Source organism: Vombatus ursinus, unplaced genomic scaffold (assembly GCF_900497805.2).
Source record: "Vombatus ursinus unplaced genomic scaffold, bare-nosed wombat genome assembly UNPS02014811.1, whole genome shotgun sequence".
In the NCBI taxonomy this organism is placed as follows: Eukaryota; Metazoa; Chordata; class Mammalia; order Diprotodontia; family Vombatidae; genus Vombatus; species Vombatus ursinus.
Genome location: NW_020954589.1, coordinates 8,164,065 through 8,236,153, shown reverse-complemented (window position 1 = coordinate 8,236,153; position 72,089 = coordinate 8,164,065). Strand labels below are relative to the sequence as shown.

The 72,089-nt window shown below is 38.3% G+C and overlaps 1 non-coding gene and 4 pseudogenes across 1 annotated transcript; all 5 read left to right on the top strand.

The window, feature by feature from the left end:
* Positions 1-6,686: 6,686 nt before the first annotated feature.
* Positions 6,687-11,685, top strand: LOC114053582 (annotated as a pseudogene).
* LOC114053282 lies at positions 10,698-10,926 on the top strand (annotated as a pseudogene).
* Positions 11,686-14,157: 2,472 nt separating the features above from the next.
* Positions 14,158-14,260, top strand: LOC114053668. The gene has a single exon (XR_003570403.1). It is a non-coding gene; the product is annotated as a U6 spliceosomal RNA (small nuclear RNA).
* Positions 14,261-15,040: 780 nt separating this feature from the next.
* LOC114053580 lies at positions 15,041-17,885 on the top strand (annotated as a pseudogene).
* Positions 17,886-38,015: 20,130 nt separating this feature from the next.
* LOC114053578 lies at positions 38,016-50,026 on the top strand (annotated as a pseudogene).
* Positions 50,027-72,089: the final 22,063 nt, after the last annotated feature.

Sequence of the window (72,089 nt, the reverse complement as noted above, 5' to 3'; positions counted from 1 at the left end):
TTTAAGGAAAGGGAATGAGCATTCATATAGTGCCAGGCACTGTGCTAAGGAATTTACAAATTTTTTTCTCATTTGATCTTTGAAGCAACCCTGTGAGGTACTTGGTGTTGTTTTCTGCATTTTACAGTGGAAGAAAATGAGACAAACAAAATTTTTTCCCCACAATTTATAAGATTTACTTATTATTTATCAAGCAACAAAATTTAAAGCCGTTCCTCAGTCAATAAATGGTCAAAGGATATGAACAAACTTTTCTTTCCCCCCACTTAATAGTACTTTAATTTTTTCCAATTACATGTAAAGATAGTTTTCAACATTCACTTTTATAAAATTTTGAGTTCCAAATTTTTCTCCCTCCTTCCCTTCCCTCCCCCCTCCCCAAGACGACAAGCAATCTGATATAGGCTATATATGTACAATTGTATTAAACATATTTAGTCATGTTGTGAAAGAAAAATCAGGAAAAAAGGAGGAAACCATGAGAAAGAAAAAAACAAACAAAAGAGGAAATAATATGCTTTGATCTGTATTCAGGCTCCATACTTCTTTCTCTGGATATGGATAGCATTTTCCATCTTAATTTTTTGAAATTTTCTTAGATCATTGTATTGCTGAGAAGAGCTATGTCTATCAAAGTTGTTCATTGCACAGTGTTGTTACTGTGTACAATGGTCTCCTGGTTCCTCTCACTACACTCAGCATCAGTTCATGTAAGTCTTTGCAGGCTTTTCTGAAATCTGCCTGCTTATCATTTCTTATAGCACAATAGTATTCCATTACATTTATGTACTGCAACTTGTTAAGCTGTTCCCCAATTGATGGGCAGTCCCTCAAATTCCAATTCTTTGCCACCACAAAAAAGCTGCTATAAATATTTTTTTTGTATGTGTAGTTCCTTTTTCATTTTTAATGATCTCTTTGGGATACAGACCTAGTAACGGTAGTGCTAGATCAAAGGGTTTTATAGCCCTTTGGGCATAGTTCCAAATTGCTCTCCAGAATGGTTGGATCAGTTCACAATTCTACCAACAATGCATTTGTGTTCCAATTTTCCTATATCTTCTCCAACATTTATCATTCTTTTTGACAAACAGATGTTAAGTTACTTGTGGGGGTCACCTACAGGTAAGTGTTTAAGGCTGGATTTCAACTTCACTTCTTTCTGACTCAAGATCCAGTACTCTCTCCACTTTACTACCTAGTTTCCTGCTATATTGGGCTACCATTGCTGTGTGGAATACAAATGAATACAACTTCTTTCTTATAAGCTACAGAATGACAATCGTGGAATTTCCTCTTATCAAACTACTCATTTATTAAGATACACACACAGTAACAGAGTCCTGTGTCTCTCTGACTGTATGGGTACAAAATGCCCAGTTGAAGATACTTTCTCCCAATGCTGCTTGGCACCTTCTCAGTACACAAAACCAGTATATTTCAGGGGTGGAATTTTAATCTATTTTTTTCCTAGCTAATGTTCTCCAATCTTCTATCTTCTGTGTCTTGCTGCCTTCTTCTTCTCTTAAAGGAGATGAATGGACATCTTACTTCTTGGTCTGTTATCAAATCTTTGGAAAACAGAGTTGACTCATCCTACAAGATAACAGTAAATTACCCACTCCCACTTATATGCATTTATAGTATCAAATACTTTGTGACACTAGTAAGAAAATCATCGAGGTTTCATATGTATAATGACTATTTTCAAAAATTCATTTATTTATGTAACATTCTTTTTCTTTTAATTTTGAGTTTAAAATTCTCTTCCTCCTTCCAGGCCATTCCCCACTCATTAAGAAGGCAATTAATATTATACCCTATAACGAGTGTTTTAATAATTTTTAAAAGTCTAATATGACCAAGCAACAACTTAAGCACATTCAACAAGCATTTATTGATAATTACTACCTATAAGTTCTCTGATCTAAACACTAAATATAAGGAGCAAACACACACTCAAAGGATAAAACAAAACAAAAAAAAAGCAACACCAAAAAAAAACCCCATCCCAACCAGACTTTTCCTCTAGGAGCTGGTATTCTCCTTTGGCCATACAATATGCAATCTGAGAAGCATATCCTGGTTAATCTGGAGGTGGGAGAGGAAGAATGGAGTGAGTTTGATTCCAGTTCATAATGAGTCTCAATGTATTATTACTTAATAAATTGTAAAGTGTTTGAGTAAACCTAGTAGGGCACTTAGTTCATTCATTCAATGACCTCCCCTCCTCCCCCACCAAAAACTAAGTACTAGAGCAGAAATTGGAAGGAATTCCAAATAGAAAACAAAGAACCCTCACAACCCCCTCCCCCTCAAAAAATAAGATAACCTACAAATCCTGCCCCAATATAAATTCTCTACAACTTTGGAAATTCAAGAGAGACAGTGGCCAAACAACCCTAGAGAAAAGTTATCTTTTTTCCAAAATGAGGACTTCTGATGTTCTCTTGGCCATATTCTCCTGGTTCATATTCATCTTTCAGCACCAAATGAATGGAACTTATTCCAAAGCTGCTTCAATTCCAGACACCTCCTTTTACTTTTTAGAGATATTCATTCATAGGGCATTTACAGCTTCCAAAGCCACATTCTCAGTTACCAACCAATAAAACCCCAGAGCTCAGTTCACTTTTACTTTCTAGAGTGTCTCCCTCTAGGAGACACAAGCCTAGGAAAATTACAACTTCCCTTTCATTGAAACTAATTTTCCTCATGAGTGACGCCCAGTGATGTAACAGGTTTTGATTTTTTTTTCCCTTTGATTTCTTTCAGATCATGAAAATAATGGATTTTACCTACACATCTCCTTGGCGTTCAGCCAACCAAGCCTACCTGCAGCTATGATAATGGGACATTAGCTCTTTCTGAGAAAACAATTAAATCTACTGCTCAATAATATGCCCAAAATATGCATAGATGGATTTGTGGTTTTTTTCTTTCTATTGGGAAGTTGGCGTGCTGAGTGACAATAAACAAATGGAGGGAATGAACAAATAAGAACATGTATACAGATGTAGTACATACACATATATACATACATACAAAAATTCCAGTGTCTAATTATTACTTGTGTTAATACTTAACAGTAAGGCAGGGTGGGGGGCTTTGTATCTAAGTCCTCAGGAAAACTCCAGGTTAACTTTGACTTATATCAACTTCAACGTACCAGTAGGTCAAAAACTTTATCATTTTTATGGGGAGCTGACACTTGTGTATATTGGCACTTTTCATGAGTTTTAAAAATTGTTTTGGGCTCCTTCTGACTGAACTGGAAGTCCAGTTGACTTTTGCCTCAACAATAAACTAAATGAGCCTGGAAACAGAGAGGTTATAAGAAGGAAAAACTGTAAATAATAGAGAACGTGTTCACTGACCATATTAGTAGAACTTTTTCATCTGGAGGTTTCCTAGATTAGTGAAATTATAGGTCCAGTCCTTATCCCTAGAATTCTGAAACAACCTTTTACAAGACTGGAAGCCGACTGATGAGAGCTGGTCCAGAAAAAAACAAGATGAAAAGTTTGAGTTGCAAATGACAAGGCTTCAATCAGAAGAAAATCCTTAGCTGAAACCCCTCAGATGGCAGAATACTCCTTCCTGATATTATTTTGTATCTCTCTACTGCTGATGCAATGTTGTGGCCAGTGAAAATACAACAAAAGGTAGAGTGAGGCAAATTTTACATGCAAGATAAATGTTACTAAGCTCCCTCAGACTGTTTCTGATCAGGTAGTCAGCAACCAAGATGGTACTGAAAAGACCATATTTATTGAAACTTGATGGGGGAGGATATTGGGTAGTAGAAAAGATTTATGATTAGCTACAGCTGGGAAAAATTGGGTTGGCTTTCAGGTGTGGCTGATCATCCTCCTCTCTGATAATTAAGAAATAGTAATTGTTTTATGAGACCCAGCCACTCCAAGTAATTACCCATCACAGGATTCCCCACTCTCCTAAGCCTTCTCCTTGGAGACCAAATCACCCGTATCTTCTATGAGAAAAGGCAAGGCTAGGAGAGCCATACTCTGGGGATGGACCCAGTCTAAGTTGCAGTCAACTCATTCTTGCCTAATTAACATAACCCCTTCCGTAATTATCCAAACCTCTCTCTTCATCCCACCCCCAACTCAACTCTGCTTTTTCTAAGCAGATAGCTTTTCTCAATTTATTGAGAAATTTGATACCATTCACTATTCTTTTTGTACAGCTTAACTTCAAACCCTTCTGTCTTCATCCTTTTCTCTTTTGCTTCTATATCTGAGGAAGATCCTTTCTTTCCAAAGTTGGTCAGTCTGCTTATGCAGTTTTGGGGGTGTGAGGGATCATAATCCATAGTTTTTAAAGAGTATTCCTACCTTCCAGCCTGCAGAGAACTTTGTGCCTAATAACAGACTTAGCAGTATGTATTATGAGTGTCCTGTGTCATAGTGGTTAGTCCTGGGGTTATAAGGAAAGTCAAAACAGAAATGATTGATAGTCATAGAATACATCCAGCTTAACTTGTTTTTATGAGCCATGAGGACAGCTAGCTGCTTTTCGATCAGGAGAAGTTACTTGTGCACTATGACCTACACCAGGAACTCAACTGATTCAGCTGCCCTTTATATTCTTTCTTCATTTACAGACTTTCTTTGTTTAACAAATCAACAATGGTGTGCTCTGGGCATATTGATGCACAATCCCAGGTCCAGGCTACTTTCTGGTGACTGGGGAAGATCCAGCAGTTTACATGGTTTCTAATTGCCTCTCCTACTGCAATGAACTGAGTCTTTTTTCTTTAAATATATTTATTTCATTAAATATTTCCTAATTACATGTAAAGCTGTTTTAACATTCATTTTTTTAAAACTTTGAGTTAAATTCTCTCCCCCCCTTCCTTGAGAAAGCAAATAATTTAATATAGATTATACAGATGAAGTCATGCAAAACACTTTCATATTAGCCATGTACTGCACTGAATCTTAACAATGGTCATGATACACAGGTCCTAAACATTCCCCATCATGCCAGGGAACTCTAAGTAGCTTGGTGAGTTGAGGTGGATGTGTGGTACCTGAAATGGATGATGGAGGAGGGAGTCTGACACTTTCAAACTGAAAAATAGAGTACTTAGGAGCTGACTGCAGTCTTTTGAAAATGGCATTTGTGTTGGCCAGCCTGGGGGCTGCCAACAGGCTCCACTAACCTAGCCCTCAAGAAGAAGGCCTGGTCTCTGACACGGATTATTTGTGTGACCCTAGCCAAGTCATCTCTCAGGACTCTGAACAATAATATAAAAAAGGAAATTTGGGATTGAGAGCAGAAGGGAAGTACCAATTTGCATTGATAGGGAGCCCTTCCTCACCTAGGAGTTCCTGATGACAATGAAGTTACAGGTTCTATCCCTAACACTAGGGTGAAAGTGAGCTCCTTCAGCAACAGGAGTCATTCTTTAAAGGCAAAAGCCATTCTTTGTATCCCCAGAAGGTAGCTCAGGGCCTGGCACACAGTAACTACTTTCCTAAATGCTTGTGGACTGACTGACTTCTATGTGCCTACACTATGTTTGGAGGAACCCAGGTACAAAACCAAAGTCTCTGTATTGTCATTGCTTATATACTTTGCATTACTTGTATGGAAGTTTTCTCTTGACTCTACCTAGTAGAATGGAACCACCTGGAAGGCATGGAGTTTAATTGGTGGGCACAAAGAAAAATCCCTTAACTTTGTCAATACTTATGAAACAGTCACTTCAGCATTGTGTATTCTATTAAATTGGGAACAAAAGCTAAGGTTGTTCACATTCTCTTAGGGATGAGTTGGGGGGAAATGCAAAGAGAAGGAAAGAGGAATTTCAGGAGGGAGAGTGCCTTGCCGTGTTAGGGCCATCAGTTCAGGGTCTGGTGGCATTGAAGCTAAAGGAAGTCTTGTCTTCTTCCCCACACCAGCCCTCTTCATTCAGCTGCCAGTCTTGTAAAACAAGGCTTCAGAATTCTAGGCATGAAACTGAACTTGTGAATTCACTGATCTAGGGAAGTCCCAGATGAAGAAGTTGCTTTTAACTTATAAGATGAGTTAACACCTTCTCTGCACTTTATAGTTTTGGCCTCTTATAGCCTTCCTGTTACCAGGCTTATTTAGGTTCTTTTGGCCAAGTTCGACTTTCTTTCTAGTAAATTGATCTTTTAGTTCTTGGGTGGGGGGATTCCAATTGAAGTCTGAGTTTACACTTATTTTTCCTGAGTACTTAGATGCTCTCACCCTAGATGCCAATCTTCCATGTACATTTATGGCAGAAGGGATCTGTCAGGGCTCCACATCAATATCACCCCTCTTTTTTCTCACTCTTCTCTTTTTCTATTAAGAGACACCCTGTTTTCCAGAGTTAAGACCCAGCAAGCAAGCTGTGCCCTGAGCTTGGGCACAACAGTCCTTTGCATTCACCCTTTGGATGAATTCTGCTTCCTCTAAATGACACCAGCAGCTTAAGCCAGCCCTAAGTGGTCCCTGAGCTTGGGCAAACACCTGCAGCAGTAAACAAGGCTCAGCCACAGTAGAAGTGTGTCTAGGTTGGGATTGAAGTTGGTGGCTCATTCCTCTAGGGTCTTTTGCTGGGCTGACAGGGGGTACCACAAGATAACCAGGACCAAGTTGACTGCTGTTTCAGAAGCAGTAAACACTGACACCCAGGGGGATCAAATGACATGGGTTTGGAAAAGCCAAGGAAAATGACAAAGGATGACTGGATAAAGAAGGAACTGGGTAATGCACCAGCTGAAGTGGATGAAAAAGGAAAGGATATCAATCCTTGTCTTCCTCAGTACATCTCCTCTATGTCATGATATATAGATCCTCCAAAAAGACCAACACCAAAGCATCAGAGACCCCAATCTGAGAAAGAAAAATACCACAGTCCATCTGGAGAATGGCATAAGAGGGGTATGAAAGAGAATATGGTGACTACAAAATACCACAAAGGAGCATGTAAAAATTGTGGGGCTATGACGCACACATAAAAAGACTGCTAGGCTTATTGCTGCCAAATTCACAGGAACCAACATAACCCCAAAAGAACATATACAACCTCAGCTTATGTTTGACTATGGATGGTAAAAGGGATCAGTGGAATGGCTACAACTCAGAGGAACATAGGAAGATTGTGGAAGAATATGCCAAAGTTGGCCTGGCTAAACGAACACTGAAAGCTCAGAAGCTACAGGAAGAATTAGCCACAGGAATATCCATGGAAAAAATGAATTCCCAAAACAGCAGTGGGGAGAAATTCTTAGATGGAAAGAGACCATAACAAGGAAGATAAGGATGAAGGTAAGTATGCAGATGACATCGATGTGCCTGGACAAAATGTTGACTCTAAAAGATGATTTACTGCCTGGAATCTCAGGATTTGAGAAGACATCACTAAATACTTACAAAATTTAGATCCCAATTCTGCCTACTATGATCCAAAAACCAGAACAATGCAAGAGAATTCCTATGCCAATGCAGGAAAGAGTCCTGATGAAGTCAGTTATGCAGGAGACAATTTTGTTCGATACACTGGAGATACAATTTATATTTTTTATTTTTTTCCTTTTTTATTTTTTAACATGTGTTTTTAAAACTTTGGGTTACAAATTTTCTCCCTTCCTCCCTCCCCACCCAACCTCATTGAAAAGGCAAGCATCTCAATACAGGTTATAGATGTGTAGTCATGCAAAACACTTCCATAGTAGAAGTGTTGTGAAAAAGGTATATTTCCCTTCATCCTATCCTACCCACCATTTATTCTGTTCTCTCTTTTGACCCTGTCCCTCCTCAGAAGTGTTTGCTTTTGATTATCCCCTCCCTCAATCTGCCCTCCCCTTTATCAACCCCCTGCTCTCTTGTCTCCTTCCCCCCTTATTTTCCTGTAGGGTAAGATAGATTTCCATACCCCATTGTGTATGTTATTCCCTCCTTAAGCCAAATCCTATGAGAATAAGATTCACTCATTCCCTCTCACCTTCCCCCATTTCCGCTTCACTGTAAAAGCCTTTTCTTGTCTGTTTAATGTGAGATATTTTACCTCATTCTACTTCTCCCTTTCTCCTTCTCCCAGTATAATCTTCTCCCACCTCTTAATTTTATTTTCCAGATATCAGCCCTTCATCTTCAACTCACCCTGTGCCCTCTATATATCTATCTATCTATACAAACATCTAATTTTTTCCCTCCCACTACCCTAATACTGACAAAGGACTCATGAGTTACAAATATCATCTTTCCATGAAGGAATGTAAACAGTTCAGCCTTAATAAGTCTTTTATGATTTCTCTTTCCTGTTTACCTCTTCCGTGTTTCACTTGAGTCTTGTATTTGAAGGTCGAATTTTCTATTCAGCTGTGGTCTTTTCCACAGGAACGCTTGAAAGTCCCCTATTTCATTGAAAGACCATTTTTTACCCTGAAGGATTATACTCAGTTTTGCAGGGTAGGTGATTCTAGGTTGTAGTCCTAACTCCTTTGCCCTCTGGAATATCATACTCCATGCCCTCTGGACCCTTAATGTAGAAGCTGCTAAATCTTGTGTTAACCTGATTGTGTTTCCACAGTACTTGAATTGTTTCCTTCTGACTGCTTGCAATATCTTCTCCTTGACCTGGGAATTCTGGAATTTGGTTACAACATTCCTAGAAGTTTTCCTTTGGGGATCTTTTTCAGGAGGTGATCGGTGGATTCTTTCCATTTCTATTTTGCCCTCTGGTTCTAAAATATCAGGGCAGTTTTCCTTGATAATTTCTTGAAAGATGATGTCTAGGTTCTTTTTTTGATCATGGCTTTCAGATAGTCCAATAATTTTTAAGTTCTCTCTCCTGGATCTATTTTCCAGGTCAGCTATTTTTCCAATGAGATATTTCACATTCTCTTCAATTTTTTTCATTCCTTTGGATTAGTGTTACAGTGCCTTGATTTCTCAAATTGTCCCTATCTTCCAATTTTTCCATTCTAATTTTTAAGGAAGTATTTTCTTCAGTAGGTTTTTGGACTTCCTTTTCCATTTGGCCAATTTTGCTTTTAAGGGCATTCTTCTCCTCATTGACTTTTTGGACCTCTTTTGTCATTTGGATTAGGCTATTTTTTAAGGTGTTATTTTCTGCAGTATCTTTTTGGTTCTCCTTTAGCATCACTCTCAGTTTTTCCTCTACTTCTCTTACTTGCTTCTCAAAATCCTTTTTGGGCTCTTCCATGGCCTGGGACCAATTCATATTTTTCTTGGAGGCTTTGGATGTAGGAGCTTTGGCTTCATTGTCTTCTTCTGTTTATATGTTTTGATCTTCTTTGTCACCAAAGTAAGATAATATAGTCTGACTCTTTTTGTGCTGCTTACTCATGATCCTGGCCAATTACTTGAGTTATAAACTCTTTGTTAAGGTTGGAGTCTGTTTCCAGTGTGGAGAATGTACTGTCTCAAGCTTCTGGGGTTTTGTGCAGCTGTTTTCAGAGATACTTCTAGGGACCTGTAAATTTTCAGTTCTTCCAAGGTGCTATGATGAAGGGTGAGGTGTTTACTCCTTTCTTGGCCTGTGCTCTGGTCTATGAGCACTCTTTTCTGTCTTGGAACTGTGAGGAGGGTATACTCTCCATAGCCACTACAAACTCCACCACGCCAGCGCTCCTCCTCGCACCAGGACCACCACCCAGAACTGTGACCCAGATACAAGCATGGGCAAAGCAAGAGAATACTGTACCAGCAGAGAGATCCCTGCAATCCCCCTCTGATCAGCCATTCGATTCCTCCTCAGTCTGTGGGCTGGAAACTCAGGAGGCAGCCACTGCCCTGGCCAAGCTCGGGGACTGGAGCTGAGACCACTGGCTTCTCTCTCTCACCACAGACACAGACTTTTCCCACTGACCTTCTAAGTTGTCTTTGGTGTTCATGGGTTGAGAAGTCTGGAAACTGCCACAGCTGCCTGCGATTCAGTCCTCTGAGGCCTGCTCCAGGCTCTCTGTGGCCTGCACTCCTCTCCCAGTGCTCCTCTCCCAGCCTGGCATGATATACCTTTCCAATCAACCATCCAGGCTGTCTTGGGCTGAAAATTTGTTTCACTCTGTCTTTTTGTGGGTTCTGCTGCTTTAGAATTTGTTTAGAGCCATTTTTTTATAGGTATTTGGAGGGATTTGGGGGAGAGCTCAAGCAAGTCACTGCTTTTACTCTGCCATCTTGGCCCCACCCATGGAGATACAATTTCAATGGCACAAACACAGTTGTTTGCCTGGGAGGCTTATGACAAAGGGTCTGAAGTGCATCTCCAAGCAGATCCAACAAAACTGGAGTTTCTGTATAAATCATTTAAAGTCAAGAAAGAAGATTTCAAAGACCAACAGAAAAAAAGCATCCTAGAGAAGCATGGAGGTCAAGAACACCTGGATGTTCCTCCTTCTGAGTTACTGTTAGCTCAAACAGAAGACTATGTGGAATATTCAAGACATGGAACAATCATAGAAGGACAAGAAGGAGCTCTTGCCTGCTTTAAGTATGAAGAGGATGTCAAGATCCATAATCAAGCACATAGGGAGGTCGACTCTCTGAGCAAACTGTGAGGCCCTTCCTTTCTCGGCACTCCCCGAGGAGGGCCCGGCTTTTGGGGTCACCGTTCTGAGCCTTTGGCCATGAACTGTTCTCTGCTGTTGGCCCAGGTTCTCTCGTGAGGCTCTTCTTTGCAGAAGCCAGCCATGATGTTACAGAACTGTATGAAAAATATTTGGACTCCACTGAAGCCCTACTATACCCAGGTTTACCAGGAGATCTGAAAAGGAATGGGTGTGATAGGGTACATTGTTTACAAAATCAGAAGTGCTGATAAAAAAAGCAAAGCTTTGAAAGGTTCAGATGCAACTGCTCCTGCTCATGGACGTCATTAACTGGATTTACCTTAGGATTATGCATAATGTGAAACATAAGGCTGGCTGTAAATTTGGGCATTTGACCATAGAAGAAAGAATGCAAGGATTTCCCATGTTAACTTTTAGGCTTTTGCTCATACAGTGAAATAAAGTCATATATACATGGAAATTATTGTGTTCCAATTCAAATATGTATACATTGCAAATTCAGCATTTGTTTTGTAATGTGTCTGGTGGATTAATTGTAATTACCTCTAAAATAAAATAATTAAAATTTTTGGAACTATCAAATTTTTGTAAGTTTAGAGGAGCTGAGGGATGTCAATAAATATCTTGACTTGCTTAAAAAATAATCATATGCATATCTAGGGATCCTATTTGCAAGAAGGTAGATGGGGGTACAAGTGCTGTCCTTTGTCACATTTTTCTACTGTACTGGAGAATCTGGGAAGGAAATGGAGATGAATCTATTCTTGATGATGCCATGGAAGGAGAGCAAACAAGCAGACTCAAAACTCTAATGGAGCTCCACCAAGAGAAACAGAAAGAGGAGAAGAAGAAGAAAAAGAAGAAACACAGGAAAAGTAATTCTGACAGTGAGGGTGAAGAAAAGAAGAAACATGAAAGACTGAAAAAGGCATTAAATGCTGAGGAGGCCCAACTCCTACACATCAAAGAGATAATGCAGCTAGACGAGAGGAAGAGGCCTTACCATAGCACGCATGAAGCCAGAGAGTCTACCGAAGAGGAAATGGAGGCATACAGGGTTAAATGCCAGAGACTAGATGATCCCGTGATGTCTTTCCTTGGAAAGCAATGACATGACTTGGAAGGAGATTCAGGACACCCAACTTGTATAGATACTTTTTAGTTTCTTGGTAAACAAAGATGGGAAAATCTTCATTCGTTTTTCTTACCATCTTTTAAGTAAATTTCTGGAACTCTTTCATCCAAAAATTAAAAAAAAAACAAACCAACAAACACCTGCAACAACCACATTCCTATCATGAAGCCCTTCTATGAGTAGATTTTTTGTTACTACGCAAACTTGCTTCATTGTTGCTGTTATATTTCACAGCCTTGTTATTTGTCTAGCCCTGGGGTGAGGAACCTTCTGCCTGGAGGTCACCTGCAGCCTTCTAGATCCTTGGGTGTGGCTTTTTGACTGAGACCAAGTTTTACAGAACAAATCCTTTTCTTTCTTTTTTAAAATTTATTTTGATCGATCAACACTCACGTCCATAGGCTTTTGAGTTTTAAATTTTTCTCCCTCTCCCTCCCTCCTTCCCTCCCCAAGACAGCTCAAAATCTGATATAGGCTACACATTTACATTCCTATTAAACATATTTTCACATTAGTGATGTCATAAGGAAGAATTAGAACCAATAGGCGGAACCATCAGAAAGAGGAAACAAAACAAAACAGAAGAAAAAAATAGCAAATAGTATGCTTCAATCTGCATTCAAACTCCATAGTTTTTTCTTTGGATGTGGATGACATTTTCCATCATGAGACCTTTGGAGATGTCTTAGGTCCTTGCATTGCTGAGAAGGGCTAAATCTATCAAAGTTAGTCATCACACAATATGGCTGTTACTGTGTACAACATTCTCCTGGTTCTGCTCACTTCATTCAGCATCAGTCCATACATGTCTTTCCAGGTTTTTCTGAAGTCCATTTGCACATCATTTCTTAAAGCACAATAATATTCCGTTACATTCATATACCACAACTTGTTCAACCATTCCCCAATTGATAGGTATACCCTCAATTTCTAATTCTTTGCCTCCACAAAAAGAGCTGCTATAAATATTTTTGTAAGTGTGGGTCCTTTTCCCATTTGTATGATCTTTTTGGTATACAGCCTTAGAAGTGTTATTGCTGGGTCAAAGGATATGCACATTTTTATAGCCCTTTGGGCATAGTTCCAAATTGCTCTCCAAAATGGTTGGATCATTTCACAACTCCACCAGCAATGCATTAGTGTTCCAATTTTCCCACATCTTCTCCAACATTTATCATTTTCCTGTTTTGTCATGTTGGCCAATCTGATAGGTGTGATGTGGTACCTCAGAGTTGTTTTGAACAAATCCTTTTCTTCAGGGGATTTGTTCTGTGAAGTTTGGATTCAGTCAAAGGGCAATACTTGAGGACCTAGAGAGCTACAGCCAGTGTGCATCTTCCTGGGCCCTGCAGGGAACAAAAGAACCAGAAAATCTTGGTACGTGAGCCACCTGTGAGCATGCATGCACACCTCCTTTTGTGGAGGAGTGAAGCCACACTCTGTTGTCAGGAGCAAGGCCTGGTAAGAGACAGTTGTACTCAAACCCTCACCCACTGCCTTTTCAGTGTACATGAGCCCCTACCTCAGCTGCAGCTGCCTCACCCCCAGCAACCACCAGCCCTGCTGCCCTCAGTCCAGCCGCCCACCAGCCCCCACCTCCCAGGTACAGAAGCTCACCTCTTGTCTGCATCAGTCACCCCAGTCACATCAAAGCTGGATAAAGTCATCGCTAAAGGGAGAAGAGCAACCATGTGAACTGGCAACTTTTTTTTAACCAGAAAGAACAAATGCAGCCCATCAATCTATCCAAGGTTCAGTAGTATCACACCTTCAACTTTATTATAAGGAGGAACATTATTGAAGTGTAAAAAGGATAATTTTGATTATTTCAAATTAAAATTTCTAGTGCAAATAAAACCTATGTAGTTAAGAATAAATGGAATGCAGAAAATTGGGGGAAAACTTTCATAGACAATCTCTCAGGATGTTGGAATATTGTGGTGGTGTAGGAAATGATGAGCTGTTTGATTTAAAAAACTTGGAAAGACTTGGACCTATGAAAGGAGTTATTATTCACCTTCAGAGAAACAGATGATAAGTGGAAATAAACATACCAAGGTCTTAGGTATATGTGTGTATGAGTGTCTAAGTGTAAATATGTGTATGTTTATAGATATCTGTGTACGTGTATATATTGATGCATTATTACAGCCTTCTTTTAGGGTAGGAGGGGGGAGGGGAAAATAAAATAAATAGTGCACAGCCAAGAACAAAAGAAAACCAACAAGGAAGCAAAGAAAAGCTAGGCAGCTTTGAAAACAATGTGAATATTTATTATAAAGGATTTCTTGAAATGGAAATGTATTGTTTTATATGGAATCCTCTCTTAATGGTCTGCTGTGTACATGGCAATATTTTTTCCCTCCTATTTTGTATTTAAGTTTAAAATAAAAAAAAATTTGACCAAACACCCCTCCCCCCCTCCCCCCTTCCCCCCTCTCTCCCCCTTTGCTTCAGCAGTACATATACTAAAATTGGAATGATACAGAGAAGATTAGCATGGACCCTGAGCAAGGATGACAGGCAAATTCGAGAAGCATTTCAAAACAAAACAAAACAAAACAAAACAAAACAAAACAAAACAAAACAAAACCCTAGTCACTTAAGTATTGTGTATTCTATTGAATTGAGAACAAAAACTAAGGTTGCTCACATTTTCTTGAGGTGGAGTTGGGGGAAAATGCAAAGAGAAGGAAAGAGGAATTTCAGGAGGGAGAATGCCCTGCCATCTTAGGGCCATCAGCTCAGGGTCTGGTGGCATTGAAGTTGAAGGAAGCCTTGTGTTTTCCCCCACACCAGCCCTCTTCGTTCAGCTGCCAGCTTTGTAAAACAAGGCTTTAGAACTCCAGGAAATGAGACTGGACTTGTGAATTCACTGATCTAGGGAAGTCCCAGATGAAGAAATTCTTTCTAACTAAAAAGTCAAGTTAGCACCTTCTCTGCACTTTATAGTTTCAGCCTCTTATAACCTTCCTGTTACCAGGGGCTTATTTAGTTTTTTTTTTGTTGTTGTTTTTTGGCCAAGGTCTACTTTTCTTCTGGCAACTTGTTGTTTTAGTTGTTGGGGGTTGGGGGTGGGGAGATTCCCATTGAAATCTCAGTTCACACCTACTTTTCCTGAGTAATTAGATACGAGGCCACACCCTTCTCTGACTAGTCCTTTGTAGGAGGTACTTCTTCGATATAAATGGAGGGAATGCAAACTGGAGAACAGCAGCAAATCCTACGTTGGAATCTTCAACAGAGAGTTGCTGCAAGAGAGAAAAACAGATCGTCCGTCGGTTAGATCAGATATCTGCAGCCAACCTTGATGCCCATGGTCCCCTTACCGATGACAATGATGAAGCCAGGGGCTTCTGCCACCAGTCAGGGCAATTCGGTGGTCAGCAGTACCATGGCAACTGCTTTGTCCTTCAGAAACGGCAAAATCGGTACCACCACCATGGTGCAAACTTTGAATGCGAGTAATGGGATGAACTCACCGCATATAGAAAATGGTGTTGCTTTTGCTGGGACTCTGCCCCCGCCGCCGCAGCTGCTGCCTCCGCAGTCACCCTAATCAACTACGGACCAGGCTCCGTGGTGTTGCCCCTGGGGAAGGAAAATGCTCTCAATGTTGTTTTGCCTTCAGCTTCTTCTAACGCTGTCATCCAGACTTCTTCCCTCAGCACTGCTGTGTCCTCTTCTTCCTCATCCACCGTTATCTCCTCCCCCAGCACTGGAAAAGTGGGACCCACCGTGGCACTAGTCAGGCCACCAATTCACACAGCAGGACCTGCTGCAGCTTCTGTTGCTGCAACTACCCGGAATGAGAGCAATACTGTGATCAATTTAACTACCAATGTGCGGAGTTTGCCTGCCACTGCTGCTGCTTCTGCAGCCATTGTGGGTTCTGGAGTTTCTCATCAGGCATCCCTTGTGAACAGTCAACTTGGCTCTAGCATGCCAACCACAGCCACCACACAGGCCATCAAATCAGAGTCCCCTAAAACGATTGTGCAGGAAGTGTCTCAACGGCAAACACTGACAATCAGTGGCCAGTCTACCACAGGAGGTAACATGATCATTGAGCAAACTAGGCAAGATGTTATTCCCAATCCTAGTGGGATACCACCTCCTCCTCCAGCTCCTGGGACCCCTACAGGGATAGCTAAAGGCACTGTCAATACAATGGCACAAAGTCTGCCAAAGACTTCAACAGCTGTTATAGGTGTTATTCAAGCACCCTGTCTGTCTCCACCACTTCAGAATCCTATAAATATTAAAAATGTTCAGGTACCTCCAGGTATGGTCCTTATTCGATGTGAGAATGGACAGTTGTTAATGCTTACTCAACAGGCCTTGGCACAGATGAAGGGCCAGACCCAGGCTCAGTCAGAGCCTCGGAATATCATGGCACTATGCCCTGCAACTACCACCCGCGCACCTCCTGTTCATAAATCAACTGTGCAAGCTCCTGGAACACCAATAATTGCACAGCAAGTGACACCAACTACCACACTTAAGCAAGTGTCTCAGGCACAGAAAACTGTACAACCAACTAAAACAACACAAGGCTCTCTTGTAGTACAGCCTCAGATTGTTGTGGGTGCACAGACAGCTGCATTAGGAACAGCCTCCACTGCACAGCCTGAAGCTCATCAGGGTGCTGCACAAGTAGCCACAACAGCTTCTGCTGCTGTCACAGAAACAATGGAAAATGGGAAGAAATGTAAGAATTTTCTATCCACATTAATAAAACTGGCCTCCTCTGGCAAACAGTCTACAGAGACAGCAGCAAAGATCAAAGAATTAGTACAGAACTTGCTGGATGGGAAAACTGGAGCAGAAGATTTTACCAGCAGGTTATATGGAGAACTGAATTCTTCACCTCAACCTTACCTCCTGCCATTCCTGAAGAAGAGTTTACCTGCTTTGAGACAGTTAACACCAGATTCGGCAGGTTTTATCCAGCAAAGTCAGCAACAGCAGCCCAGGACACAGGCAACAACTGCCTTGGCTGCAGTGGTGCTGAGTAGCTCCGTTCAGCCCACAGCAGGGGAGACAGCTGTCACAGTCACAAACGCTCTTCAGACGCCGGTCATCAGCCTGACACAACCCGCACCAGTTAGCAAACAAGGACAACCTGCATCTCTGGTTATTCGACAACCTCGGAAACCAGGGGCGTTGGCAAAACCTCCACAAGTAACATTGACACAAACTCCCGCAGACAGTGTTGCAAAAGCCACACAATCATCTCATACTCAATACTCCTCAGCAAATTCAACTAAATCAGCTTAAAACAATTCCCATGGTCAAACCGCCTGTATTATTTGGCACCAACATTCCTTCTACGGTTTTGGCGCAAGCGTCTGATGCACAAAAGAATAAACCTAAAGAACCTGGAGCAGATTCTTTCAGGAATCAAGACGATATTAATGATGTTACCTCCATGGCTGGAGTAAACTTATCAGAGGAGAGTGCAAGGATATTGGCAACAAATTCTGAATTAGTGGGCACATTAACAAGGTCTTGTCAAGATGAAACCTTTCTCCTTTCAGCACCTTTGCAAAGAAGGATACTAGAAATAGTTAAAAAGCATGGAATAACAGAACTGCATCCTGATGTAGTAAGTTACGTGTCACGTGCAACACAGCAAAGGCTACAAAGCCTCATAGAAAAAGTATCAGTAAGTGCCCAACGAAGGTATCTTTCTTATTATTATAAGGGTGATGAAAGATACAAACAGGCAAGTGATGTCTGGGCACAGCTCAAATTCTTTGATCAGCTTGATCAAATTGAAAAACGGAGAAAAGATGAACAAGACAGAGAAATTTTAATGTGAGCAGCAAAATCTCGATCTAGGCAAGAAGATCCAGAACAACTTAGGTTGAAACAGAAGGCAAAGGAGATGCAGCAAGAGCTAGCACAGCAGAGGCAAAGGGATACGAACTTAACTGCATTAGAGGCAATTGGTCCTAGGAGAAAAAGGAAAGTGGATGGATTCTCTGGGACCGGGATCAGGGACAGAAGGGTCTGGAAAAAGTACAGCGGTTTTGAGAAGTTCTGGAGTTGGACCAACTAGACAGTTTACACAGAGGATAACTTGGGTCAGCCTCAGGGATCTGATATTTTGTTTAGAAAATGAGCGAGAGACAAGACATTCACTATCGCTATACAAAGCATTCCTTAAGTAAAATGGAAAAGATCAAGGTATTTTTGATGGGGAGGCCTAGGGATATTTTTATATATTTGCAGATTATGCCTTTTTTTGTAACAAGTAAATGAGATATTGTTTTAAAAAAAAACAGCCGCCTCTTTACATGGAACAGATTCATATTCCTGTTTATATATAAATCAACTCTTCAGTATGAAAGAAAGCCCGTTTCTCTAACACTGAGACTATTTACAAGGGCCTGTGGATATTATTGGAGACAATTCAATCTTAACAGATAAAGACGATGAAGATGAAGATTTTGAGGAAGAAAGTGATGATGATATTACAGCTTTACTGGCAGAACTAGGGAAAAATTAAAAAAAAAAAAAAAGAGCTGAAGAACAAGCCCAGAAGGAACAATAACAAAAGACTGAAGAAAAATTTGGAGGGAAAAAATCCTCAAGGAAAACCCTTTCCTTAATCTCACTGGTCCTTCTCACCTCAGACCAACTTCAAAGTAAAGAGAAGATGCGATGATGTGGTCTTTAAGAACTGTGCTGAAGGAGAAGATGAGCTGAAAAAGGATAAAAGATTTGTAAATGATATCCTTTTATCAGAATTTCACAAGATGTTCATGGAGAAATATATCAAATAGTACAGTTTTATGTGCTCAGTTATTAAAACGGGGCTCATTCAAACTTTAAGGGTCAATCTGGCTTTACTTTGGTCAGGATTTTCTTTCTATGTTTTTATTGGCTTATAGATTTCCTGCATTTAAAATTCTAAAATACCTTTGTTTTGTCAATAATACTTTATTTGATAATGGCATCCTAGATCTAGGAATTTGTTTAACTCCTCATCCTGCATTCTTGATTTATCATTTAATAAACCAGTTTGTGTTCTGTGAACATTTCCAATTCTTCTGTTTTTTTTCCTTGTAAAAATGTTGTATGGGAAAATATGATTTTCAATAACAATTTTAATTGTTTAAAAGAAATCCTTAATCTAGTAAGAGAAGGGAATGCTCTTGTCACTCTCCAAAATTTTTCTTCCTTTTTCTCCTAGAATAAGTTTCTGCCTCATTGAGAAGGAAACTGAACAGTATTTAGCCAAGAACAGCTTTGTGTTCTTATCGACTATTTTGAAAAGAGCCCATATCCTGTCATAGGAAAAAGGGAAGAACTAGCAACAAGGATCAATATTGATGAGTCTGTCGGTTGTTGTTCTTTATTCTTGAAGAGGACCAAAATGACATCATTTGTGTTAGAGTAAAGTTACAATGCATCCAGCTATGGCTGATCAGACCAGTACAAACTCAGGTCAGGCACAAATAGTTCATGTGAAGATTTGGGGTGGATTCTCTAAATTTGTGCATCTTGAATTTCTTTTGAGCTACTTCAATTCTGATTTGCTCATAGAGTACAGCACCTTCTCTGGGGAGAGCACGCCAGGATGGGCTGTCCCGGGCCCATGTCTCCCACACCACATAATCAATTAAGAGAGACTTTCAGAGTGTCCTTGTATAGCTTCTTCTGACAACCATATGAGTGGTTGAACTGTGTGAGTTCTCCATAAAATAGTCTTTTAGGGAAGTTTACATCTGGTATTCCAACAATATGGCCATCCTGGAATAGTTGTGCTTTTGCAGGAGAGTTTGAATGCTTGACAGTTTAGTTTGAGAAAGGACCTTAGTGTCTGGTATCTTATCCTTCCAGGTGATCTTCAGAATCTTCCTAAGACAATTCAAATGGAAATGATTCAGTTTCCTCCCATGGTGCTGGTATACTGTCCAAGTTTCGCAGGCATACGACAATGAGATCAGCACAATGGCTCTGTAGACTTTCAGTTTGGTAGTCAGTCTAATACCTCTTCTCTCCCACATTTTTGCCCAGGTATGAGATATATTCCCATTCCATCCCCTTCTTAAACTCCCTGGCTTCTTTGCAAGGACAGTTCAGGTACCATATCTTGTCCCCAAGGCCTTTCCTGCCACACTGCCATACTCACACGCTGGTTAATGGTCTTTACTTCTTGACATAACTTTGTGTTTATTTTTGTGTCCTTGAAGTATGGCTCCATGGGAACAACACTGGTTCTGGAGTCAGAGGAGGTCAGGTGCAAACCAGCTTATGCCACTTCCTACCTGGGTGGTTTCGCTTCTCCAGGCCTCAGTTATTTCCTTGATCAAATGAGGGGAGGGCACTCAGCAGTTTCTGAGGTCTCTCATACCTTGAAAATAAATTACCAAAGGGCCACAGAGGTTATTATACCACCTACTCTTAACCCTACAAATACCAAAAACCTCACAGAGATTATATGTGAACTCTGAAAAGTAAAATAAAACAAATTCAGATACCAAAGAGATTATAGGCAAAAAGACTTCTTTAGTGTATTGGAGGAAACTAAATAGATACAAGATCCAAGTTTTCTGCTAAGACTGAGGAGACCCAAGCCTTTCAAGCTAAGCCTTGATACATATAGTTGTGGCTAAACAAAGAACAAGGCAGTGAAATGTAACAGCAACAATGAGGCAAGTTTGCCTAGTGACAAAAAGTCTATTCATCACTAGGCTTCGTGATAGGAATGTGGTTGCTGCAGGTGTCGGTTTTTTTTTTTTCTCTTTTTTGGATGAAGTAGTTCCAGAAATTTATTTAAAAGACAGTAAGAAAAACAAATGAGAATTTTTTTTCCATCTTTGTTTACCAAGAGATTAAAAAGAATATATACAAGTTGAATGTCCTGAATCTCCTTCCAAGTCATGTTATTGTTGTCCAGTCAAAGAAGTCATGGGGTCATCTGGCCTCTGGCATTTCATCCTGTATACCTCCATTTCCTCTTCTGTAGGTTTCTTCTGTAGTGCCTCTTTCTCTTATCTAGCTACATGATCCCCTTGCTGTGCAGCAGGTGGGCCCTCTCAGCATTTAATGTCCTTTTCAGTTTTTTATGTCTGTTCTTTTCTTCACCCTCACTGTCAGAATTACTTTTCCTTTGTTTCTTCTTCTTCTTCTCCTCTTTCTGTTTCCCTTGGTTGAGCTCTATTAGAGTTTTTGGTCTGCTTGTTTGATCTTCTCCTATACCATCATCAGGAAGAGATTCAGTTGCATTAGCAATTTCCTTCCCAGCTTCTCCAGTACAGTAGAAAAATGTGACAAAGGAATGACAGTACTTGTACCCCCATCTACCTTCTTTCCAATAGGATCCCTAGATACATGCATGATTTTTGATCTTGACAACCTCCTCATACTTAGAGCAGGCAAGAGCTCATTTTTGGCCTTTGATCATTGTTCCACATCTTGAATATTCCACATGATCTTCTATTTGAGCTAATAATAACTCAGAAGGAGGAGCATCTAGATGTTCTTGACCTCCATACTTCTCTAGGATGCTTTCTTTCTGTTGTTCTTTGAAATTGGAATTGTACCCACGTCTTCCTACCTCCAGGGGTAGCCATCTCTCAGCATTTGCACCAGGCATTTCAATTCTGCACCTTCTTCTCCAGAACCCTCACTCCTTAGCTAAGTTGCAGATGACACAGATAAATACATCATGGAGCCTCTAAACTACCTAAGGCCTATTCAGTTTCATAAGTACCAACTACCTACTCTGTCCAGGGAACTTTGCTAAAATTGGGATACTAAAACAAAGATGTAAGGGACAGAGGAGAGAAGGAACCTGAGGACAGACCTCCTGGATTACACATAGTGAAGGTAGAAAAGGAGGAAGAAAAGTTAGAAGGACCAGTCAGATGTAGAATAAAAACACATTAGAGACCAAGGGAAGGAGGGTTGAAGGAGGTACAGAAGTATCAGCTATCACAGTGAGACCAATCTCACAGGGTAGAGAGAATTTGATTGTTTCTGTAAAGTAACTTTCCAAAGCCTTTTTCTCCCTTTCCTCTTGGAACAGGTTTCTGCCTCATCAGGAAGGAAATATGCAGTATTTGGGAAAGAGCAATTGAGGCTTTTATCAACTAAGTTCAAAGGAAGCAATTTTTCCTGATATTGGAGAAAGCAAAGAAATTTCAGAGAAGGTCAGTATTGATGAGGAAAGAATACAGATAGGTACGTTCAGAGCTTATGCAGTTATATGTAACATATATATATATATATATATACCTACATATACCATATAAACACATATACATATAAACACAGGCATGTATATCTATATAGAAATGTACATATAACCTTCTGCACTCTCTCACAGATTACATGAAAATAGCCTGTATTGTTTATCCTCTCCATATACCAAAAGGCTGATATATATTTAAGCACTTCCACTAAAGTCTTACTGCCATGCTTCATTGTAATATGGAATCAAACCTAGACTTCTTTTAAAATTTTAAAATAAAAAAATTAAAACAAATTAAAAAAATCCCTCTCATTTCCTAATACTACTTCCTACTCCAAACAAACAGAACCTTTCCTGGTAACAAAGAAGGACAGTTAAGCAAAGCACATGAAGATATTGGCCATGTGTAATACCATATGTCTCCTTTGGTGGTAAACCACGTCTTGACCAAGAAGAGAGAAGCAGAAATGTTCATAAGTGTTCTTAATCCAATATTAATCATATCATTGTTCTGAGTTGTGATGTCTTGATGTTTTCCCGAGTTTCTATGAATTCTTTATAATATTGGGTCATTACATTCATATGCTACAACATATTCATACATTTCCCCTATAACAGTCTTTGTTTCAAAGGATACATTTTTAGAACTGAAAGGCAACTCTGAGACAATCTAGTCTAACTTCTTCATTTTAGAGGATACTGGGGCTTGGTCATCGTAATTATACAGGGTTGAATTTGCCTTATGCCCCTCCCTCCCTTTCTGTTGTGATTCTTGACATTGTTATAGTAGGAATCATGAATAAAATGAAAGCTGTGATCTCATTTGTGTGGGGAACTTCCAGCTGAGGACAACCCTTCTGCCAATGCAGATCAGCAATCATTCTAAAAATTACAGTCTAGGAGTTGCTCCAGCAGGAAGAGGCTATGACTAGCCTAGGGTCACACAGACAAGGGTCACAGATATGAAGCTGCTCTCAGGAAGTTGTCAAATAGGACACCAGGTTGGCTATGGGAGAAGCTCCACCAGACTGCCATGTATTAGATCTGGCTCTCTCTAAGGTGACTTTGGCTTTTGCTTGGGCCATTATAGCACCATCCCCATTTAGAGCTGTTTTTGCTCTTGTAAACAACCCATAATGACATTTCAGATTCTCAAAAATCCAAAAAAATCTAGACCTTTCTTTTTTGTTTCATGTGTAGCTTCCTTTCATGCCCACGGAAACAAGATGGACTGTATGAAGTCGTCCTCTTGGGATTACTTTGTGTTTTCCCGTTACAATGGGATGTTCCCAATAGAATATAAGTTGCTCCCTCTACTTCTTTTTTCTCTCAATATCCTTTTATTGCTATTTCCACAATGCTTTATATTGAACAGGTCCAGGGTCAAAAATAAAAACACTGGCAAGCAATTTTTACGTTAAGAATACTTATACCTGAGAATCCATTAAGATTTTTGCAGCAGAGCAAGGTCCTGTTTGAAGGCTCTACTCTGCGCACCTTTCAATTCCTATATAACTTTATTTCAGTTGAAGACCTAATCTATCAGAATCACACATTCATTCATACTGTTTAAATAAAACTAAGGTTTGAACATAATCAACATGTCTTTAAAAAACTTTGTATTATTATCATCTTAACCGACATTAACACTTTCCTATGCAAAGAAGAACAGAAAAATAAGACTATCTAAAACTGTGATTCTCCACTATGCACAGCTGGGTTATTTTCTAGGTATACTTTAGACTTAGCAAAGTAGCTCCAACACTGGCCTGCTCTGCTTCAGACTTCCCCATGTGTCCATAGTCAGGGAAGTAGGTGGTTGAATCCTAAGTAGTTTTCTTCTTCTTGGCAGATGGCCTCTCAAATACATCTTGTACCCGAGCTGCTTTTTGCTTGAAGATCTTGGTATTTTGGGCACTCTCTTGCCCCTAAGCTGAATCAAAGGAAGTGGTGTCTTGATCCACAAGGTGGGTGTATTTGGTTCTGCCCGACCATCCAAAGTTGTTGACCTGCATAACTTTGGGAAGGATTGTCTTATCGAAATGATCCTCCAGGGGGGGAGCACTGAAGTCTCTCTTGTATATTTCTTCCTCTTCATCCATAAAGAAAGCACTCCGGTGACAGTACTTCTGCAAGAACTTGTAAAACAATTCCTTAAAAAGTAGAATGGTTTAAATGGAAAGGAAGGTACAAAAGCTAACTGAAGAAAACAGTTCCTTAAAAATTATAATAGCTCAAGTGGAAGCTAATGAATCTATGAGACAACAAGTATCAGTCAAATAAAATTTAAAAAATGAAAAAATGGAAGAAAATATAAAAACCTCATTGGAAAAAAGACTGACCTGGAAAATAGATCCAGGAGAGATGACTTGAGAATAATTGGTCTACCTGATAGCCATGATAAAAAAAAATGAGCCTGGATAGAATCTTTCAAGAAATTATCAAGGAAAACTGCCCTGAGGTCTTAGAACCAGAGAGTAAAATAGTCATTGAAAGAATCTACTGATCACATCCTGAAAGGGATCCCCAAATGAAAACTCAAAGGAATATTGCAGCCAAATTCCAGAAGTATCAGGTTAAGGAGAAAATACTGCAAGCAGCCAGAAAGAAACAATTTAAATTGTGTAGAATCACAGTCAGGATTATGCAAGACCTAGCAACTTCTACATTAATGGATCAGAGGACTTGGAATTTGATATTGTGGAAGACCAAGGAGCTTGGATTACAATCAAGAATCAACTATCCAGTAAAATTGAGCATAATATTTCAGGAGAGGAGGTGGACATTCAATGAAATAGGGAACTTTTAATAATTCCTGATGAAAAAAACAGAGCTGAACAGAAAATTCAGTCTTCAAATATAAGACTCAAGAGAGGCATAAAAAGATAAACAGGAAAGAAAAAAAATTATTCAATAAGAGTAAACTATTTACATTCCTATATGGAAGATAATACTTGTAACTCTTGAGAATTGTGTTTTTACTGCAACATTTAGAAGGGGTATACATAGACTAAGGGTGTGGGTATAAGTTCACTTTGATGTGATGATAAAAAAATTGAGGGGTGAAATTGTGCTGGGAGAAGAGGAAAGGACAGGGTAGAAAAGGGTAAATTACATCACATAAAGAGGTGCAAAGACCTATTATAGTAGAGGGAAAGAAGAGAGGGAGGCAAGCATTGTTTGAAGCTTACTTTCATCAGATTTGGCTGAAATAGGGAATAACATACACACTCAGTTGGGTATAGAAATCTATCTTACCCTATAAAATTAGGAGGGGAAAGGGATGGAAAAGGGAGGGGGGCTGGTAGAAGTGAGGGTAGATTGAGGGAGGGTAGATTGAGGGAGGTCATGGTCAGAAGCAAAACATTGGTGAGGAGGGAAAGGGTGAAAGGAGAGAGAAAAGCATAAAACAGGGTAGGGAAAGGATGGAGAGAAAGTCACAGTTATTAATCATAACTATGAATGTGAATGGGATGAACTTTCCCATAAAACAGAAGCAGATAGTAGAATGGATTAAAAACCAGAATCCAACAATATGTTGTTTACAAGAAACACATTTGAAGCAGAGATACACATAGGATAAAGGTAAAAGGCTGGGGCAGAATATATTATGATTCAGATGAAGTAGAAAAAAAAAAGCAGGGGTAGCAATCCTGGTCTCAGACAAAGTAAAAGCAAAAAATATATCTAATTAAAAGAGATAAGGAAAAAAACTACATCTTGCTAAAAGGTACCATAAACAATGAAGTAATATCAATACTAAACACATGCACCAAGTGCTATAACATCCAAATTCTTAGAGGAGATATTAAGGGAGTTACAGGAAGAAATAGACAACAAAACTATACTAGTAGGGGACCTCAGTTTTTCCCTCTCAGAACTAGATCAATCTAACCACAAAATAAACAAGAAAGAAGTTAAGGAGGTAAATAGAGTTTTGGAAAAGTTAGATATGGTAACCTCTGTAGAAAATTGAATGGGGACAGAAAGGAATTTATGTTTTCTCAGCAGTACATGGTATCTGCATGAAAATTGATCATGTTATGGGGCACAAAAACCTTACAAACCAATGCAGAAAGGCAGAAATATTAAATACATCCTTTCAGATCACGAGGCAATAAAAGTTACATGTAATAAAGGGACATGGAAAGAGACTAAAAATTAATTGAAAACTACATAATCTAATTCTGATGAATGAGTGGGCCAAACAACAAATCATAGAAACAATCAATAACTTCATCCAAGAGAAATGACAATCATGAGACAACATACCAAAACTTATGAGATGGAGGGAAGGAGTTTCTTAGGCAAAATTTTATATCTCTAAATGCTTAAGTGAATAAAAGAGAGAAAGAGAAGATCAATGAATTGGGCATGCAACTAAAAAAGCTAGAAAAAGAAGAAATTAAAAATTCCAAATTAGAAATACTGAAAACCAAAGGAGAGATTAATAAAATGGAAATTAAGAAAACTATTGAACTAATAAATAAAACTAATATAAAAATAAAATAGATAAACTTTTAGTTAATTTGATTAAAAGAAAGAAAGAAGAAAACCAAATTATGAACATCAAAAATGAAAAGGGTGAACTCACCACCAATGAAGAGGAAATTAAAGTAATAATTAGGAGCTATTTTGCTCAACTGTATACCAATAAATCTGATGATCTAAGTGAAATGGGTGAATATTTATAAAAATATAAATTGCCCAGATTAACAGAAGAGGAAAGGAAACACTTAAATAATCTCATTTCAGAAAAAGAAATTGAATAAGCCATCAATGAACTCTCTAAGGAAAAAATCTCCAGGGCCAGACAGATTTACAAGTGAGTTATACCAAACATTTAAAGAACAATTAATTCCAATACTATGTCAACCATTTGGAAAAATAGATGAAGAAAGAAGAGTCCTGCCAAATTCTTTTTATGATACAAATATAGTGCTGATACCTAAATCTGGAAGGGCCAAAACAGAGAAAGAAAATTATAGACCAATTTCCCTATTGAATATAGATGCAAAGATTTTAAAGAAAATATTAGCAAAGAGATCACAAAAATTTACCTAGAGGATGGTACACTATGACTAGGTGGGATTTATACCAGGAATGCAGGGCTGGTTTGATATTAAGAAACCTCTCAGCATAATTGACCGTATCAACAACAAAACTAATAGAAACCATTTGATTATCTCAATAGATGCAGAAAAAGCTTTTGACAAAATAAAACACCCATTCCTATTAAAAACAATAGAGAACACAGAAATCAATAGAGTTTTCCTTAAAATGATAAGTAGCGGCTATCTAAACCCATCAGCAAGCATTGTACGTAATGGAGATAAGCTAGAAGCATTCCCGATAAGATCAGGGGTGAAACAAAGATGTCCATTATCACCACTGTTGTTCAATATGGTACTAGAAATGTTAGCTTTAGCAATAAGAGAAGAAAAAAGAAATTGAAGGAATTAAAATAGGCAATGAAGAAACAAAGTTATCGCCCTTTGCAGATGATATGATGGTATACTTAGAGAATTCTAGAGAATCAACTAAAAAGCTACTTGAAATAATTAACAACTTCAGCAAAGTTGCAGGATATAAAATAAACCCACATAAATCATTGGCTATCACTCTTTGCAGATGACATGATGTTATACTTAGTGAATCCCAGAGAATCAAGTAAAAAACTACTTGAAATAATAAACAACTTTAGTAAAGTTGCAGGCTATAAAATAAACCTGCATAAATCATCAGCATTTCTATATATTACCAACAAAGCCCAACAGCAAGAGATGGAAAGAGAAATTCCATTTGAAGTAATGAGACAATATAAAATATTTGGGAGTCTACCTGCCAAGACAAACCCAGGACCTATATGAATACAGTTACAAAACACTTTTCACACAAATAAATCAGATCAAAATAATTGGAAAAATGCCACTTGCACATGGGTAGGCCAAGCTAATGTAACAAAAATGACAATTCTCCCCAAATTAATTTACTTATTCAGTGCCATACCAATCAAACTAACAAAAATGATGTTGTTGGGCTAGACAAAATAACAAAATTCATCTGGAAGAACAAAAGGTCCAAAATATCTAGGGGACTAATGAAAAGAAATGTAAGGGAAGGTGGCCTAGCCACACCAGATCTAAAACTGTATTATAAAGGAGAAATCATCAAAACTACTTGGTACTGGCTAAGAAATAGAGTGGTGGATCAGTGGAATGGGTTAGGTACACAAGACACAGTAGTCAATGATTATAGTAATCTACTGTTTGATAAACTCAAAGACACTAGCTTCTGGGATAAGAATACAATATTTGACAAAAAACTGCTGGGAAAACTGGAAAAGAGCAAGGCAGAAATTAGGCATAGACCAACATCTTACACATTATACCAAGATAAGGTCAAAATGGGTAAATGATTTAGACATAAAGGGTGATACTATAAGCAAATTAAGAGAGCAAGGAACAGTTTACCTGTCAGATCTTTGTAGAATAGAAGAATTTATGACCAAACAAGAGATAGAGAACACCATGACAGGTGAAATGGATAATTTTGGTTACATTAAATTAAAAAGTTTTTGTACAAAGAAAGTCAATGCAACCAAGGTGAGAAGGGAAGCAGAAAGCTGGGAAACAATTTTTACAACCAGTGTCTCTGATAAAGTCCTCATTTCTAAAATATATAGAGAATTGAATTAAATTTGTAAGAAAAGTCATTCCCTAATTGATAAATGATCAAAGGATATGAACAGGCAATTGTCAGAAGAAGAAATTGAAGCTATCTATATTCAAATGAAAAAATGCGACCAAGCCAAGGTGGTGGAGTGAAAGTGGTGACTTGCTTGAGCTCTCCCTCAAACTCCTCCAGATACCTGTAAAAAATGACTCTAAACAAATTCTAGAGCAGCAGAAACCACAAAAAGACAGAGTGAAACAAATTTCCAGCCCAAGACAACCTGGATGGTTGATTGGAAAGGTCTAGCATGCCAGGCTGGGAGAGGAATGCAGTTTAGTGTGGGTGTGCAGGCAAAAACCAGACCTCAGTGAACCTGGAGCAGGCCTCAGAGGACTGAATCGTGGGCACCTGTGGTGGTTTCCATACCTACAAATGCCAAAGACAACTTAGAAGGTCAGTAGGAAAAGTCTGTGACCTTGGTGAGAGAGAAGTTTGGTTCCATCCCCAGTCCCGGTGCAGCCCTGGGGTGGTGGCTGCTTCTGGAGATCAGCTGCTTCTGGAGCTTGGCCCACAGACTGAAAGGGAACTGAGTGGATGATCACAGGGGGATTGCAGGGATCTCTTTGCTGGTGCTGAGGCAGAAATCTCTTGTTTTGCCTGTGCATGGATCTAGGTCACAGTTCTGGGTGGTGGTCTTAGGGTGAGGAGATAACAAAGTCAAAGCTCCTATATCCACTGGCTCTAAGAAAAATATTAAATCAGTCCCAGGCCATGGAAGAGCTCAAAAAGGATTTTTAGAAGCAAGTAAAAGAAGTAGAGGAAAAACTGGGAAGAGAAATGAGAGTGATGCAAGAAAATCATGAAAAACTACTCAACAGCTTACTAAAGGAGAACCCAAAAAAAATACTGAAGAAAATAACATCTTAAAAATAGCCTAACCCAAATGGCAAAAGAGGTCCAAAAAGCCACTGAGGAGAAGAATGCCTTCAAAAGCAGAATTGGCCAAATGGAAAAGGAAGTCCAAAAGCTCACTGAAGAACATGCTTCCTTAAAAATTAGAATGGAGCAATTGGAAGCTAGTGATTTTATGAGAAATCAAGACATTGTAAAACAAAACCAAAAGAATGAAAAAAAAAAATAGAAGACAATGTGAAATATCTCATTGGAAAAATGACAGGAAAATTGATCCAAGAGAGATAATTTAAAAATTATTGGACTATCTGAAAGCCATGATAAAAAAAAAGAGCCTAGACATCATCTTTCAAGAAATCATCAAGGAAAACTGCCCAGATATTCTAGAACCAGAGGGTCAAATAGAAATTGAAGGAATCCACCAATCATCTCCTGAAAGAGATCCCCAGTGGAAAACTCCTAGAAATATTGTAGCCAAATTCTAGAGTTCCCAGGTCAAAGAGAAAATATTTTAAGCAACCAGAAAGAAATAATTCAAGTATTGTGGAAACACAATCAGGATAACACAAGATTTAACAGCTTCTACATTAAGGGACTGGAAGGCTTGGAATATAATATTCTGGAGGTCAAAGGAGCTATGATTACAGCCAAGAATCACCTACTCAGCAAAACTGAGTATAATCTTTCTGGGTAAAAAATGGATATCCAGTGAAATAGGGGACTTTTAATCATTCTTGATGAAAAGACCAGAGCTGAATAGAAAATTTGACTTTCAAATACAAAGCTCAAGAGAAGCATGAAGAGGTAAACAGGAAAGAGAAATCATAAGGGACTTATTAAGGTTGAACTGTTTACAGTTCTGCATGGAAAGATGATATTTGTAACTCATGAGACCTTTGTCAGTATTGGGTAGTTAGAGGGAAAAATGTGTATGTATAGATAGATTGAGAGATAGAAGACATAGAGTGAGTTGAAGATGAATGAATAACATCTGGAGAATAAAATAAAGGGGTGAGAGGATTGTATTGGGAGAAGGAGAAAGGGAGAAGTAGAATGGGGTAAATTATCTCACAAAAACAGGCAAGAAAAGACTTTTACAGTGGAGGGGAAGTGGGGGAAGGTGAGAAGGAATGAGTGAATCTTATTCTCATCAGATTTGGCTTAAAAGGGAATAGCATACACACTTAATTGGGTATGGATATCTATCTTACTCTATGGGAAAAAAAGGGGTGGAAGAGGACAAGAGAGCAGGGGAATGATAGAGGGAAGGACAGATTGGGGGAGGGGCTTATCAGAAGCAAACATTTCTGAGAAGGGACAGGATCAAAAGAGAGAATAGGATAAACAGGAAGTGGGTTAGGTTGAAGGGAAATATGGTTAGTTTTCCACAACATGACTACTATGGAAGTGTTTTGCATGACTATACGAGTATAACTTGTATTGAGTTGCTTGCCTTCTCAATGAAGGTGGGTGAGGAGAGAAGAAGGGAGAAAATTTGGAACCCAGTTTTAAAAACAAATGTTAAAAAATTGTTTTCACATGCAGCTGGGAAATAAGATATACAGGAAATGGGGTATAGAAATCTATGCTGTCCTACAGGAAAATTGAAGGGGAAAGGAATAAGAGAAGGGGGGAGATAGAAGGGAGGGCAGATTAGGGGAAAGAGTATTCAGAATGCATGATGTACTGGGGTGGGCAGAGGGACAAGATGGGGAGAAAATTTGGAATTCAAGATCTTGTGGAAATGAATGTTGAAAACTAAAAATAAATAAATACATTTTAAAAAAATGCTCTAAATCACTACTGAGTAGAGAAATGCAAATTAAAATGACTCTGAGGTACCACCTCTCAAATTGGCTTATGTGACAAAACAGGCAAATGATGAATGTTGGAGAAGATATGAGAAAATTGGAACACTAATGCATTGTTGGTAGACTTGTGAAGTGATTCAACCATTCTGGAGAGCAATTTGGAACTATGTCCAAAGGTCTGTAAAACTGCACATATTCTTTAATATAGCAATACCACTACTAGGTCTACATCTAATGGTGGCAAAGAACTGGAAATTGAGGGGATGCCCATCAATTGGAGAATGACTGAACAAGTTGTGATATATGATTGTAATGGAATACTATTGTTCTATAAGAAATGATGAGCAGGCAAATTTCAGAAAAATCTGGAAAGACTTATCTGAATTGTTGCAGAGTGAAGTGAGAAGGACCAAGAGAATATAGTGCACTATAACATCAATTCTGTATGATGACCAACTTTGATAGACTTAGGTTTTCTCAACAATGCAATAATCTAAGACAATACCAAAAAATTCATGATGGAAAATGCTATCCACATCCAGAGAAAGAACTATGGATCTGAATGCAGATTGAAGCATACAGTTTCTCTCTTTTTTTCTCTTTTTAATGGTTTTTCCCTTTTGTTCTGATTCTTCTTTCACAACATGACTAATGTGGAAATATGTTTAACATGATTGTACACGTATAGCTTATATCATATTGCACTCTGTCTCAGAGTTGGGGGAGAGAAGGGAGGGGAATAATTTAGATCTCAAAATCTTGTAAAAGTGAATGTTGAAAACTAAAAATAAATTTTTTAAAAAGCAAAAAAATTTGAAATTCAAATTTTTTAAAAATCAGAAACAAGTTTCCCATCTATTAGACTGTTTACTGCTTCCCTAGGTCATAGCAATAATTAAAATTCCAGGGCCCAGTGGAGAAAACAGCATTCATGACCATGGAAATGACTTGGCTGACCAAGCACCTACAAACTGCAGCTTTAACTCTTCAAATTCCCAAGTATAAGTCCCCTTTAGCACATCCTTTTCAGCATTTTCATCTCTACCTGAAAGCCTGCCTAAGGCTCTTAGTCAAACAGAAGAAGAGGTAGCCACAACTCAGAAATGAATGCTTATCACAAAGCAAGAAAAGTTTCAAAAGAAGAGATGTAAACTTGATAAGACTATGGGACTGTAGGTCAGCCCCAATGGATTAATAGTACTCCTTAGGAACTTATCCCTCCTTATGATGAAACACCTTCATTCGTTCAACCATTGGAGACTAGACAAGCTAGTGGAGTTAGCCTGAAAATATTGGTGGGGGAGTTTTCACAGGGCTGCTGATACCGCCTATGAGACGTGTCCCACCTGCCCCAAGCATATTGCACCCAAGTCTCTGAAACCAGCTTGTGGGCAGTTTCCTCTCCTAGATGTGCTGTTTGAAACATGGCAGATCAACATCTTTCAACGGATACTTACCCATGGTTACAAGCTTTGGTTAAGATTTGTACATTCTCCTCATGGGTAGAAGTATTCCTATGTCATTGTGCCACAGCCTCTGGGGTAGCAAAAATCCTCTTAGAAAAAAATCTTTCCATTATAGGGGATTCCTAAGGAAATACATAGTGATAGAAGCACCCATTTTACAGGAGCTTCATTAGCTAAGCTGTTCTTATCCTGGCTAATTACTTAGCACCTCCATTATGCCTATCACACCCAGTCATCAGGAATGGTTGAAAGAGTGAATGGGATATTTAAAACCTTCCTTGCTAAATTCTCTGCGAAGCTGGGTATCCCCTGACCCAAAGCCCTTCCTTTAGCCTTGTTAACTTTAGATCTAGACCATTTGGTTCCCATAAGCTCAGTCACTTTAAGATAGTAACAGGATATCCAATGCCATTGTACCTGTGGGTGGGAATCATAGCAGCCAAAGGCTCCCTCCTACAATACTGCATTGAGTTGGCTCAGAAAATATCAGAGACTTTCCAACTTGTCTCATTTTCCCATTCTTTAGAAAATCTGAGACTCAGCCCCTGATCCCATCTGGTGAATGGGTCTACTGGAAACACCATCTCCAAAAACATTCCTGTGAGCCACGGTGGACAGGTCCCTTTGAAGTCCTGCTCACCACCCCCACTGCAGCCAAGCTCCAGGGTGTGGAGTCCTGGATCCACCTGTCATATCTCAAAAGGACGGTCCTGCCCACTTGGATTACAGAACCCACAGGTGACCTGATCCTAAAAATTAAACAGGGTCCAAAGCAGCCAACATCTGAGGTAAACAGCTATTTGCAAAACCACTAAGTTGAGAAGCAGATGACAGCTGATGTAGACCACCATGGTGCCCAAGAAACCTGACATGGGCTAAGTTTTACAGTTACTCCCTTTATGGATTAAGCCTTTTCTTTTTCCGTGCTTCTCAATCTCTCAAAGATCATGGAAGCAGCAGTTTTTTTCCCCTTCACTTTTCTGTTGTACTTATCTCCCTAAGTTGTGATTAGTGAAAATTTTGCAATTTAAGGTAAAAATTCCTGGGACTACAATTTATTTTGAGTTTTTATTACCAGAATGGGTATCTGAATTGTCATAAAGCCAATAATAGAAAATTGCATGTTTGGCAGTCTGAGGCCTGCTAAGGTGTATATGTGTGCCTGGGAAAGGTTTTGGGGATGACCTAGGATATAGCCTAGGTACAAGCTTCCTGACTCTATTTCCCCATTGTGTTATTTCCTTTCTAGAAAAGGAAAATTCCCACTAGTCAATCCTGAGACTTAACATGACTGGCTGTCAGATATAACTCATGCCTGGAATCAAACAGGGATAAGAGAGTTTTTCCCTACCATGTCCCTTTTTTTCCTTTTATAACAAATTTCTATAATCAAGTTTTATCAAAATCATGTTTGAAATGAATGTTCCCCATTGGTCTACAAGGGTCATTCTGACCTTTTGACTGAAAGAAGGGATTGTGAAGGGGATTAAGATTTTCATATTAATCAATATATGTGTAATGTATATACTAATAATTTAGATTTCTCAGGAGACTCTGGCTTGGGAATCAGAGTCTTACAATGCAGCTTGAAATGTTCAATCAAACCTCGATAATGCTCTCACAATCACTACATTCTTGTGCCTGTGTACCTTAAGTGAAGCAAACCAAAGATTGTAGAACCTGCTCCCATCACAGAACTCTGGTCCTGCACTCCATTAAGTAATGACCCCCAAAGACTTGAAACAATACTGTTCCCACAAGACTCCAGAATACATGTATTGGGGACCTGTGGGCTTGCCATAGGAAACCACTAGGGCCCTGGAAATGTTTGTTTGTAATCCACCCCACACTCCTTCTCCACTTGTGATTTATGTATAAAAGCTGTGCTTCTACTCCAGCTTAGAGAGCACTCCTCACTCTGAAAATGATTAATTAAACCACTACTTGATTATTGGTACTCTTGTCTCTAGGTCCACTTTGTGGGGCTCCAACTATTTCCATATTAGAGCCTGGCTCAGTAAAATCCTGTTAATACTTACACTGATCAATTACAATATTGACTGTTCTTTTCTAATATTTTGACATCCATTGTTTTGATGTGCATTTTTCTTCATGTGGTTATTGATAGATTTAATTTCATCTTTGAAAACTATTACATATTTTGGCCACCTTTCTATTTGAGAATAGCTCTTAGTCTTACGTGTTTATCATAATACTAAGACAATCCTCTATATATTTTGGATATATAAGACATATATGCAATTTGTAAGAAAATTCCCTATATTATCTTGAATATGCAACTTCTATCAGACATGTGACAATCAATTTTTTCCCAATTCATTAACTTCTATTTCTTATTGTAGCCAAATTTCTTTTGTCCATGCAAAAGCTTATAAATTTTACACCATCAAAATGGTCTCTTTTATCTTTTAAGATCACCTCTGTTCTTCTCTTTGGTTATGAATATTCTCCTTTCTAAACATAGTTGTGAACATAACTTCCTGTTTTTCTTTTTTTGTTCTGATTTACTCTGATTGGAGCTTATAATGGCATATGGTGCAAGAAACTAATCTAAATATGTTTTCGGCAGATTGCTTCCTGATTTTCCTCAAAGTTCTTGTTTGCCCAAATGTTACATTATTATAGAAATTATTATTATTATTTTACCCAAACCTGTGATTTTTATAGAGATAGGGAGTCCTGACTATGAAGCTCCCTCTGTTTATACAGATCAGCAGCTATTTTATAAAGATTTAGAAAGTTTCCTAGGGAACTGAAATATTAAGTGATTTGCCCAGGGAATTGTAACTAGTATGCATTAGAGGTGAGATTTGAATGAAGGTTATACTGATGCCAATGCTGGCCTTCTATTCACTAGCTCACACTGCCTCTTGGAATCTCATTCCTATTTCTCAGTATATGACACTCATATACTCTACAATATAAGGTTGGTAACATCAGCTGTATAATTTTGAACAAATTTCTACCCTTTTTTGTACTTCTGTTTCACTGCAGCATAGTCAATAGTCAATAAATATTTGTTAAGTGTCTATTATGTGTCAGTCATTGTGCTAAGGACTGAAGACTGGAATATTAAGCTGGTATCTAGTCTCTTCCACAGCTAATGTTTGATGGTTATTTCAGAAATAAAGTATTTTGAAGTCACACTTAAATTCATTGAAATTCATATTTATCTTGTCTCTTCCCAAGCACCATTAGACTTGAACCCTATCAGAACCATGGCTATATATGATATAGATAGATAGATAGATAGATAGATAGATAGATAGATAGACAGACAGATAGATTTAGGAGCCAACTTCTTCATCTTCCTGACTACTAATAGATTCATAGACTGTTAAACAGGAATGAATCTTAGAGATCCTAACAACCTTAGAGGTCATATAAGTCAACTCCTTCAGAGGGTAAATGAGGAAACTGAGTCCCAGAGAAAGGAAGTAACTTGCCCAAAGTCATACAGCAAAATTATGAAAGAATAGGGATTAGAGCTATACCCTGGAGTCTCAGCTCAGGTTTTTTGCCTCTATACCACATAATCTTTCCCATAGAAACTATAGATAATTTCATCAAAGAAAATAAGGATGAGTTGTTCAGTGACTTTCGACTCTTCACAATTCCATTTGAGGTTTTCTTGACAGAGATACTGGAGTGGTTTGCCCTTTTCTTTTCCAGCTCATTTTACAGATGATTAAACTGAGGTAAATAGGGTTAGCTGACTTGCCCAGAGTCACACAACTAGTACTAAGTTTCTGAGGCCAGATTTGAACTCCAGGAGATGAGTCTTTCTGATTCCAGGCCCAGTACTCTGCACCAACTAGATGCCCCAAACAATGAGACAACATACCGATATTTTTTGGAATGCACCCAAAGCAATCCATAGAGGAAAAATTATCATTCTAAGCAGTTTCAACAAAGGAGAGAACAGATCAATGAATTGAGCATTCAATTAGCAAAACTCTTAAAAAATCAATACTTCAAAAAAACTAATTAAACACTTTGAACAAATTTCAAAGAAGTTGAGTCACTTAGGGTGAGTGGGGTTGGCAGTGAGCCTTTGTTCAGCGCTCCAGCCTTGACTCGAAGATTCCTCGTCTTGATTTACATAATTCTTCAAGCCCAATTCATTTTAATTCACTTTAAATTTAATACCCCACAGTTGATGTCACACAACGCCCTTGCAGGGGTGACATACAGGGCAGGATGTCGAGAAACGAATAGATTGTCTCAATTATAAAATTTAGGAACCCTTGGTTTAGGGGTTTCTAGAGTTCTCTGTAAAGAGAACTCAGTACAGGGACCTGTGACCTGTGGGGATCAGGAGCACTGGAGCTAAATTTAAACTGAGGCCTGCTAGCGCACTGAGGCTTTCACAGAAGGAGTGGGGCATCTAGATTTGGAGAAGGAGCTCAGCGGAGCTACAGCTCAGATCCTTGGAGAATGAAGCAAGGATCTTCCCAGCTGCAGCTCAAGCATTATTGCTGCTGATAGGCAAGTCCTTGCCAGGGAAACATGTGGAAACCCCTGTGGCTTTAGCCTTGATTTCTTCTGATCTGATGTCACCAAACCCCTCCTGAGCTGGACAATCACAGACTCCAGGGATGAGGGAGAGTAACACCTGGGTGGGGAGATGAGGACTGAGCAAGAGAAGGGGTCGCATTTGGAGATTTTTTAGAGAGAGGGTCCTGCCCCTCATTTCCTTTAGCCTCTCCTCGTCCCCTGCACCATCACCAAAATTAGAGGGATTCTCTACCTCTTTGCCTCTCCCTATGAGAATGAAGGTGAGAACATGCCTAAAAGAAACAGCTCCAACTCCTGAGGGCTTAAGGGAAAGGCAGTGTGGGGAAATGGAAAGATCTCCAAACATGGAAGGGGAGGGGGTGTCACATCTCAACCTCTGCCCTGTCACTTACTACCTGTCTGACCCTGGGCTAGTCACTTGATTTCTCTGAACCTCAGTTTCCTGACATGTGGAAGAGGGTGTTGGACTAAATGGGCTCTATGACCCCTAATAGCTCTGACTCGTAAGAGCTAATCAATCAAGCTATGCCTGGCAACTTGCTGAGCAAGCTGGAGGGGTGGGGTTGGGGTGGGGAGGTGGGGGGGAAGGAGGAAGACTCTAGTAGGGAGGGAGGTGGCCAGAGATATGGTGAATATGGAACTTGGTTGGAGGTGCTGCCTCTCATAATCTCTCCTTTTTCTTTTACAGACCCCAACATGCAGCTCCCTGCCCTAAAGCTCTGGGTTCCCATCCTCCTGACTGACCTGACTTTGTTGTGGTTGTTGCAGGAAATGGAATGCACTGTATTCCTTCCTGGGCTCTCTGGGCTCTGGGGGGAGGGGGCCTTTCGAGTGGGGGTGCTGTGGGGAGTTCTAAGTTTATTGGGGGGACTTGGGAAGGTGGAGGAATTACTGCCTACCTTGTACCTGAGCACCCCCCTGTTCCTGTCCCTGAAGGCCCTGGTTCCAGGGGCTTTGAGTGCCCCACCTGTGCTCCTAGGCTCAGCCCCATCGACATGGATGCTGGTATCTTATGGAGGAGTAGGACTGGGCTGGAGTGTATGGAAGGTGTTGAGCCCCTCAGAACCCCTTCCCTCAGCACAGCAAGGCCAGAAAAGCAAAACCATGATGTAGAGGCTGATGAGACTGTCCTGGCCTGACTTCCCCTTCCTTGTTGCTGCTTTCATCTTCTTGGCTGCTGCAGTCGTAGGTAAATGGACAAGATGGGAGGGGGGGTGGAGGAATGAATCTAAGTGGACATAGAAAGGGATCTTTGATGTTGCCCCCAACCTACACTGCTCATAATTCCACCCCAGGTGAGATCTCCCCCACTACACTGGTCGTGTGACTGACATCCTGGGCCAGGACTTTGACCCTGATGCCTTTGCCACTGCCATTTTCTTCATGTGTCTCTTCTCCCTTGGAAGGTCAGTGACTTGGCCAGGGGGGTGAGGTAAGGAAATCATGTCCATCTCCTTTAGGGTTCTGCCACTTATTATCTGTGTGATCCTGAGATAGTCATTTTATGTCTCTGGATCTCAGCTTCCTCTTCTGTGAAATGAGAAGGGTTGATAAAAATTCTAAGATTTAATGATCCTCTGAGGGCACTTCTCATCACCCAGATCCTTTGTGATATTCATTGGTCAGCTGCCTCTGAATTCAGAGGCCTGCCCTCCCCAAGGGTAGAGAACTTTTCCTTCCTATTAGATAGACCTGGGGATATAAAAAGAGAAGCTTGGTTCTTGACTCTTTGATTGCTCTTACTCTGAGGTAGGAGACATGGACCCCAGCCTCAGGAAGCAACCACCCTCATTGAGGAAGGAGGGAATACAGATACCATCATTGGAGTGCGTTCATTTATTAAATCATTCACTCACTCAAGAGTATGTATTAAGCACTGCCTGTGTGCACAGAACAAATTCAGATGCACACAAGTGCAAATAAGGTTCCTGTAAATGAAGAACATACATTTTGAGGGACACATTTCCTCTTCATCTTGATGTCATTTCAGCCTAGACTTCTCAGGGACCCTTCATGCCACTTTCTTCAAGAGTTTCCATTGCTATTCCCTGCTGCCCATTGCCTCACATGTGCAGGCTTTACCCATAGTGCGTATTCATCCAAATCTGGCTCCAGCTGGATACATCCACCATGTCTGTCCTCTTTCTCATCCCTTCCAGACTCCTGAAAGGACCTTTCCTTCAGGATTGTTTCCTCCTTCCTCAGCATCTTTCATTTCTCTCTTTAGACCAGGTTTACCATCTTAGATTTCTTTATCATTTCCTTTTATTTTTCCCTTTTTATTTCAAAATAATTTCCCTTTCTATTTCAAAATAATTCTATTGATGCTTTTTATCTTTACATCATAATCATTCCAACTCTACTCCCCCAACTCCAGACTGAACCCTTCCTGTGGCAAGTTAATTAAAACAAACATCAGATTATCCCTGGTGATGTAGACAATGTTCTATCCCAGTAGGTCCCAACTTCTCTGCCATGACGGGGGAGGTATGTTTTTGGTTATTTGTTCTCAGGACCTTCATTTGTTTTTCAGTTACTCAGAATTTGACTTTTTTTTTTTTTAGTAATCTTTTAATTTACACCATCATGGTTATTTTATGTATTGCTTTCTCAGCTCTGCTTATTTTGTTCTACATCAGTTATACAAGTCTTCCCATGTTTCTGAGTCTCTCATATTTGTCATTCTTATTATTACTGTTATTATTTCTGTCATAATATTATTCCTTCACTTTTTTAATCTAAGCTTTTTCTAGCCATTTCCAAATCAATGAGCAGTCTCTCTCTCTCTCTCTCCCTCTCTCCCAGAAAGAGTACTGCTTTGAAAATTTTAGTATCTATTGAACTTTTGTTTCTGTATTTGACTTCTTTGAGGTATATGTCCAGGAGTGGGATTGATGAGTTGGCACTTTTCCTGCATAATTCAGAGTGGCACCCACTTCATAGTTCTATCAAAAATCAAGCCATTTGTATGTGTGTCTTCCTGCAACTCTTCCTGGCACCCACTTCATAGTTCTATCAAAAATCAAGCCATTTGTATGTGTGTCTTCCTGCAACATTGACTGCTTTTATTTTTGTCATATTTGCCAATTACATTCCACTCTCTCCATTTACAAACACATCCAAGTCTCATCTTGAAAGAAGCTTTCCTATTGTCCTTCTAGTTACTGACCTTTTATTGCCAATATGCTAGGGATTTTTTTAGGCAATTGGGGTTAAGTGACTTACCCAGGGTCACACAGCTAGTATGTGTTTGAGGCCAGATTTGAACTCAGGTCCTCCTGACTCCAGGGCTGGTACTCTAACCACTGCACCACCTAGCTGCCTCAATGCTAGAGTTTTTTTTCCCTTTATATCTCCAGCACCTAGTACAGTCCCAGGAACATAGTAGGTGCTTAATAAATTCTTGCTGATTTATCGAAAGGTAGAATGATTTACTACCATTGCCTCCATTTCTTCATCATCTTTAACTCCGTGTCATCTCTCTTGTCCCAATCAGTCTACTGAAACACTATTCTCAAGAGACTTCAGTGACTTTATTGTTGCCAAAAGCAAGGCCACTCCTCTAATTTCTGATACTTCATCTTTCTGTGGCATTTAATGTTGAATACCTCTTCCTTGACATGCTCTCCACTCTTAGCTTCTGTACTGCAGTACCCCCATATTGTTCTTACCTTTCTGACTACTCTGCTTATGCTTATGGGTTTGTTCTCTAACCATTCCTCAAGGTTCAATCTAGTATACAAGCCTCCAATTTTCTTCCCTCTGTATTTTTTGGAGCTGATTCATGTTCATGGTTTTATAGTCATCTCCATTCTGATGGCTTCTGAAGTTATATTTCCAGTCCTGATATTGGAGCCTGAGTTCCAGTTCTGTTATCTTTACTGCCAGCTGGACATCTCCATCTTCACTGCATGACACATTGCCTTTTTTCAACTCAACTCATATCACTTCAAACATTACATGTCTCTCCAGGTCCTCCACATCACCTCCCCTTGGACCTAGTTTCCACACCTAATCCTAACTCCTCCCTCCTTTTTCTTCTCCTTCTTTTTTTTTTTTTTTTGATATTACTATTCTCACAGTCATTCAGTCTCAGAACCTCGAGCCATTCTTGAACCTTTTTTCTACTCCACTCATTTCCAACAGCCACTGAGTTCTCTCATTTCTTTCTTTAAAATAGCTCTCATTTCCCTATTTTTTTTCTTTCTCCACTACCAATATCCTAATATAGGCCTTCATCATCTTATTGCTGGGTTTCAAGTATCCTCTTTTCTTGAGGTTGGTAGCAGTCTCCTTTAATAGATGTTGTATACCATGTCCATATTCACCTTCCCCAAACCATTGTTTTTATCATATCATTACCATTAGTGGCTTCTATGATCCACAGGTTCATCCAAAGTTCATCCCATAATATGGTCCCATTCAGCATATGCATTTTTACCTCCCATTTCTCCCCAATGTAAATTCTTTGCTCCATTTAGTCCAGTTTCTTTAATATCCCCTAAACATTCTATGTTTCTTCTCACTTTACCAGTTCCTCTCTACTCCCTCAAGTTTATCTTGGATATCTTTTCTCTTCCTCTCAGCCTATCCAAATCCTAGCCATCTTGAGACATACTTTCACCATGAAACTTCTCTTGATCACCTTAGAAAACATTTAGGTTTCTCTTCTCAAAATTCCTGTCACATTTATTATATGTTCCATTGATTTTTCTGATTTTTCCTTCACTATTTTGTGAGTCCCTTCATACATTGAAAATTCTTTGGTGGTTAAGACAACCTCTCCCTTGTGGGAGAATGGCCATAATTATCTTTCAGAAGAGAGATGGAAGACTCTGTTTTAGTTGGGTATCATTTCAAGGAGTTGTCCATGATCACAGGTAGCTTATATGTAAATTGCATGTGTACTATGATGTACTACAGGAGTATGTATACTATGGTGTACTATGGGAGTTAACCTTCAGCCAAAAAAAATAGTCAAATACCCTGACTGTTCCCACTAGTAAGACTGGGAAATACCTACCATCTGAAAAAGGAGACTTTGGGACTGGTTTCTACTAAGAAGCGTTGAGGTAAGGGAAATACTGGGGTGGATGATGGTGTATGCCCTATTAGCTAGATGAGCTGGCCAATTTGTTGCTGGAATTGAATCAGGATTGGTACAAAGAAGCTTCACCCACATAATTCATCTCTTTATGGGTTTGTTTTTAAATTAAAAAAAATAACGAGAAGAAATCTCCTCCTTCCCTACCCCACTGGAAAAAGAAAAGGAAAAACAAAATTATTGTAACAAATATGCATAGTCAAACAAAACAAATTCCCTCATTGGTTGTGTTTAAAAAAATGTCATTTTGTACCTTAAATCCAGCACCTTTCAGTAAGTGGATTATATACGTCATTATTGATTCTCTGGATCATGGATGGTTATTGTATTAAATATATTTCTTGTAACTTTTAAAGTTGTTTGTCTTTATAGTGTTTGTATAGAAAGTGTTCTTCTTCAGCTCATTTCATTCTTCCTCAGTTTATAAAAGTCCTCAAAATTGTTCATTTTTATACCATTGATGTTATTGTATAAACTATTCTTCTGGTTCTGCTCATTTCACTCAGTATTAGTTCATGTATCTTTCTATGTCTTCTTGAAATTGTCCATTTCCTCGTTTCTTATAGCATGATAGTATTTCACCACATCCATATGCCATAATTTGTTCAGTCATTCTCTATTAATGAGCATCCTTGTAGCTTCCAGGCTTGTTTTTTTTTTTTTTTTTGGCAATCAAAAAAGAGCTATTATAAGGGTTTTTTGTATATTTAGGATCTTTTCCTATTTCTTTGATCTCTTTTGGGTAAAGGCCTAATGTGGTGTGGCTGGGTCAAAGGCCATCATGCACCATTTACTAACTTTTTGTATATAATTCCAAATTCCTTTCCAAAATGGTTATACTCATTCACAGTCTATCGACAATACATCAGTGTGCCTGTTTTCCCACAGAGCCTCTGGCATTTGTTATTTTCTTTTTTCTTGTCATCTTTGTCAGTCTGATGGATCTAAGGTTGTCTAAAGAGTTGTTTTAATTTGCATTTAAAAATTAATGGTAATTCAGAGCATTTTTTCATATGGCTAAAAGCCTGGATTTTGTCTCTTGAGAAGTGCTTGTACTTATCCTTAGATCATTTATTAATTGGAGAATGACTTTTATTCTTATAAATTTGAATCAGTTCCCCATACATGTATCTTGGAAATGAAGAACTTTAACAAAGACATTTTTCCTAGTTAATTTTTTCCCTTTTCATCTTAACTTAATTGGATTTCTTTATGCAAAATCTTTTAAATTTTATGTATTCAAAGTTAGCTATCTTATCTTCTGATGTTTTCTCTCTCTTTTTTGGTCATGAACTTTGCTTCTCTCCATAAATCTTGGTAATTTTTTCCAAGTTTCTTGAATTTGTTTATTTTTTGTTCCTTTCAAAAATATTTGAAATAAATGGGTTTCCTCTGTCAAATATTTACATGCTGATTGCATGTAAAAAACAATTTTTGACATTTTTTTAAAACAAATTTTGAGTTCCAAATTGTCTCCTTTTCTCCTTTACCACCTCCCTCCCTGAGGTGATAAGCAATTTAATTTTGGTTTTATGTGTGAAATCATGCAAAATATGTTTCCACATTAGTCTTATTGTAAAAGAAAACATAGACCAAAAAAGAAAAAGTGAAAAATAATATGCTTTGGTCTGCATTCAGACACCACGAGTTCTTTCTCTGGAGGTAGATAGCATTTTTCACCGTGAGTTCTTTGGATTAGTCATAGATTGCTGAGAATATCTGAGTAATTCAGAGTTGATCATTATACAGTATTATTGTTACTCTGTACAATGTTCTCTTGGCTCTGCTGACTTCACTTTGCATCAGTTCATAAAAATCTTTCCAGATTTTTCTGAAATCATCCTGCCTTTCATTTCTTATAGCACATAGTATTCCATTACAGTTATATATCATAACTTGTTCATTCCCCAACTGATGGACATCCTTTCAATTTCCAATTCTTTGCCATCACAAAAAGAGCTGCTATAAATATTTTTGTACAAATAGGTCCTTTCCCCTTTAAAAAAAAACACCTCAGGGCAGCAAGGTGGCACAGTGGATAAAGCACTGGCCCTGGAGTCAGGAGGACCTAAGTTCAAAAACAGCCTCAGAAACAATACTCATTAGCTGTGTGACCCTGAGCAAGTCACTTAACCCCAATTGCCTCACAAAACAAACAAACACACAAACGAATAAAAAAAGAACTCTTTAGAATACAGACCTAGTAGTGCCATTGATGAATCAATGGATATGCACAGTTTTATAACCCTTTTAGTGTAATTCCAAATTGCTCTCTAGAATGGTTCGATCAGTTCACAGTTCCACCAACAGTGCTTAGTGTTCCAATTTTCCCATATCCCCATCAACATTTATCATTTTCCTTTTCTGTCATATTAACCAATCTTATAGGTGTGAAGTGGCACCTCAAAGTTGTTTTAATCTACATTTCTACTGATTTAAAACATTTTCATAGGACTACAGATAGTTTTGATTTCTTCATCCAAAAACTATCGATCACATCCTTTTACCATTTGTCATTTGGAGAACAATTTGCATTCTTATAAATTTAACTCAATTCTATATATATTTGAGAAATGAGACCTTTATCAGAGATACTTGCTGTGAAAAATTTCCCCCAATTTTCTGCTTTCCCATGAATCTTGGTTGCATTGACTGTTTGTGCAAAAACTCCTCAATTTAATATAATCACAATTATCTATTTTACATCTTGTAATGCTCTCTATCTCTTGTTTGGTCATAAATTTTTTACTTATCCATAAGTTTGATAGGTAAATTATTCCATGCTCCCCTAATTTGCTTATGGTATCATCCTTTATGTCTAAATCGTGTACCCATTTTAACTTTATAGTAGTATATAGTGTGAGATGCTGGCCTAAAGCTGGTTTCTGTCAAACAGTTTTTCAGTTTTCCCAGCAATTTTTGTCAATTAGTGGGTTCTTGTCCCAAAAGCTTGGATCTTTGGGTTTGTCAAGCACTAGATTGCTATGGTCATCTACTACTGTGTATTGTGTAACTAATCCACTGATCCACCACTGTATTTCTTAGCCAATATAAAATTGTTTCAATGACTACTGCTTTATAATATAGTTTGAGAGCTAATATGGCTAGGCTACCTTCCTTCACATGTTTTTTTTTCATTAATTTCCTTGATGTTCTTCACCTTTTGTTTTTCCAGATGAATTTTGTTATTTTTTCTAGCTCTATAACTTAATTTTTGGTAGTTTGATTGGTATGCTACTGAATAAGTAAATTAATTTAGGTAGAATTGTCATTTTCATTATATTGGCTCAGTCTACCCATGAGCAATTAGTATTTTTCTAATTGTTTAGATATGACTTTAGTTGTGTGAAAAGTATTTTGTAATTGTGTTCATATATTTCCTGGATTTATCTTGGCAGATAGACTCCCAAATATTTTATATGATCTACCATTATTTTAAGGGGAATTTTTCTTTCTCTCTCTTGCTGCTGGACTTTCTTCATAATATATAGAAATATTGATAATTTATGTATGTTTATTTTATATCCTGCAACTTTGCTAAATGTGTTTATTATTTCAAGTAATTTTTCACTTGATTCTCTAAGATTCTCTAAGTATACCATCATAGAATCTGCAAAGAGTGATAGTTTTGTTTCTTCTTTGCCTATTCAAATTCCTTCAATTTCTTTTTCTTCTCTTCTTGCTATAGCTAATATTTCTAATACAATATTGAATAATGGTGGTGATAATGGGCATCCTTGCTTTATCCCTGATCTTATTGGGAAGGCTTCTAGCTTATCCTCAATACGGATAATTCTTGATGATGGTTTTAGACAGGTTCTACTTGTCATTTAAAGAAACACTCCATTTATTCATATGCTTTCTAGTGTTTTAATAAGAGTGGGTGTTCATACTTTTTCAAAAGCTTTTTCTGCATTTATTGAGATAATCATATGATTTCTGTTGATTTTTTGATATGATTGATCTAATTTGTTTTTAAGATGTGACCTTTTATATCTAGACCTATCCACTTGGAGCTGATCTTGGCATAAGGTGTGTGGTATTTATTATTTTTTTCCATACCACTGTCCAGTTTTCCCAGCAGTTTAAAAAAAAGGGTGAATCCTTTGCTCAGTAGCAAGGGTCTTTGTGTATATTGAACATTAGACTACTAGATTAACTTGTTTCTTTATGTTGTATATCTAATCTATTCCACTGATCAATCTCTATTTTTTAAGCAGTACCAAATTCTTTTGAGAATTATTCCTTTATTTAATAATTTGAGATCTAGTATGATTAGGGCCTTTTGATTTCTCATTTTTTTCTTCATTCTTGCTCATGAGATTCTTGACATTTTTAAACCTCTATATGAATTTTGTTATTATTTTTCTAGTTGTATGAAATAATCCTTTATTAGTTTGATTGTCATGGCACTGAATAAGTAAATTAACTTAAGTAGCATTGCCATTTTATTATATTGACTCATCCTACTTACGTGGAATTAATATTTTTCTAATTATTTCAGTCAGTTTGTTTTTGTAAAAAATAGTATATAGTTTTCTTTATTTGTTCTCGTGTGAATCTTGGTAAGTATCCCAGATATTTTATGCATTCTTTAATTGTTTTAAATGGAATTACTTTTTCTCTTGCTGTTGGGTTCTATTGTTATTATTTAAAAATGTTCATTTATGTAGATTTATTGTATTTCCTCCAATTTTTCAGAAACATTTTTGATTCTTTAACTGACTTTTTAGATTCTTTATTACTTCATTACCTTTTAGAGTTTAGAGTCTCAGTGAATTATTCTCAAAATTTCCAAACTTGTCTTGGATAAACTGAAAGGAAAATGGGTTTCCTCTGCCAAGATTAAGAGGGATCCCTAGAGTAGCAGTGACAAAACTTGATCTAGAACTCAGGGATGGCCAGGGGAACTGAGACAGAGAGTAGGAATCTAGAAAGATAGAGTCAAATCAGGTGGAAGTGACAGAGACTTCATTCCTTTCTGATGGGGTTATCTCATAACCCTTCTCTCATAATCATAACATCCTGTAGTAGACAGCTGAACACAGAGTAGGTTCTCAATAAAAGCTTGTGCATTTGAATTAAACACCCTTCTTCTGCTCCTCAGGTTTCCCATGTCATGTCCTTCCTCTTTCCACATATGACCTAAGTGATTATTCTTCCTGGTGCCATTTCTTCTGTTTCCCTCTCCTATGTAATCTCCCTGTCTTTCCCTCACTTTTATCCCTCCTGCCCCATTGATTTTCTTCTCTCTTTCTCATCCATTCTTCCCATGTGTCCCAGTTATATCTCTTTCCTACCTGTATGCCTCCTTATGTCTCTATTTTTCTCATCCCCACAGCTTATTCTATGCAGGCTGTCGAGAAGGTCTCTTCACCATCGTCCTCTCCTGAATCAATCTTCGCATTCTGTATCTGCTCTTTTCTACCCTGCTGCACCAAGACCTTAGCTTCTTCCAGAAGACCAAGACAGGTGGGGTACAAAGCCTAGACCCTTTGGTTCCTTTGGGCCTTCCTGACCCCTCGGGGCCCCTTTCATGGCTTATTCCATGTCTGTATTCCAAAAGAGATAAAAAACAAAAAGGAAAATGTCATATATGTATAAAAATATTTATAGCAGCTCTTTTCTGGGTGCAAAGAACTGGAAATTGAAGAGATGCCTATCAATTAATGTGATTGTGATGGAATACTATTGTGCTATAAGAAATGATGGACAGAATGTTCTCAGAAAAACCTGGAGAGATTTACATGAGCTGATGCAAAATGAAATGTACTGTGTACAAAGTAACAGCAATATTGTAAGATGATCAACTATGAATGATTTAGCTGTTCTCAGCAATACAATCATCCAAGGCAACTCTGAAGGACTTATGATGAAAAATGTTATCCATCCCCAGAGAAAGAACTGATGGTGTCTGAATACAGATTGAAGCATGTGTTTTTTACTTTCTTTATTTTTTTCTTGAGGGTTTTTTTTTGGTCTGTTTTCTTCCACAACATGACTGTTATAGAAATGTTTTGCAGGACTACACATATATAACCTATATCAAATTGCTTGCCTTCTCAATGGGGGTGGGGGAGGAAAGGAGAGAATTGGGAACTCAAAGTTTAAAAAAAGAATGTATAAAATTGTTTTTACATGTAACTGGGGAAAAATAAAATCCTAAAGAAAGAAATAACAAAAAAGAAAAGAAAAAATCTCTCTAAAACAGACTGTGCCTTGCTGGCCTCTTGTGTCCTCTGGAAAGTACCTTGTTTCTTTCCAAATTGTCTGCAACTTTATGAACACATTCAATATCCTTGTTTTCCTGAGTATCAGGCACACAAACCAACCAATTAATCAATTAAATGCTTAATTTGCATCAGATTATTGTTCTAGACACTGGGGTTACAAACACAAAAGTGAAGCAGTCCCTGTTCTCAAGAACTTACATTCTATAGAGGAATGTAGCATCTTCACAAATAAGTAAATATAGGATATATAAAAATAAATAGGCAATATATGGAGAACACTAACAACTAGGGAAATTGGAGAGGCCACTTGAAGGAGGTGGCACTTGAACTGAGCCTTGAAGAAAAATAGCCATCCCAAAAGCTAGAGGTGAGAAGTGATAGCATTCCTGATATGGAAGACAACCTGTGTAAAAGCATGAAGACAGGATGCAGAACATTATCTATATGCTGTGGACAGCAATCCTTAGTAAAAAAAAAAAAAATGAAAGGGCCAGTCTGATTTTCATATAGAATGCACGAGGTAAAGTATTTTGTAATTGCCCTAGGTAAATAGGATGGATATTGATTGTGAAGTGCTTTAAGTGTCAAATAAAGACATTTGTATTTTGACCTAAAACTAATGGTGAGCCACTGAACCTTCCCGAACAGAGGAGTTGTCATGGTCAGACACCACTTCAGCAATGCCATTTTGGCAGCTATATGACAGACAGATAACTTGGAAGGGGGAACATACTGGATACAGGGAGACTAATTAATTAGAAGGTTATTGAAATAGTCCAGATATGAGAGGATAAGGGCTTGGACTAGGATGGTTGTGGTGTGAGAATAGAGAAAGGATATTCAAGATGAAATAAGGATTACATCTAGGAATCAAACCTGAGTGATTTGAAGAATGGTTTTAGCTTCAACAGAAATCAGGAGGTCAGGAGGAGGAGGAAGGTTCTGAAGGAAAGACAATGGGTTTTGTTTTGGCTATGTTGAGTTTAAGATGCCTACAGAGCAACCAAGTAGAGATATAAAGTAGATAACTGATGTAGGAGTACAACAAGTATAGAACAAAAGATGATTCTCTAATTGCTAGCCAATCAAGGAAAGGTTTGTATTTAGCTTATGTTTGTTAACTTGGCTCCTTCCCACCAAACACTGGTTACGCAAAAGACTATCACAATTATCTAATAGCATGAACCTGTTTCTCCAAACACATAGCAAATATAAATCGGAGAAGTTATACAGATTAGAATATAGCAGAAAACACAAAAGAGTGCATGACCTTTTTAGCCTGGAGTGAGATAAGATCTAAGTTCAACTAACAGAGATGTCCCAATCCCATCTAAGGGGGAATTTTCTCTCCAAAGTCTCCAGGGAGGTAGCCGGAAATAAAGACAATGTTGAGAAAACGGCTTCCTTTATGTGCTTGAAGCTGTTGAAATTTTCCCAGGAAGTAGTCATACCAACTCCACCCTTTAAGCAAGAAATCCATTCCTTGTCATCAAGACACTTTCCATGGATTCTGAGTTATGTCTTTGTGTATACAAAACAACATACAAAACTCCTCAGATTTGGGTGAAAACCCATTTACAATAACAACTTCATATACTTAAGTACATAATCATGCATTAGTTCATAGAATGATAGACTTGGAGCCTTGGGGCACATTAAAAGCCATCTAGTCCAACCCTCCCCACATGTTACATATGAGGAAAATTGAGATCCAGAAAGGTGAAGCAGTTTATCCAAGGTCATACAGGAAGTAAATGGCAGAGTTAGGATTTGAACACAGGTCTTCTGTGTTCAAATATATTGCTCTTCCCACTGTCCCATGCTATAGTTAAAAAGCAACATGGCATAGCATATATACATGCACACATACCCACGTGCACATTTATGTATAGCATACATAATACATTCACATATATGTACACACATATATAACACACATGTATATATGTATATCTAAAACCATATTGCATATATTTAAAAGAAAAATAACTTCAATAAATTATCTATGATAGCAGATAATTCAAAGACAGATCCAGACAAGCCTAGAAATGTAGCATCTGAGATGCCTTCATTCACATATGGGCCACAGAAAAGCTATCCTATGCTTCAGGCTCTCTGTGGATCAACATCCAATTCAAAATCACAGCTCACCACCCCCCACCATTTAATTTTGTTTCTCCACTAGCCAGAGGGTGTATTAGTTTAAAACAAAAATGTTTATACAACCAGCATAGCCAATAGGGTGACCAAAAACAGGAACCAATGAGGTACAGTCTTTCATATGCTACCACACAAATACTGGAGGAAAGCACATGCATATAGAATATACATGTCCAAGGAATATATTTAAAGGACACACAAGGAACTTGGGCAGGCCAGGCACATCCATGGCACACAAATACTTAGGAGATACATATAGTCAGGGCAACCTGGGATCCTGAAGAACAGTTAAGTATTATGTCTCTATTTTCCAATGTGCTCTCTACTCTGGAGGTCTCTCTCTCTGCTGTTCTTATTTTTGATGAGTCAATTCTATTGCTTGCTGAGCTTTTATTTGCTACCAGCTTCTAGGTTTCATCTCTGTAGGGTTACATGATGGTCATCTTGGTTCCTGTCTGCTAAGGTGTGTAAAGGATTAGAAAGCCTTTCCCTGATAAGGGCAGGCTGCTAATTATTTAGTCTGTAGCAAAAAAACTACCTGTCCCTTCCTCACTCAGGACTTCTTGGGATGTCTCAGTATAGGAGAAGAAAGGTCCTATGATGATGTTAGTTGAGGCAGACAACTGCCCTGATAATCTCCAACCCTGAAGTACTTGCTGATGACTCATTGTGTGATCAATAGAAGCTCCAGCCAACAACAGTATCAGAATCCTATCCCTCAGGCAGGAAGAAGGAACTTCCTATTGAGGCCTGTCCTTGAGGATAGAAATCCTCCGGATCACTTGCAAAAGGATAGCAATTAATAACATAGCTCAATATGGATTTGGACCAGCTAAGCACAGGTCACAGAAGAAAACCTCCAGAGTTTCAAAATGAGGCTTCTGGGAGCCAAGATGGCAGAGTAAAAGATGAGTCTCTCTTACCCTCCCTTATTAGCCCCTGAAAGCCCAGAAAATATCACCCGAAGAAAAACCCTGGAACAGCTGAATCAGAAGAAAGATAAGGTGCAGCAGTTCAGTAGCCCAGGTAGCTTGAGGAATTAACTGGAAAGGCCCCTCTTACCTTGGGGAAAGGGGAGCAGTACAGAATGGGAGGCATCCCAGCAAGCTAGTGGAAAGCACTATCTCAGCATACCAGGAAGAGATCCTGAAGCCCAGGTGGTGGAGCAGGCAAACACCAACACTTGGAACCCCAAGTTCTTCATTGAGGGTGGGGGAACTGGTGGAAACCAGCTCAGAAAACCAGCAGATGCCTCAGCATTCTACAGCAACCGGCTCTCTCAGTGCCTCAGCAAAACTAAGGGAAGCAGCACTCCAAGGGGCCCCAGGCAGATAAACACCCTACAACATCCATCTGAAAGGAGCTAAAGAAAACAAAAGAAAGGAAAGGCCTGGGTGAGCAGGAAATCTCCAGGAGCCACACTACCCAATCCTACCCCTAGAGTTCCGGTGATGCTGAATCCAACCCAACACCAGGTAAGCTGCCAGAATCCTACGGCCTCCAACTGCCAACATTGGAGGCCCCAGCACACAAAACCATCGACCAGGCCCTAGGCTCCCAACACAAGAAGTTTGGGTCAGTGCCCTCTGCTCCCCAACAGGAGAGCCCAATCCTTTAAAGGCCAGGAAATAAGCAAACACCATGAGTAAAAAGAAATGTATGATAGATTCTTATTATGGGAAGAGTGAAGATCAAGGCAGAAATTCTGAAGAGGACAACATTGTCAACAAACCCACATGTGGAACCTCAGAAGGGAATATGAACTGATCTGAAGCCCAAAAAGCCTTCTTAGAAGAGCTCAAGAAGGATTTTAAAAGTCAAATGAGAGAGGTAGAAGAAAAAATGGGAAATGAAATGAGAGGTATGCAAGAGAGAGTCAATAGCTTGGAAAAGGAAGGACAAAAATTAACTGTAGAAAATAAGTCCTTAAAAAATACAATTGGCCAACTGGAAAAAAAAGTACACTGAAGAAAACAAGTCCCTAAACAATAAAATTGGCCAAATGGAGAAAGAGGTACAAAATCTAATAGAAGAAAACAATTTGTTAAAAATTAGAATTGAGCAAATGGAAGCTAATGACTCTATGAGAGAGCAAGAATCAGTCAAACAAAAATAAAAGAATGAAAAAATAGATGGAAATGTAAAATACCTCATTGGCAAAACAACTGACCTGGAAAACAGATCCAGGAGAGACAATTTCAAAATTATTGGTCTACCTGAAAATCATGATGAAAAAAGTGCTAAAGGAAAACTGCCCTGAGGTTCTAGAACCAGAGGGTAAAATAGCCATAGAAAGAATCCACCACTCACCTCCTGAAAGAGATCCCAAATTGAAAACACCAAAGAATATAGTAGCCATATTCCAAAATTACCAGGTCAAAGAGAAAATACTGCAAGCAGCCAGAAAGAAACAATTTAAATATCACAGGACCACAGTGAGGATTACACAGGACCTTGTGGCTTCTACATTAAAAGACCATAGGGCATGGAATATAATATTGTGTAAGGCAAAGGAGTTTGAATTACAACCAGGATCAACTACCCAGTGAAAATGAGCATAATCTTTCAGGGGAGGAGATTGATATTCAATGAAATAGGGGACTTCCAAATCTTTCTGATAAAAAAACTAGAGCTCAATAGAAAATTTGATCTTCAAATACAAGACTCAAGAGAGACATAATAAGGTAAATGGGACAGAAAAATACAATTTTTTGTTAATAAGGGCAAAATGTTTATATCCCTACAAGGGAAGACGACACTTGTAACTCTTGAGAACTATATTGTTATTACACCGTGTTCAAGGGGTATACACAAAGGGGGTGAATATAAGTTAACTTTGATATAATGATAAAAAAATCTAATCAAGTGGGTTAAATGAATCCAAGTAAGTGGATTAATTTGATCTAAGAAAATGTATTGAGAGAAAAGGAAAAGAGGAGGCAGACAAGGATAAATTACATTACAGGAAAAGACACAAAAACTATTACGGCAGAGGGAAAGAAGGGAGGGAGATGAGCATTGTTTGAACCTTATTCTCATCAGATTTGGCTCAAGAAGGAAATAACAGAATTAGTTAGGTATAGAAATCTAACATGTCCTATAGGCAGTAGGAGGGAAAAGGGAAAAGAAAAGGGAGGGGGGATAGATGGGAGGGAAGAAGTAGTAAGGGTAAAAGGGAAGAAAAGGGAAGGGGCTAATAAAAGAGAGGAGGGACTGAGGGAGGCAGTGGTCAAAAGCAAAACACTAGTGAGAAGGGAAAAGAAAGGAGAAAGAAAAGCACAAAGGGAGGGGAGGATGGAGAGAAAGACACAGATTGCAATCATAACTGTGAATGTGAATGGGATGAACTCTCCTATAAAATGGAAGTGGATAGCAGAATGGATTAAAAACCATAATCCTATAATATGTTGTTTACAGGCAGCACATTTTAAAAAGAGGGACACACAGGGTAAAGGTCAAAGGCTGGCACAGAATATATTATGCTTCACCTGAAGTAAAAGGCTATAGTAATCTATTATTTTATAAACCCAAAGACCCCAGCTTCTGGGATAAGAACTCACTCTTTGACAAAAACTACTTGGAAAATTGGAAAAGAGTATGGCAAAAACTAAGCATAGATCAAAATCTCACACCATATACCAAAATGAGGTCAAAATGTTTTCATGATTTAGATATAAAGGCTGATACTATAAGCAAACTGGGAGAGCAAGGAATAGTTTACCTGTCAGATCTATGGAGAACAGAAGAATTCATGACCAAACAGGAGATAGAGAACATTATGAAAAGCAAAATAGATAATTTTGATTACATTAAATTGAAAAGTTTTTGCAGAAACAAAGCCAATGCAACTAAGATTAGAAGGAAGGTAGAAAATTGGGAAAGAATTTTTACAACCAGTCTCTCTGATAAGGGCCTCATTTCTAAAACATATAGAGAATTAAGTCAAATTTATAAGAATATAAGTCATTCCCCAATTGATAAATTGATAAATAAATATCAAAGGATATGACAGACAGTTCTCAGATGAAGAAATTAAAGTCATCTATAGTCATATGAAAAAATGCTCTAAATCACTGTTGATTAGAGAATTGCAAATCAAAACAACTCTGAGGTACTACATCAAACCTATCAGATTGGCCAACATGACAAAACAGGAAGATGATAAATGTTGGAGAAGATGTGGGAAAATTGGAACACCAATGCATTGTTGGTGGAGTTGTGAAATGATCCAACCATTTTGGAGAGCAATTTGGAACTATGCCCAAAGGGCTATAAAAATATGCTTACTCTTTGACCCAGCAATAGCACTTCTAGACTATGTCCCAGAGAGATCATACAAATGGAAAAGGACCCAAATGTACAAAAATATTTATAGCAGCTCTTTTTGTGGTGGCAAAGAATTGGAAATTGAGAGGATGCCCATTAGTTGGGGAATGGTTGAACAAGTTGTGGTGTATGAATGTAATGGAATACTATTGTGCTGTAAGAAATGATGAAGAGGAAGACTTCAGAAAAATCTGGAAAGACTTGTATGGTCTGAGTGAAATAAGCAGAACCAGGAGAACATTATACACAGTAACATCCATGTTGTGCGATGACTAATATTGATAGACTTAACCGTTCTCAGCAATACAAGGATCTAAGATATCTCCAAAGGCCTCATGATGGAAAATGCTATCCACAAAGAAGAAAGAACTATGGAGTTTGAATGGAGATTGAAGCATATTATTCACTATTTTTTTCTTCTGTTGTGCTTTGTTTCCTCTTTCTGGTGGTTCCTCCTATTGGTTCTTATTCTTACCTACAACATCACTGTTGTGAAAATATGTTTAATAGGAATATATATGTATAACCTATATCAGATTGCATGCCATCTTGGGGAGGAAGGTTGGAGGGAGGGAGAGAAAAATTTTAAAACTCAAAAGCTTATGGAAGTGATTGTTGATAATTCAAAATAAATTAATTAAAACTTTAAAAAAAAAAGATCCCCAAAGGAAAACTCCTAGGAATATTGTCGCCAAATTCCAGAGTTCCTAGGTCAAGGAGAAAATATTACAAGCAGCCAGAAAGAAACAATTCAAATATTGTGGAAACACAATCAGGATAACACAGGATTTAGCAGCTTCTACATTAAGGGACTGGAGGGCTTTGAATACAATATTTTGGAAGGCAAAGGATATAGGATTACAACCAAGAATCACCTACCCAGCAAAACTGAGTATAATCCTTCAGGGGAAAAAATGGTCATTCATTGAAATAAGGGACTTTCAAGCATTCTTGATGAAAAGACCAGAGTTGAACAGAAAATTTGACTTTCAAGTACAAGACAAGGGAAACATGAAGAGGTAAACAGGAAAGAGAAATCATAAAGGACCTGTTAAGGTTGAACTGTTTGCATTCATGTATGGAAAGATATATATATATATATACACATATACACATATATATGTGTGTGTGTGTGTGTGTGTGTGTGTGTATAGGTAGATAGATAGATAGAAGGCACAGGACGAGTTGAAGAGGGCTGATATCTGGAGAATATAATTAAGAGTTGAGAGAGGATTATATTGGGAGAAGGAAAAAGGGAGAGGTAGAATGGCATAAATTATCTCACATAAAACAGACAAGAAAAGGCTTTTACAGTGAACGGAAAGTGGAGAAAGGTGGGAAAGAATGAGTGAATCTTATTCTCATCAGATTTCCTTAAGGAGGGAATAACATACACACTTCATTGGGTATGGAAATCTGTCTTGCTCTATGGGATAAAGGGGGGGAAGAGGATAAGTGAGCAGAGTGATGATAGAGGGAAGGACAGATTGGGGTATAGGGTAATCAGAAGCAAACACTTCTGAGGTACAAGGTCAAAAGAGAGAATAGAATAAATGAGGGGTAGGATAGGATGAAGGGAAATATACTTAGTTTTTCACAACATGACTACTATGAAAGTGTTTTGCATGAGTACACATGTATAACCTGTATCGAGTTGCTTGCCTTCTCAATGAGGGTGGGTGGAAAGGGAGGGAGGGAGAAAATTTGGAACCCAAAGTTTTAAAAACAAATGATAAAAAAATTAGTTTCACATGCGACTGTGAAATAAGATATACAGGAAATGAGGTATAGAAATCTATCCCCCCCTACAGGAAAATTGAAGGGGAAGAGGACAAGAGAAAGGTGGGAGATAAAAGAAAGGGCAGATCAGGGGAAGGGGTATTCAGAATGCATGCCATCTTGAGGTGGGGGGAGAGATGAGATGGGGAGAAAATTTGGAATTCGACATCTTGTGGAGTGAATGTTGAAAACTAAAAATAAATAAATAAATTTAAAACTATATTCCTGACATAAATACAACCCATTCATAGTATATGATTTTTTTTGATCTGTTGGTATATCCCATGAACTTTCAAAGATCAATAACTGTGGCATAAAAATTGCACCTTCTTTTAGTACCCAGAGATGTAGTTCACCTGTCTCAGATGAGTTGAACTCATTGAGGGCAGCTAGGTGCTATGAATCATCTCCCTATTAGCAATTTTTCTTGTGTCCTTTCCAAAGGAAATAATTTTCCCAGATAATTCTCTGTGGTGTAGAAAACCAGAAACAAAATAAAGTTCAAGCAGCACTGCCTTGCTTCTTTCTTACTTTCATTATTTTATCTCCTTTACTAGAAGCAGGGGTCTTCTTCTCCCCTACCCCATATAACTTTAAAAAACCCTCACTTTTTGTTAGCCTTTGCTGTCCTTGACAATCTCAGCTGATTCTCAGTTTAGCGTTCTTGACACATTGTTGCAGGACAATGTGATCCAATCCTATTTACCCTCTGTTACCTTCCTTTAGTTTCATTTTCTACATATAATTTTTTTCTTTCTTTTTCTTTTTTCTTTTCTTTTCTTTTCTTTTCTTTTCTTTTCTTTTCTTTTCTTTTTTTTTTGGTGAGGTAATCTGGATTAAATGACTTGCCCATTGTCACACAGATAGTAAATTTCAAGTGACTGAGGCCAGATTTGAAGTCAGGTCCTCCTGACTCCAAGGCCGGAGCTCTATCTGTTGTACCACCTAGCTGTCCCTACTCTCCATATAACTTTTTAAAATTAAGTTGGTTGAATGTGGGCAGTTTGTTGAATAATGCTTCCATCATGATCTCTTTAGATAATAGTCTCATCCATTTTTTCCTCTTTAAAGTTGCTTCTCTTCATGTCTTCAGAATTTCTGGTGTTAGTGAGAGATGTCCAAAACTCTCCATTCCATCTGCCCATCTCTCCTTGTTAAAAGCTGCATCTGGTTGTGGTATGGATGGGGGGATGGGGAGAGATGTAGTTTCTAATCCTGAAATGAATAAGACATTGGTTTTGATTCTTCTTGTTTATTTTCTTGAAGAAGTAGTTGAGGGCAGACATAACTCAATTGCCATGGAGGAAAGCAAGATGCAGCAAGAGAAAAAGAGATAAAGCAAGAGGGCCCCTCTGAACCCAAGACTGCTAAAGGTGTTGATTGAAATGGAAGGAGTAAAAAGTTAAGGATGAAGCATGTAACAATACAGAGTGAGAGATACTCCCTTTTTGTGACACATGAGTTGCAGAACCTGATGACAAAAATAGAAGATTTAAACAGGTTAAAGACAATCAATGATTCATGGTAGGAAGAAATTATAGCGTTCTCAATTCATGCTGGGTAATTACACTCAAGTTGTGTGTGATGATTTCACAGTTGAGCTGCTTGAGAAGTGGACCTTATAGGTGACCAACAACAACTGCTGAGAATGGAAAATGGCATCAGTGTCATAAATATGCCCACCAAGAGATGTTTGCCTGGAGAGATTTGTTGGAAAAAGAGCAACATGGATAAGATACGACCAGAGTTTCCCCATTTCCCTACAATAAGAATTGATTTTCCTTAAACAGCAACAAAGCTATTCCTCAAATTTAATTAGCCTCTACTTCCTTTGTTTTATTTTATTTTAAATTTATAGAATAAAACAAGTATTTCCATTATATAGCATAATTTTAAAAAAGATGAGTACATATGAACCCATAAATCTATCATATACAACTTGCTATTCCTTTTAAATATATAATAAAGTTATCACATAAATTCCCCGTTTTTTCCTTTTCTTCTTCCCTTCAAACCTTGCCTGAACCAGAGATGGCTACTATTAGATAAAGTATGCATGCATGTATGTATGTATGTATGTATATAAAATCATTCTATACATATTTCTATTTATCAATTCTTTTTCTTGATGCAGATAGCATATGTCCTTTGTAAGTTAATTTGGGTATTTATAATAGTTAAAATGACTTATTTGCTCTAAGTTGTTCTTAAAACAATATTGCTGTATACAACATCCTCTTTGTTCTGCGCATTTGGCTTTTCTTTATTTCAGGAAAGTCTATTGATGTTTTTCTAAGATTATTGAACTCATCCTTTCTTATAGCAAAATAGTATTCTATCACAACCTAAGTTGTGACTTGTTCAGCCATTCCCAAATTGAAGGGCATCCCCCCAATGTCCAGTTCTTTGCTACAACAAGGAGAGCTGCTATACATATTTTCCAACATATAGTTTATTTTCCTTTTTCCTTAATCATCTTTGGAAATAGACCTAGCAATGGTATTCCCCTACTTCCTTTGATATAACTTCCTGGTCACCTAAGGACATAAAAAATTTCACTCATGTGAAGTTGGGCTCTTGTGGTCTTGATGAATGTCTGAAGACCAGGTGAGTCACCACATGCTGTTCTGCTGACCAGATACATTTCCATATGGAGACAAAAGGGTTAATTTCAGAGAAGCTGTGTCTATGTATCCTTGCTAAATATTGTTGCTGTGTTAGGGCAAAGCAAACTTCCTTTTGTTAACTGTACAATGACTTTTTTTTTTTTTTTTTTGCTTAGGCAGTTGGGGTTAAGTGACTTGCCCAGGGTCACACAGCTAGTAAGTGTCAAGTGTTTGGTCTGAGGCTGGATTTGAACTCAGGTCCTCCCAACTTCAGGGCCGGTGCTCTATCCACTTTGCCACCTAGCTGCCCCATGTACAATGACTTTTTGAGTGCCTCGTTGTATCCCAACATTGAACCTGAGCTAACAGGGTGCTGTTGATAGGCCAGCCCTTAACAGTGTTTAAAAAACAAAACAAAACAAAACAAAACAAAATGAAACACAAAAAAAATTGTAAAAGAATCTGTTAACAAAATGACAATAGAGAGCAGAGTGCTGACATGGTGAAAATAAGCTGGCTTGTGTTGGGGCCTCACTTAAAACCAGGCATTTAAGAAAAAATGTGTGTCATAGGGATGATATAGTTTCCTTGGAGAAGGATGATCCACTGGGAATGGGGCTGTCACTTGGGCTTTCTCAGTTAAGAGGTGAGTCTTTTCTATGTCTATTACTTTAAAAAAGAATCTCAATGTTTTATAGCCTTGTGAGCATGGTTTCTTAAAGTATTTTGTGGCTCCCCTTAAGGAAATATTAGTACAGAACTTCCCAAGTTCCAGTTAGGTGGTAACAATGACTCAAATAAGCAAGAAATCCCCAAAATATACATAGAACCTTTGTGTCAGAGAAGACAACTCTACCCTAAAGTTCATATGTACATAGCAGTTCTTTAGAGTTTCTGGAAATGAAACCTTTTTTGATATATTAACTTTAAATGCTTTTTTCTCCCAATCTCTTTCTTTTTTTTTTTTTAGTTTACAGATTTTTCTTTCTGTTGTATAAGATCTTTTTCATCAACATTCTCAAAAATCAATTTTTTGTATGTCTCATCATAGTCTAGAAGTGACTTTGGGTCCTTGAAGGCTAGAACAGCAGATTCAAAACAGATTGAGGAGAAAATATGGATGAAGGGAAGGAATGAAGATCATTCTGCACCAGTGGTATAAAACTAAAATAGAAAGTACCTACTAAACTACACAAAAGAATCCCTGCAGGCTGATTAGTGGCTTAAAGAAGCACATATTAACTTTATTTATCTTCTGTTATACTTTTATTTATTTTGTTAAATATTTGCCAATTATATTTTGCTTCACTCAGTAGTGTTGCCAGCAGCAAGCAGAATGTATGACACTTCAGCATTATATAAAGAGGGGAAACAGAAAACTATAAGGTTATAGACCTCACTAATACTGAGGCTAAATTCTCCTCACTCAGGAAAATCCTCATTATGCAGGGGAAATGAAGGATATTACCCTGACAGAACCCCATTTAATCAGAGCTAGAGCTAGTTGAGAAAGTTTCTGTAAATGTTTAGAAGGGAAATGATGAGGGCCTGACTTAAAGTGGTAACGATATGAGTGAAAAGAAGAGGTCATGTGCAAGAGACATGGAGAGAAATTACAAGTTTTGACAACTCATTTGATATGTTGGGTGAGTAAGTATAAGAAGTTAAGGATGATGCTGAGATTTCAATCCCCAGTGGATGGAAAGATTGTTGTGCCCTTGACAATAAGAAGGAAGTTTGGAATTGGAATGAGTTTAGGGGGAGAAATAGGAAATAATCTCTGATACAGGGGCTTAAGATGGTTTAGAAAATCTGGGTCTCCACTACAAGTACCCTCTGCACCTAGTATAATGTAGAATAAGACTGTAATTTGGAAATTAGTCAAGGCTATAATCCTGATCAATGTTTATAGTCAGGGGAAATGGAGAAATTGCACCATGGTGTGAATGGGAATATCTGGAGTTCAGGATGGGGAGGAAAAGGCCACATTCCTAGAATCATAGAGTCCTAGAATTGAAAGAGATGTCAGAAGTCTAGTTTAATTCTTCCATGAAGCATCCCCCCCCACCCCAATGTGATCAATCCAAGGCAGAGGAGAGGGACCTATTATTTCCTTCACTCTGGAGAGTATTTTTATATTAACACAGCTTAAGTTTACAGGGTAGTGTAGTGGATGATCTCAGAGCCTGGAACAACTGAGTTCAAGTCCTGCCTATGGTAAAACCTGGTTGGATGGCACTGGGCTAGTAATTTAACTTCTCAGTGTCCCAGAAAATTAAAAAAAACAAAAATGATGAGGAGTAGTTCCCTATTTCAGTGAAATTGTAGGTTAGAGAAAAAATAAATTAGCCTTTTGGGCTGTCATTAACTCATATTATGCCAGTTATATCAATAACTTGTATTGACTTTGAAGTCCAGCAGAAAAACACAGACTCAAAGAGGTGGAACAGACCTCACAAGCTAACTCATCCAATCAGAGCAAGAATCCCTACCAAAATATCCACAACCAACCAGGGGCTATCTGACTTCTATTGAAGACCTCTCATGAAGAGAGACCTCCTTCCCCTTTGAAGCAGCCCAATTTTGTGATCTCTATAACTGCTAGGAATTTTTTTTTCTTATATCAAGTCTAAATTTGCTTCTCTAGTTCCTACCCATTATTACTAATTCTTCCCTCTGGGGCCAATATAAACATTTTCCATGTAACAGACTATGACATAATTCAAGACAAGATTCATGGCCCCTGTGAGTCTTGTTTAAGCCAGACTGAACAGCTGTAGTTCCTTCAACTCTTCTTCATACATGAGGTTGTCATTGATTTCACAATTCTGGTCATTGTCTCCTGGACAAGCTCCAATTTGTCTATGTCTTTCCTAAAAGAAACCAAGATGTGGCCCACCAAAACAGAGAATAAAGGAACTTTCACTTTCTTGATAAATTGCATTATCATTTAGTCCACTAAAATGTTGAGATGCTTTTCATGGTGACTATAGATGAGGCACATCTTCCCCATCCTGCTATTTAGGAAGTTGGCTCTTTGAACCCAAATATAGAACCTATAATTGATCTCAATTAAATTTAAGTTTAATTAACTTGGTTCATTGTCCTAGTGAGTTGATATCCCTTCAGATTCACATTCTCATTTGATATGTTGTCTATCTCTCCAAGCACTGTGTCATTTATAAATTTGATGGGCATGCTATTTCCAAGTTATTGATAAAAATGCTGACTAGCACAGGGCCCTGGACAGTTCCTTGGGGTACTCTTGTAGAGACTTCCCTCCAAATTGATGTTTGCTCTTTTGGTTTAGTCATTCAACTAGTTTTTTTTGAAGTTTAAAAATTTAGTATTTTCCCAGTTATATGTAAAAACAATATTAATATTCTCTTTTCAAATTTTGAGTTCCAAATTCTCTCCCTCATTGCCCTTCCCCCCTCATTGAGAAGGCAAGCAATTTGACATAGGTTTTACATGTGTAGTCATGCAAAATGTCTCCATGTAAGTATTGCTGTGAAAGAAAACAGACAAAAAAACCCAAGAAGAGTAAAGAAAAAGTATCTTAGATCTGTATTCAGGCTCCACCAGTTCTTTCTCTGGAGATGAACAGGATCTTTCATCATAAGTCTTTCAGAATTTTCTTGGATCACAGCATTGCTGAGAATAGCTAAGTTATTCAGAGTAGATCATCATCATACAATATTTCTGTTACTGTGTACAATGTTCTCTTGGTTCTGCTCATTTCACTTTGCATCAGCTCATACAAGTCTTTCCAGTTTTTTTCTGAGAACATCCTGCTCAACACTTTTTGTATCACAATAGTATTCCATCACAATTATATAAAACAACTTGTTTAGCCATTCCCTGATTGATAGGCATCCCTTTAATTTCCAATTCTTTCCCATCACTAAAAGGGTTGCTATAAATATTTTTGTACATATAGGTACTTTATTTTTTAATCTCTTTGGGTTAAAGATCTAGTAGTGGTATTGCTTGCTGAAAGGGTATGCATGGTTTTATAGCCCTTTGTACATAGTTTCAAATTGCTCTCCAGACTGGTTGAATCCATATACAACTTCAACAACAGTGCATTAGTGTTTTAGTCTCCCCATAAATTCTCCAACATTTGTCACTTTTTTCTGTCATATTAGCCCATCTGATGTTGTGTGGTGGTAGCTCAGAGTTGTTTTAATTTGCATTCCCCTACTCAATAGTGATTTAAAGCATTTTTGTATGACTATAGATATTTTTGATTACTTTATCTGAAAACTGCCTGTTCACTTCCTTTGACCATTTATTAATTGAGGGATGGCTCTTATTTCTATAAATTTGACTCAGTTTTCTATATATTTGAGAAATGAGGTCTTTATCAGAGAAACTTGCTATATTTTTTTTCACAGATTACCAACTATGTACTTCCTTCCATCCTATTTTTCTCATTTATCCTTCTCTCTTTTTTCACCCTATTCTCAAAAGTGTTTCCTTCTGATTTTCACATTCCCCAGTCTGCCCTCCCTTCTATCAGCCCCAATTCCCTTCTCTTATCACTCCTACTTTCCTGTATGATAAGATAGATTTCTACACCCAACTGAGTGTGTGTGATATTTTGTCTTTGAGCCAATTCCAATGAGAGTAAGGTTCACTCACCCTCCTCCTCCTTTTCCCCATCTTCCCCTCCACTGTAAAATCTCTCTTGAACCTTTCTTATGTCAGATAATTCACTCCATTTTACCTCTCCCTTTCTCTTTCTCCCAGTGCATTCTCCTTTCTTACTCCTTAATTTTATTTTAATTTTTAGATAATAATCCCATCATATTCAACTCACATCTGTACATTCTATGTATAGCCCTTCTAACCGCACTAATAATGAGAACCTTTTTAGGAACTACAAGTATCATTTTCCCATTAGGAATGTAAACAGTTTAACCTTATTGAATCCCTTATGATTTCTCTTTCCTGCTTACCTTTTCATGCTTCTTTTGAGTCTTGTATTTGAAAATCGAATTTTCTATTCAGCTCTGGTCTTTTCATAAGGAATGCTTGAAAGTCCTCTATTTCATTGAATATCTATTTTTCCATTGAAGTATTATACTCAGTTTTGCTGGGTAGGTAATTCTTGTTTTTAATCCTAGCTCTTTTGCCATCCAGAACATCATATTCCAAGCACTCTGATTCTTTAATGTAGAAGCTGCTAAATCTTGTGTTACACTGACTGTGACTCCACAATACTTGAATTATTGCTTTCTGGTTGCTTGAAATATTTTCTCTTTTAATAAGAACTATGGAATTTGGCTATAATATTCTTGGGAGTTTTCTTTTTAGGATCTCTTTCAAGAGGTGATCAGTAGATTCTTTCAATTTCTATTTTACTTTCTGGTCCCAGAATATCAGGACAGTTTTCTATGACGATTTCTTGAAAAATGATGTCTAAGGTCTTTTTTTCCCCATGGCTTTTAGGTAGTTCAATAATTTTTAAATTATCTCTCTTGCATCTATTTTTGAGGTCACTTATTTTTCCAATAAGATATTTCACATTTTCTTCTCTTTTTCCATTTTAAAATTTTGTTTGATTGTTTCTTGATGTCTCATAGAGTCATTAACTTCTACTTGCCCAATTCTAATTTTAAGGATTTATTTTCTTCAGTAAGCTTTTGTACATCCTTTTCCATTTGGCCAATTCTACTCTTTAATGAGTTTTTTTCTTCAGTGGTTTTTGAACCTCCTTTACTATTTGGCCAAATTCTGCTTAAGGAGTTCTCTTCAGTGAATTTTTGTGCCTCTATTACTATCTGGCTGATTTTGTTTTTTAAGGTATTGTTGTCTTCCATACTTTTTGGGGGGTTCCTCCTTTACCAAGCTGTTGACTCCTTTTTCATGATGTTCTTGCATCACACTCATTTTTCCCCCAATTTTTCCTTTATCTCTCTTACTTGATTTTTAAAATTCTTTTTTTTTTTAGCTCTTCCATGAATTAATGCCAATTCATGTTTTTCTTTGAGGCTTTGGATGTAGGAGTTTTGTCTTTGTTGTCTTCTTCTGAGTATGTGTTTTAATCTTCCTTGTCATCAAATTAACTTTTTAAAGTCAGGATCTTTTTCTGCTGTTTGCTCATTTTCCAGGTTATTTTTTGAATTTTAACTCTATGCTAAGTAGGGGTCTGTTTCTGGAGAGGAGGGTGCATCATCCCAAGCTTCAGGTTTTTTTGTGCAGCTGTTTTCAGGGATAACTCTGAAGACCTCTAATTTTTTGGGTCTTCCAAATTGGTATGATTTAGGGAGAGGGGTGTTTATTACTCTCCTGTACTGTATACTTGTATGTGAATGACCACAAGCACTCTTTTCCACCCTGGACAGAAGTCTGGAAATGGAATTTTAATGAGAGACTGGCTTATAACTCGATCAGGGAGAGATTAGACTAGATGGCTTCTAAGGTCATTCAAAGTAAAAAGTAGGAGGGAGGCAGGGAAAGAGAAGAAAAAGAGGGAGAAAGAAAGAGGGAAGGAGAGGGAAGAGACAGAAGTGGGAGGGAGAAAAGGAGAGGGAGAGAGAGAGAGAAAAGGGATGGAAGAAGAGAGGGAGGGAGGAAGAGAGAGAATATGTCCAGAGTCTAGGGTGACCTTTCATCTGAGTTATTAAAAAATAAATTTTAGCCCTCCTCATAATCCATCTTCTTACCCTACCCCAAACTGCAAAGAAGCAGAGTAGAGTTATAGTGGGGAAATTGTTTTTAATCCCCCTTAATGCTCCTCATGTTGTATGCAAATCACAGAGACTGAACTTGATGGTAAAGAACAAAAACAATAGATAAACTTCACTCCACTTTTCCAGTTGTTTTCTGTTAATTTTTATTTTCTGGTTTCTGTTACTTATTACATTTTGTGCTACATTATGGACCACACAAAAATATATTTGAATTCACATAAAAAGCATTTGATTGTCTCCACAAATATACGAATAAAATAGTTGTAACTCTATCCATCTTTTAAGCAATTCTTTTTCTACTTTTGTAGTTAGTAAAATGACATTTTCAAGACTTCAAATCACTTATGTGGAAGCAAATATTTCAGCATGTTGTGGGAGGGAAGTGTTGCCTTCCTTGGATAAGGATTTTCCTAAGGGTGGTTAGGGAAATTCCCAAGAACACATTATCAGACGTAATCATCCAGAGAAATCTGAGATCCGGTTTCACTCCCAATTCCAGTTTGGTCTTGCCAGAAATGTTAACCAGCTCTGGCCACTTCTATGATTTGCTTCCCCTTAACTTCAACTGAACATATACCAAAGGAACCTCTACCAGGTTCATACAGACACTCCTGCCCTGAATTTGGTCCAAAGTGGAACAGATAAAGATTATACACACGGGCGGGCAAGAAGGGAAAACCTAGACCATCCTAGGTGTGAAAAATGTCTGTGGTTAGACTGCTGTGAATGGACATCATGTTTGATCTATGCTTTGCACCCACACTGTAGTAATTTCCTCTGATATTACAGGGAAAGAAACTTCTGGACAACAACTTACTATTTGGGCATTTCCCTTTCTTCTAGTTTTTATCACTTATTTATAAATAATATGAATAAAAGTGGTGAATGAAAAGTAAGAAAAGCTGGACTATTTTGCACAGTTGATAGAACACAGGGCCTAGAGCCAAAGAGACTTGAGTTCAAATTTGGCCTCAGAAACTTACTAACTGCATGACCCTGAATAAGTCACATAACTTCTGTCTGCCTCAATTTCCTCAATTATAAAATGGGAATAACAATAACAATAATAATAATAATAATTGCACATTCTGAGGGTGCAGAGGATCAAATGAGATATTATTTGTGAAGCACGTAGCACAGGGTCTGGCATATAGGAGGGACTTAATAAATACTTTTTTCTCATCCTTCCTATACACAGAAAAATTCTGTGCCCATTTATCCTTCCTTTTTCTTTAGCATTTAGTATTTCTTTAATATTTCTTTAGTATTTAGTGGACAACTGCCCACAGAGGTTTACTTTCTATGACAACTCAGATAACAGAGTAATGAGCTAGGAATAAGAAAACTATCAGGACCTTAGATAAGTGGAGAAATAAGGTTGAAGCCAGTGATTTTTATGATAGATAAAAGTATTTTTTCTATGGTTATCATAGGCAATTCATACAGAGGGGACAACAGGACATAGTGAAAAAGAATGCTATATTTCCAGTTCCAGGACCCAGGTCTAAATTCTAGCCCTTCTACTTCTTCTGCATGCAACCCTGAGGAAGTCACTTAGTCTCTCTGAGCCTCAGTTTCTTCATGTGTACAGTGAGGGAGTTGGACTAGATGACCTTTGTGATCTCTTTCAACTTTAAATCTATAATCCCATGAATAGTAAATGTTGAGGTTAAAAAGGTTGATTGGGACCAGAACATAAAAGTCCTTGAAAGCCAGACTGAGTGTTTACTATGTTCTACACAATCTAGACTACTAGCTATTCTCCAAATAGTATCCTCACTTCTGTCTCCTTATTTTTGCACATGCTGTTTTCTGTATTCCTGGAAGGAACTTCCCTCCATCTCTACTGAAATCCTTGTCTTCATTCAAGGCTCAACTTAGATTTGACCTTCTTCAAAAAGCTATCCCTTACTCTCACAATTGAATATAATCTTTCCCTCTTCCAATTTTCCTGGAATACTTTTCTTAGGCATTTCCTTTGCCCCTACTACCTTCTGCCTTATTATCATACCTGGTTTTTACATGTTAAATAGCCTTATTGGGAATGTGACCTCCTGGAAGGAAGGGAATGTATAGCTTTTTCATTTTTATATCCCCAGGGTTTAACTAACTACCTCACTGAAAAATAAAATTATTTTATTTGTTTTTAACTTATGGAATAAAACAAGTATTTCCATAACATAGTATAATAAAAAAGATGATTGCACATAAAACTGAATCTACTATGCACAACTTGCGATTCCCTTCAAATATATAACAAAATTATCATATAAATTTCTTTTCTCCCCCCCTTACCCTAGAGATGGCTAGCATCAGACAAAAATAGTTGTGTATATAGTGTATATATGTATATATATATATATTATATATATATACATGTGTAAAATTATTCTATACATACTTCTATTTATCAGTTCATTCTCTGGATGTAGACATTATCTTTCTTCATATGTCTTTTATAGTTAATTTGGGTATTTATAATAATTAAAATAACTTATTCACTCAAAGTTGTTATTAGAAATAATATTGCTATTACTGTATACAATGTTCTTTAACAAACAAACAAAATCGAAGGGAGGCAGAGCCAAGATGACAGAGTGAAAGCAGGGACTAGCCTGAGCTCTCCCCCAAATCTCTTCAAATACCTCTAAAAAATGACTCTGAACAAATTCTAGAGTGGCAGAACTCACAAAATGTCAGAGTGAGGCAGATTTCCAGCCCAAGATAACCTGGAAAGTCAACAGGAAAGGTCTGTTACACTGGCCAGAGAGAGGAGTGTCCAGCATGCAGGACTCAGTGGCAGACCCAGCCTAAGCAAAGCAAAAGCAGGCTTCAGAGGACTGAATCACCAGCAGCAGTGGTGGGTTCCGGTCTTCTTAGCCCACAGATGCCAGAGACAACTTAGAAGGTTGGTAAGAGAGGTCTGTCAGAACTGTGTAAGAGAGAAGTACAGTCTAGTGCAGGGCTGCAGGGAGTGCCGATACAGCCCTTGCATGAGCAAACCAGGAACAGGCCTTGGGAGTGACTGAATCAGCAGTAGTACTGGCGGCAGCAGAGGCAGTGGCAGCTGCTCCTGGAGCTATTAGCCCACAGACTGAATGTTTGAAAGTCAACTATTTAGACTTCCAGGAGTCAAGATGGTGGAGTAAGCAGTAAGTTGCTCTCACTCTCCTTTATTGACCTTGAAAAACTCAGAGAATATTGCTCCAGGAAAAATCTTGTAAAAGTAGAGTCAGCAGAAATACGAGATACAGCAGTTTTGTGAGGCTAGGTGAATTTACAGGAAAGGTCCCTCTTGTTGTGGCTGAAGGGGACCATCCCGGCAAGCCAGTGGCAAGCCCCACCTCAGCAAACCAGTAACCAGGCCCCTAGACCCCAGCACAAGAAGCCTAGAACAGTTCCCCTTGTGCCCTAGAAGCAGAGATCAATTTTAAAAGCCAGAAAAAAGGCAAACGACATGAGCAAAAAGCAACATAGAAAAATAATGACCATAGAGAAATATCTTGGTGACAGGAAAGATCAAAATAAAAATTCAAGACAGGATGACATTGTCAATATATCCACATCTGAAACCTCAGAGGGGAATATGAATTGGTCTCAAGCCCAAAAAGTCATCTTGGAAGAGCCCAAGAAGGATTTTAAAAGTCAAATAAGAGAGGTAGAAGAAAAATTGGGAAAAGAAATAAGAGGTATGCAAGAGAGAATCAATAGCTTGGAAAAGGGAGGACAAAAATTGACTTTAGAAAACAAGTCCTTAAAAAATACAATTGGCTGGCTCAGATTCTTAAGATCTGGCCTGCTTGCATTAGCGATACAAATACTTAGATTCTTTAAGGGTCTGGCCAATATGGCGTATGTTCTAATAAACCTTATCTTTGGCTGAAAGAAGGGTTGGGTCTAATTTATTTAGGCAGGTCCCACGTGTTGTGATTTTGGGGTCCCAGCATCCCTAAACCCCTAAACCTCAACATTTTGGTTCCCTGATCAAGAAGGACTGCCTAATCCCAAATTCTTCTCCAGCCAAGACTGGAAGGTACATAAGCCCCTCCTCTCCCTGATCCCTTTCTTGTCCTGCAGTTGGGGGGATTTCCAAGCACCTAGGAAGGCTTGGCTTGGAAGTGTTTTTCAGGCCTGACCTCTCAGGTCCCATTAGGTCAGACAGTACAAGGCTGTCTTGAATTCAGTCTGATGCTCTCAGGCTCTCAGTCCAGTGGTTCTGTTTGAGCACATGGACCTGGGCACATCTTCCTTACTACAGAGGATGGACTTCCTATCCAGAAACATAGGCCCAATCTTCTTAATTCTCTTGGCACTAGGGAATTGGGAAAACTGCAGGTACTTTTTTATTCCTTTTTTTTTAAATTTATTTTTTTATTGTCTTGTTGCTTCCTGAAGCTTATTCCCATATCCTCCTTTACAGAGGGAGGAACTACTAGCCCCCATGCCTGCAACAGATCAATCTTCTTTAATTCCCAAAAATTCACCATTGGGTTGTCTTTTACAAAATTGGAAAACATTTAGTTTCTCTAAAGAACTTGACCCCTCCTCCCACTGTGATTGACACATTGACAAGGGCTGTCCCAAGTCCCTGTAAAAGGAGAAGATGGGGGCATGAGGTGGGTTGGGGGGCCCACCGCAGACTCAGAGTGGAGAGTCAGATGGTGCCACTTGGGGTGAAGCCAGTGCCAGCAATAACAGTTTATCATGCTCATTAATTTGGGATTTCAAAACACAAATGGGAATACCCCCAAACGTGCATGTCTTTATCACTTAAATAGCAAGTTCTTTTTGAAAGGATTGTTTTCTTTTTTTTCTTTTCTGTTTGTTTGTTTGTTTGTTTTGTTTGTTTCAGAGTCTGATTTTCAAGGAGAAGTGCATGGGAGGGGTTTTAGCTGCTAAATGAATTTTTGTTTTCACTGAGAAAGGTAGTTGATAGTCTTCTAAGATGTTTCAATGAATTTGCAGAAACATTAACAGATCAGATTTTGGCAAAAAATAAAAATAAAAAAATAAAGAACTTGAAAAGAAAAGGCTGGTATTTTTTTGCAACATAATTTGGCCTTAGTAGCATCTGGAAAATTACAAGGCATGGCCCCTTTTTGGGACATTACAGAAAAATACTCTCTCAGAGTAAGAATGATACTGTTGCAGAGAAAGAAAATGGGTAGATTTCCTATGTAATGACTTTTGTTGAGCTTTCTTATGACCTCATCCTCAGAAAAGATTGTAAGATGCTTATAGCTAGAGCTGCTCCACTAATGAGGAATGGAGATCAAATGGACTTTTTGGATGATCCTTACCCCCCTCTTCCCAGCCTCCATTAGCACCACCTCCCTGGCACTTATCTCTACTCCATTCTCCTCTGGCTCTCCAGCTGCTCCCCATTCTCCCCAGGCCCCTCCTTTTGTTCCTTATTGCCTCTCAACCCTTCCTTCTGCTCCCCATTCTCCCCCAATCCCTCCTTCTGCTCCCCATTCTCCCTTGACCCCTCCTGCAGCTCCCCATTCTCCCCTGGTCCCCCCTTGTTTCCCATGCCTCCCCTCCTTGCCCACCCTCCTCTGCTCAGGGTGTCCTCCCCATTAGTTACCAGTGACTAGGGCCCTAGTTCTACTTAACCAGTTAGCACCAATTAGCTTTTTACAAATTAATAGTTAATTGGAAGACATAATAAGGACAAAAGTACAAGTAATTTTTTCCCCAACACTTTGGGAGCTCACCCTCTCCTGATACTGCCTCATTCTGTGGGGAGAGTGGGCTCAGACTTCACAGTTTCTATATAATATTGGTCCCACCAAATTTACATCTAAATGCAGCATCACTGCCAGATGAGTCCTCATTTCAGTTCCTGCTGGTCTGGGTCTGGA